This window comes from Phragmites australis, chromosome 22 (assembly GCF_958298935.1).
Source record: "Phragmites australis chromosome 22, lpPhrAust1.1, whole genome shotgun sequence".
Taxonomy (NCBI): domain Eukaryota; kingdom Viridiplantae; phylum Streptophyta; class Magnoliopsida; order Poales; family Poaceae; genus Phragmites; species Phragmites australis.
Window position 1 is genome coordinate 4,227,309 of NC_084942.1, and position 71,724 is coordinate 4,299,032.

At 45.2% G+C, this 71,724-nt stretch overlaps 6 protein-coding genes across 6 annotated transcripts; 3 read left to right on the forward strand and 3 right to left on the reverse strand.

Annotated features, from left to right (window-relative positions):
- Positions 1-4,846: 4,846 nt before the first annotated feature.
- On the reverse strand, positions 4,847-6,427 carry LOC133905422 (uncharacterized). Its single transcript, XM_062347187.1, has 2 exons — positions 6,292-6,427; positions 4,847-6,210 (listed from the first exon to the last, which is right to left on the reverse strand). Exons 1-2 carry the CDS (start codon positions 6,425-6,427, stop codon positions 4,847-4,849), a joined length of 1,500 nt encoding a protein of 499 aa, XP_062203171.1.
- Positions 6,428-7,805: 1,378 nt separating this feature from the next.
- On the reverse strand, positions 7,806-8,606 carry LOC133905461 (vegetative cell wall protein gp1-like). Its single transcript, XM_062347249.1, has one exon. It carries the CDS (start codon positions 8,439-8,441, stop codon positions 7,989-7,991), a length of 453 nt encoding a protein of 150 aa, XP_062203233.1. The 5' UTR covers positions 8,442-8,606; the 3' UTR covers positions 7,806-7,988.
- A 12,188-nt stretch (positions 8,607-20,794) lies between these two features.
- On the reverse strand, positions 20,795-22,449 carry LOC133904375 (uncharacterized). The gene has a single exon (XM_062345840.1). It carries the CDS (start codon positions 22,369-22,371, stop codon positions 20,830-20,832), a length of 1,542 nt encoding a protein of 513 aa, XP_062201824.1. The 5' UTR covers positions 22,372-22,449; the 3' UTR covers positions 20,795-20,829.
- A 15,259-nt stretch (positions 22,450-37,708) lies between these two features.
- On the forward strand, positions 37,709-39,304 carry LOC133905081 (uncharacterized). The gene has a single exon (XM_062346789.1). It carries the CDS (start codon positions 37,766-37,768, stop codon positions 39,302-39,304), a length of 1,539 nt encoding a protein of 512 aa, XP_062202773.1. The 5' UTR covers positions 37,709-37,765.
- Positions 39,305-47,624: 8,320 nt separating this feature from the next.
- Positions 47,625-50,664, forward strand: LOC133905228 (probable mediator of RNA polymerase II transcription subunit 26c). Its single transcript, XM_062346962.1, has 9 exons — positions 47,625-48,336; positions 48,454-48,522; positions 48,641-48,723; positions 48,810-48,883; positions 48,985-49,037; positions 49,381-49,420; positions 49,515-49,660; positions 50,003-50,099; positions 50,272-50,664. Exons 1-9 carry the CDS (start codon positions 47,629-47,631, stop codon positions 50,388-50,390), a joined length of 1,389 nt encoding a protein of 462 aa, XP_062202946.1. The 5' UTR covers positions 47,625-47,628; the 3' UTR covers positions 50,391-50,664.
- A 1,003-nt stretch (positions 50,665-51,667) lies between these two features.
- On the forward strand, positions 51,668-54,080 carry LOC133905217 (exocyst complex component EXO70C1-like). Its single transcript, XM_062346953.1, has one exon. It carries the CDS (start codon positions 51,859-51,861, stop codon positions 53,953-53,955), a length of 2,097 nt encoding a protein of 698 aa, XP_062202937.1. The 5' UTR covers positions 51,668-51,858; the 3' UTR covers positions 53,956-54,080.
- Positions 54,081-71,724: the final 17,644 nt, after the last annotated feature.

Genomic DNA, 71,724 nt, shown 5'->3' on the forward strand with positions numbered 1-71,724 from the left:
AGAACGCGACTCAAATTATCAAGATTGTCACGTTTAGGATGAAGCACAACAGCCAAAAACTCTTTATGAAACATTCTGCTTCCTTCCAAAGTGCAACTGAAAAGAAGTCAAATTCGAAATCAGGCTTAAGAAAATCCTATTGGAGATATAGCAAGCGGTGCTAATAGCCTCTGCCCAAAACTTTCTAGAAGTCCTATGCTCAACGAGCATCGTCCTAGCCATCTCCACCAAAATCCAATTCTTTCTCTCAACCACACCATTCTACTGAGGAACATGTGGGGCAGAAAATTTATGCTCAATGCCATGTTCAAGACAGAAAGCATCAAATAGATAGTTCTTGAACATGATACCATTATCACTGCGAATTGCTTTCAATGCACCAGCGAGTTCCTCGAACAATCTCAAAATCAAGCTCCAAAAGTGTGAGAACACTTCATCCTTACTCACAAGAAAGAAACCCAAGAGTAGTGAGAGTAATCGTCAACAATGACAAGTACATACCACTTTTCACTCGTCGAACGAACCCGGGAAGGACCAACCATGTCCATATGGAGAAGTTATCCTAGTCATTCAGTCATCACCAGATTAACTGGTGGGTGAAACGTGGCGACCATCTTGCCATACTGATAAGGAGCACAAACAAGGTCTTTCTCAAACTTGAGCTTGGGCAATCCTCGAATCAAGCTTAGGGCACTCAAACGAGAAAGCTAATCAAAACTCATGTACCATAACCTCCTATACCACATCTAAATCTCAGAAGAATGTTGAGCAATTAAACACCAAGAAGAACCATGAGACTCAGAAAAATTATCTCCAAAAACTCTTTCAACTTAAGAAATTTGACAAATCAAAGCGCCTGAGGAATCAAGAACTCGTGAAGTATCGCGTTTGAAACGCACTTCCAAGTCCTCATCCAACAACTGAGATAAAAAACCAAATTGTATCCCTGATGCTCCACCAAAGCCACATCTTTGAGAGTGAAACTCTCATTCACCTTTACCATACCTTTGGCTTTCACCAATCTTTTTCGATCATCCCCAAAAGTGATGTACTTGTGTCTCTTCGTCGGGGTGAGGCTAGAGAATCATAATGAATCTCCAATCATATGGCGCAAACAACCAATGAGCCACTTGTTCTCCAGGCCTCTATCTGCCACCTTAGAAGAATCAAGCTCGGGGTTGCTGTCGTTGTCGTCCTCTATAAAGTAAAGACTGGTGATGTCCTTGGTCTTCTTATTGTTATTCATGGGCTGCTCCTCCTCCTCTGAGATCTCCTCCTCGCTTGAGAAAGTGTCGACATCGCTGAGCGTCGCCACAAATGCCCTTGAAGCCACCTTGGCCGCCTTCTTAGCCATCTTGTTGCGATTCTTGAAGAAGGGCTTCTTGGAATTTTTGTGCTTGTAGTCGTGGTTGCGATCTTCACTCTTCTTGAGCTTAGGGCAGTCTACTTGAAGTGGGTAGTGTCACCACACTCAAAGCAGGCCCGAGAACCATCCCTCCTCTGGCCTCGATGGTTGTTGTAGAAGCAGATGAACTTCTACACAATTAGTACAAGATCCTCATCTTCAAACACATCCACCTGCTCCTTCATAATAGAGACCAAGGAAAACAAATTAAATCCACCATTTAAGGGGTTAGCACAAGAAACACCAACTCAAGACTAACTGGCACCGCTAGGTCCTGGAATCAATGCCACGTTCTGAGACAAAAGGGTTTCCTAGGCCTATCCTTGCCGCTTTGGTGATCTCGGTGGACTTGAGCGTGCTAAAGAGTTCATCACAAATCAATGTGTCATAACTGGATGACTATTTAATACTCGAGATCTTCACTTCCCATAAACTACGGTTAAGAGCATAGAGAAGCTTAATCGCCCTCTCATGATCAGAGTAGTGAAAAACTCCAGTGGATCTCAGATTGCTGACAATTCCATCAAAATGAGCAAACATGACATCCAACGACTCTTCGGGGTCTTGCACGAACATTTGATATTCTTGGTTATACGTGCTTTGGTGCCGAGTCTTGATTTGGTTTGTACCCTCATGAAAAACACTCAAATTAGACCAAATCTCACGAGCAATCCAGAGGTATTGAACCCTGTCAAACTCATTCTGACTCAGGCTTGTAAACAAAATATTTCTAGTCTTGTTGTTAGCCGTTCAATTTGAACCTGAGTCATGTGAGCAACAAGGATCTTATAATTGGAATCAACTATTTCCCATATTACACTTTCTTGGCTTAAGAGGTAAGCCTCCATGCGCACCTCCCATTACAAAAAATTACGGTCGTCAAACAGTGAAATTTTCCCACTGCTCTCTATTATCGCCTACGGATCACAAAGCCCGTTAAGGTTAACAGGTGATCAAACTGGCTCTGATACCAATTGCAGGATCAAGATTTGCGTCTAGAGGGGGTGAATATGTGCCTTAACAATTTTCTTTCAAAATTGATGACCTTCATGACTTAGCTTTGGTCTTGACGCAAGCTTCACGATGATGCCATGTGCACTCCATCCTTCCACGATTTTGAGGCCAAACTGCGAAACTACCTCGCACGCTTCTCATCGCGTAACTCACTCCCGCTTGCTTTCACTTCAACAAGCATCCTGATATTGACACATGTACTCCGTCTTGCGATCTTGACTGTCGGCAAGTCTCTTCCGCTCCCGATTCCCTCAAGCCGCCTTGTCACTTGCACCAGCATCTACTTCTCTTTATTTTGTCAACACGTCGTCTTCATCCATCTTCTCATGCTTTGCTTGACCTCCACTTATACAGCCAGGACTACCCTTAATTCTGCCCGGCCTCCATGAACGTCCAACACCAAGCACTCTGCTTAGCCCCAATCATCCCACCGTCGGTCGTTAGGTTGCATCTATCACCTACACATCATGAGACAAACAAATATGCATCTCTAACAACATATAACTCAACCTGCAGTTAGTTCAAATCGAAATCCTTAGTTCAAAACACATCTAAAAAAATCGTGAATGCCGGATGATCCGGTGCACACTCCTTCTAAGCGCTGGACCATCCAGCGTGTGTACTCAGGAGACCCCTCTGTTTGGAATCCTCTCTGTAAGAAATAGTTCGACGTGCATTCATCCCCATCGCCAGACCATTCGGCATGTGCACCTCACTAGAACCCGTTTTGCACCTTCTCTGTAAAAATTGCTTCGGCGAAACATCTGACATTCATTTCTTTAGCGCCGGACCATCCAACGAGCTCCAGTCCACCAGAGCCTATCTACAACCTGTCTGCAAGAAATGTTTCAGCGTGCATCATGCCCATCGTCGGACCATCCGGCGTATACATTAACTTTTACCTCTGAGTTGAATTGCTCTGACGTGTACTGCATATAAATGTCGGGCCATCCGGCGCATTTATTTTCCGCAGCGTCGGATCATCCAGTGTGTACAAATTTTCTGGACTCAGAAATAAAAACACCAACTCCACTTCCTCAGTAATTTTGGTTAGTTATGATCATAATTGTAATACATATATGCTAATGCAATTCAAAAATCATCAAACCAAATCAACACACTTGTCAATCACTCATCACATGTAAAGCAAGACGTATTTCAATTTAGTTTCTCACTTTCATAATTAATACTACAACTGCATTTTAATTATAGATAATCGTATTTTCATATCTCCCGCGCAAGCCAATTAAGAATGTTAAAAGATTTGGTACTATATTAATCTAGCAGCATCAGCCTCAGCCATGGTCACGACGGCATCTTAGGAAAGGAACGTACGCATATGCATGCCTCAACTCAAGTATGTAGTTGGTCGTGGCCTCACCGGTGCCTATGCCTCCCGCCCTCCTACACCGCCTTCCTACATGGCTGCGAGTCCGTCGGCCGACCGGCTGGCCCAAGTTACATAACACCTCCCTTGCACCATTCCTAGCTCCACATCAAGATTGATTTCGCGCAAGCTCCACGACGAGCGCTAAGGGACTTGGCCGCATGCAGCCTCGCCAACTTTGCGATGCTATTTAGTCGATCGTTTGCGCAACCAGCCAGTGGTAATTCTAGTCGTTCATCGACCTTGGGGACAGAGGCGAAGGTACATGGAGAGCGAAGGTACAGATACACCTATCAAAAATCAATATTAATTTTCAAAATTTTACTTTTATCGTACCTCTCACGACTCAAACTCTTACACCCACAACAGACTGGATAGACTTATGTCGAACATAAAACCTGATCCTACATCCCTCTATTTCTCTCTAGTTTTGCCACTTTTGGGGAAACTGTACGACGAAGGATCCTCCGGCGACCGGGGACGAGGACAACATGCCATCGTTGGACACCTAGCTGCACCTGGAGCTACAGCGGGCTGCTGGCTGGCCAGGATCTCGCCAGCGAAGGTTTCGAAGGATTGGGTGGTGGTGCACAGCACTGGTGTTGATGCCTTAGCCCGCAGAGAGGGGGAGGGGTGGACGCGTTCACAGGGATTTCAATTCCGGTTTTGAATTCTTTTTCATGTCTTAATTTTTGTTCTAGGCTAGTGCAAGTTTGATGCGCCAAGCTGCTTTTTCGTTTTCTTGAGTCACAGGACCCACCTGTCAGTCAAACAAAAACAAAATTGAGCAGAGAGAAGAATTCAACAACGGGACGTCGTGTATGTGTGCGGAGAGTCTTTCCACCAGACCAGCAACTTTTTAGTTCTCACAGGCGCAGAGTGGAACTTTGATTGCAAAAGGATCGGGAAAAAATCAAACAGACCCAATTTTTTTTGACCAAAATCATATTTTTCCTTCATAGCCGGAATTACCGAATTTCATGGAATTTCGATGAAATTTTACCAAAATTAAAATCCCTGCATTGGACTGACAAGCAACCTCATCGCGCAGCCGCCGCCCCAAGCTGCTGCCGCCGCCTCCTGGCTGCAACCACCAAGAGACCGAGCAGTATCACCGTGGGAGCGACCACCATGCCCAGCGGGAACCTGCGACTCCCTCGCCGCCGCCGCCGCCACCGCCACCGCCACCGCCAGAGCCTACCTGGCGGTGGTGGCTCTTCCATCGGTCTTGCGGCAGGCTGCTCCACCTGTGGTAGCTCTTGCACCGGTTCTTCAGCGGACGCCTCCACCTGTGCCGACTCTTGCACCGGTTCTTGGGCATGTGGCTCTGGTTCTTGGGCGGTCGGCGTCGCTTGCACGGTGGGTTCTTTGGTAGGCGGCCCTTGCGGTGGTTCATGAGGCAGCTCGAGCGGCGGCGGCTTTTCCACCGGTCCTGAGGTGGACTGCTCCACCTGTGGCGGCTCTTGCACCGGTTCTTCAGCGGGCGCCTCCACCTGTGGCGGCTCTTGCACCGGTTCTTGGGCATGTGGCTCTTGCACCGGTTGATCAACCACCGGCGGCTTTGGCTCCTCGGGTTCCTCCTGCAGGACGGCCGGTGCGGCACGGCGCTCGGGCTCGCACTCGTCGTTGCACGGGATGTCGACCGGCGGATTTGGCACGTCGGCCGGTGGCTCAGGTTCGCCGTGCGGCGGCCCGAGCACTTTGATCGGCGTCTCCACCAGCGGCTCCTGGTACGCGGGCTCAAACACGACGTCGCACTCGATGTCGATTACCGGCGGCTCGGCCTCGACCAGGACCGGCGTCTCCACCGGCACGTCGCGCTCCTCCTCCACCTCCACCGGCGTCTCCACGGCCACCTCCGTAACCACCGGCTCCAACTCGGGCTCCTGTATCGGCACGAGCGTCTCCGCTGGCACGTCGCGTGGCGGCGGCTCGGGCTCTTGCTCTTCCGACTCCTCCGATTCAACGTAGACCCAATCCTCATGCCCCATCTCGAGGCTCGACGCCTCGTCGTCGATCTCCAGCTCCATCTCGACCGCGACGTCCCCCGGCTCCGGCTCGGACTCGACCTCGATTCCCACGCCAGACGACTCGCAGTCGCAGTCCGCGCTGTCGACGTCGAGTCGCGCCTCCCGGTCGCTGTCGCCCGGCGGGGCTGGCAGAAGCTTGGGCATGATGACGACGAGCAGCTCGTCGTCCTCCTCGTACCCGACGGTGATCCGGTCCACCTCGACTCCCGCCGGCACGTCGAACACCCGGCGAAACCCCTCGACCACCTGCCGGTGCGCCACCCGCACCCTCCCCACTGCGGCCTCCACCGAGAACGCATCCTTCCTCGCGCACACGACGGCGACCTCCGTGCCGGCCTCGCCGACGCGGACATCGATCTCGTCCTTCGCGTAGCCTGCACGCGTAGGCAGCAAAACGTTCACACTCTACACTGCCAGCGTACGTCGACTGGGAACGGATCGAGAGAGATGCGTACCAGGGAGGTGGGCGAGGACGAGGAAGGCGGCATCGGTCTCGGTGGTGGCGAAGGCGAAGTCCTCGTCGGGCACGGGCGGGCAGGTGACTTGCACGGCGAGGTCGAGATCCATGGCGCGGTGGCTTTGCAGCGGCATGAACGGTACGCGTAGCAAGCTTCGGCCATGCGTGTGGTTTCTTGTGGCTTAATCCTCGTGGCCTCTGCACCATGGCTTGTTAGGGAGATGGGGGGTGCCTTTGGTTGCACGGATGGATTTCGCTCCGGGGTGGGTTTGGAAGAGATGCTCCCACGAAAAAGAGATCATGAACAGATCTGCTTAATTGACACTCACGAAAAAGGATTCATATTTGATAATATGAATCACGGAAAATTCGTGCATTTCTTGCTTTAGATATGGTTCGGTTGCATGCCTCGATTTGGTATTTTATACTTTTCCTAGGGAACTGGGAGATGAAAATAGAGTACTTCTTTAGTTTCTCTTTATAGGGCATGTTATATTTAAAAAAATCTTTGGAATTATACTTTGTCTATTAATTTTTCTTACGGTATATAACCAATTGTTACAAAATTAATATCGTATTAAAAAAATTATAAAATATAAATCTATTGATACAATTTTTATACTAAACGTACATATTATTTGATTAGTTGTTACTTAAAACTTATAAAGTTTGACTTTTCAAATCATAATGTGGCCTATAAAAAGAGAGTTGCTAATTTTCAATCGAGTAAAAATAAGGTATACTTCACTCACAACAGCAACCGTTAGATAAAGATCTAACTATTGAAAAAAAAACTGATTCACATGTGAACAATATTTTTTTTAATCGAGCTAGAATATATCTATAGATAGTTTCATACCCATCCTTATCTGTTCATGTAAACCTAGCTTGTGGGAGTAGTTTTACTTCTCAGTTGGGCTTCTGCTGAACCATAAGCTGATATAGAATTGTGCTGCTCGGTAGCAGTTTAATTAGCTCAAAAAGGACCCCGGATGGTTGGGCCCAAGCAATAGCTTTACTTGATTGAGGATGCTTATACTGCTTAATATAATGATAACGTAACAATTGTGTGTAGAAAATCGTTCTAAACATGAACGAGCAACAGGACTAGAATGCGAGTCAGAATTAATTAGAAGCTACCACATCATCTGTAGGAGCGTTTGTAAGAAAAAATATCTAAGTACCAATATATGCTTTCTCCACTCAACAAGGAAGCAAGAGGTCCCACTTTTTTTCCTTATTAGTTTCACTACTATGCAGGTTCGAACAATCTAGATATCCTGTTCCGATTTCAAACTCTTTATACTTATAACTACTTAAAAAAAAAACATTTAGCATCAACCCATCAGAATAGGTTCCTGAGGGGCCGATTCAAAAACATTATCGGAATTTGTTCAAACGATGAACCGATTCAATAGTAGGTTGAGGCAGCTTTGAGCCAATTCCGATATGAGCATATCAGAATCGGTTAGGTCAGTCGAGTGAAAAAATGAACGTATAAATAGGTAGAAAACATGCGTACACGTACATCTCTACCGAATAGCAATCTCACGAAAATCCTGGTTCATCGTCGTACATACAACACAACACGCCAACGACTGATGGTACACGTAAAGCACACCGCACGACCACACGCACAGCACCTGGCACCTGCCAAACACGCTGGACGAGCCACCTGCCCACCTCACCGCGCTACTACTGCCGCCGCCGCCTCCAGGCCACGGCCACCGCGAGCGCGAGCAGGATCACGGCGGGGCCGACCACCATGCCCAGCGGGAACCCGCGACGCCTTGCTTGCCGCCGCCGCCGCCGGTAACTGCGCCCGCGCTTCCTCCCACCACCGCCCTGGTTCCAGCCCTCACTACCGCCCGACTCGCTATTGGATTCTCCGTCTCGCGGAGACTCTGCTGCGGTCGTCGGAGTGGGCGGCGGTGGCGGCGGTACTGATGGCTGGACCGGCCAAGGCCCTGGTTCTTCGGCGGGCGACTCTGCAACGGGCGCCTCCACCTGTGGCAGCTCTTGCAACGGTTCTTGGGCTTGTGTCCCTTGCACCGGTCGATCAACCACCGGCGGGTTTGGCTCCTCGGGTACCTCCTGCACGACGGCCGGCGGTTCGGGCTCGCTGTGCGGCGGCCCCGGCACTTCCATCGGCGCCTCCGCCAGAGATTCCTGGTGCGCCGGCTCGAACACGACGTCACACTCAACGTCGAGCACCGGAGGCTCGGCCTAGACCAGGACCAGCGCCTCTGCCGGCACGTCTGAAACCACCGGCTCCAGCTCGGTCGCCTTCTCTGGGCTTCTTGGGCACCATGTTGTCTTGTGAATGAATAGGTAGCTGGGGGGGGGGGGGGGGATGCCTTTGTTTGCACGGATGCATTTCTCTCCGGATGGGTTCGGAAGAGATGCTCCGACGAAAAAGAGATCGTGGGCAAGGAGCTAAGTTTCACCCATACGCGATACTTTGATATAGATATGAGTGCGGCGATAAGGTGATCGTCAAAAACAAGGATATATCGATACGATAAGTATATATAAATATATATTTAATTTTTAGTAGAATGTAAATAACTGAATACGCCAATACTTCTTTTCTTCCTCTTCCCTCCTTTCCTTTTCTTTTCTCCAAACCCGAGCTTATTGGACCAAGGGCGGCCTGCTCTCCTTCGCTTCTACAGGCCCAACCGGCCCCTCCTTTCTCCCCCTGCACAGCAAGCCTTGTGGAGTTGTACCTTATATGTGTCTTATAGCCATGTCTGCAGCTCCTTTGCCCTACAACTAGGTTTCTGCCTAAGAGTTGTAGCCACCTTGTCTACCACCCAAGCTTGAAAAGCCATTTTGCCCACAACTCTACTAGAAGAAGCACATGTGTGATCATCAGTGTTTATTTGGACCTGCAATGCATACACAAAATCAGGTAAGCAACAATTTATACATACAAGAGGCACACAAAATTGAACTAGAAGTATACAGTAGTCAAGGATTATACCCTGGTAGTCTTATTATGCAGTGTTCTGGCTACAATTCTCCAAGGACACCCTTTTACACCACAATAGCCTCTAAATCTATCAGGATTAGACTTTTCTGTATAAAGCTCAAACTCTCTTCTCATTGCCATTATGAATTCTGGCATGTTTAGGTACACAGTACCAACACCCATTTAGGGTGATCCCTATCCCAATTCCTAACTAGTTTACCAGGCACATGATCATTCACCTCCACTGCTGCTTCTTGCATTTCTCTCTCAGCATCTTGAGGAATAGATGGAATAGAGTGTTGAGTGGATGTTTCTGCTTCTCTTGTTGCTTCTACTCTGGCATCATCAGCTCTTAGTCCACAATATGTTATCCTCATCAAAGTTGACATGAGCAATTGCTCCTTCAACAACTAAAGGTTGTAGCTTCAGTTGAGTCTAGCCAACCACAAACTCACTTGGTTCTGTTGTTGGATTAACCTCAGTTACACCAGCATCAGTGGGATTACCATATGTGGGAAATTTCAACTACTGAATTAGCATCACTTGGATTCTCATCGGTTGCCTTCCCATCAGTTGCAGCATTAACTTTCCTTGGACCAGTTTCAATGACTGCATTGTATTCTTCCTTCAGCACTACCTTCACAATGAGCAAGAGCTTCTTTGTATCAAATCTATCACAAAAATGCAGCATAAGAGCCATGTTGTCTCCAATCTCCACCATGGTATCTGATTTCTTGTCACGTCCATAAAAAATAGGCCTCTGGCATCTCCTGCAGATGATTCTGGACTGCAAATCCTCAATCGGACACTGCAAACAAACTATGCCAGTGACCCACCACTCATGTTGCCTATCTGCTATTTCCACTTCGGATCCATCATCAAGAATCGCAACATAGTGTCCCACTCTAACGTGTATACTAAACGCTGTGTCAGGATCCATCCTGATACCAAGGATAATAAAAAAGGGGAAATTTGGAATTAGGGTTTCAAACCAACTCCAAATGCACACAGTATACTACGGAGTAAGGCAAAAAGCTACGAAATCTACCCACGGGATTGCAACTTACCATGGCGGCGGCGGCTCACTCGATGAAGCCATGACCAAGCTCATCCACGATAGAGAGAGGATGAACGCCGACGGAGAGAAAGACGCCCGCGACTCCATCTGCTGCGTGTGGGGAAAGGGGAGGGCTACGTGACTGGGTCGGAGTGCGTCCAGGTCCGACTGAGCCAGCCTTAACTAAGCGCAGAGGGCAAATGGTCATTTCGCATGCTATGCCACGTCAGTTGTGGGACCCATCGGACACGTGTCTGTTCCTGGTCGAGCGTGTGGCAAAATATGAAGTGTACAGTGGGCCCCAATGGCAATTTGTCAAAGTTCTTAGGAAGGATGGCTTTTGAGAACACGCCACTGGTAACGATGGCAAATAGTTAATTGCCCTGGTTTCCCCAAATCATGGTATGTTGTTTCATTTCATAAGCCACCTCATATCTCAACTTTAGAACTAGTTCTAGAAACATTCAAAGAACATCTAATTTAACATGCTAAACAAGTAAACTTATAGAAAGGCATTGAAACAGTAGACTCGAACTCTACTTTGACATTTTTTAATCCTAGGTTCTTAGCTAGAATGTCAAAATTTGACAAATAATAAAATAATTAGATAAAGTGAAACAAGCAGCAAAACAACTTTATTTGTACACTAAAATGAATCTGTAATACATCATGAAAGGAGAAATCATTGTCCAAAACCTACTTCTATCATAAGAAAACAATGAAATACTAGTTTACTACTATGGATGTGATTTTTTTTCGAATGGACAACAAGAGAGTTGCCGATTATATATTAGAAGGAGTAAAAGAGAGTACAAGAAAAGCAAACAACATGCCTATAAGACACCATAGCTCACCAGCCGCACCAACTATTGTCGCAGATACAGGAAACCATACTCCTCTAACAAAACTAGGACAAGACTAGTAAGGATGTGATGTTACCTAGAGCTCCAGCTGCTTAGACTTGTGGGTGATGCAAGAATAATTGTGTGCTTCGTAGGATGCAAGTAAGAGTGGCTAGATTTTACTAATGTCACATAATTTTGTTTCCTTTTGAGAGTGAGTTATTTTTGGGCCATGATAAGTCGAACGTGGGATGCCACGTCATTAGCAACATGCTATGGAGCGAGTTTAAAAAAATATCAATCTTTCCTTCCATCATTCCAGGTAATCTATCTCCACTATATGATCCCTCGGGTCACTTTATCACTTACACTGATATCCCTTTCACTTGACCTTGTTTACACGCCGTCTTCATATGCTAGGATCATTCTCGACTCCACCAGCCTCCTTGATCGTCCGACACCAAGCTTCCTGCTTAGCCCCAATCATCCCATCGTCGACCGCCAAGTAGTATCCATCACCTACACATCATGAGACAAGCAAACATGCATCTCCAGAACCATATAACATCATCATATGCTAGTCCAAATCAAAACTCAGTTGACAAAAATGTGAACAAAAATGTGAACACCAGATGTTCCATTGTGTTCTCCCTCTAAACACCGGAGCATCCAGTGAGTGGAACTCCATTTTGCACCGAGAAAATTTTCTCTCTGGAAAATATGCTCCGGTGAACTCTCTGGTGTTCAAGCATGCTCATCACCGGACCATCCGATGAGTACATCTCCACTGAAACTCAGTTTGCAACCTCTTTGAAAAAAATAGTCTAATGTGCACCTATTACCAACACCGGACCATCCGGTGCTCTCTCCAAATTTGACGTCAAAAATCCTTCTCTGCAAGAATTAGTCTGGTGCTCACTTTCACCCACAGCAGACCTTCCGGTGAATGAATATTTCTCTACCTCTGCGCTGAAAAAGCTCCGATGCTCACACCTGACTATCCGGTGAGGTCAAAAACTCTCACACCGGACTATTCGGTGAGTGTAAACTTCCTGCACCAACACAAACTCCAAATCTTTGCAACTTTGGTTAAATAAAATCAATATTGTAGTACATAACCATGCATTTGCAAACCAACAATCACTAAACCAAAGCCACACAACGTCAATCACTGATCACACAAGATAAACCAAGGTATATTTCAACTTAGTTTCTCACTTATCTCTTTGTGGGTCATATGTTTGTATCCCCATATTTTCCTTCCTCACTCATCACTTTTGCCAGATTCTATCCCAGCCCAATCTGCTCTTGCACATGCTATGGATGAAGCAACAGCCTCAAACATACCAAATTCGGACGGCCCTCCGATATCTCCTTCATTTGTAGGATCTTCATCCATCCAACAACGCATTGTTGGTTACTTCAGAGGCTCCCATTCATCCAGCGGCCCATCAGGACCTGCTGCCTCCACTTCCGCTCAAACTTTTAATCACAAACGTAAGATTCCCTTCTTTTTTTATAAACATCCTGCAAGCATAGGCGTCTATCTGCACTTCAACCTCTTCTACCTTTATCCCTTTTCACAGGAACAATCTTTGCAGCGTTAAACCTTTTGGAGGGCCCAGCTTTTCCTGTAGATATTGTGGAGCTTTCTTTTGGTACGAAGAACGTATTCGGCATGACAGGAACACGCAAAATCCAACATATAATTTGTGTTGTAAAGAGGGACGCATTCTGCTACCACCTTACCAGCCACACCCTCAGCCCCTCTTGGATTTGTTAACTTCTCATACCAGCACACTTTCAAGACACTTCTTTGAGCATATCCGACAATATAATACCATGTTTGCAATGATTTCAATGGGAACCAAGGTTATTGAATCCATGATGGTCGTGGTTCATACGTTTTCAAGATCAGCGGCCAGGTGTGCCATCGAGTGGGCTCTTTGATACCAACTCAGGGTCGTCGGCCAGAGTATGCTCAACTTTACATATTTGACACAGACCATGAGGTTTCCAACCGAATAAATGTTGCTTCATTTTCACGCACCTCTTTCCAGGCCAATGAAAGCATTGTTTGTTCTCTGATACAAATGTCGGACACACATAATCCTATCGTCAGGCTATTTAGGACAGCACAAGAGATTATCCGATAATTCATCTGATCAGTACTGCATTAGGCTATTTGGCGATTTAGATGCACATGGAGATATCTACAGTGCTCCTGTGGCATCTAAGTTTGTTGGCCTAGTGGTTGGTGATACTGAGCACACTGATGTCGGTAGGGATCTTATCATAGAAGATCATTTTTAAACCATCTCCAACCATATTCCTTTCATTTTGTTCCTTTTTTGATTTTCTTCCCCGTTCTTATTTTTTTTATTTTCTCTCAACTCCAACAGCTTCCCTTTGAGGAGAATCATGAAGGGAAATGAGAGAGAATTCCGTCATGAAGGGAATGACACCGAAAATCCCTTTGTGACGGGAACCGTGAAGGGAAATCATTAGAGCACTGAAGAAAACGAAAATCCCTTCACGATGGGATTTTTGCCCACGACGAGAACCCCTTAGACATAGTCTTAAGGTTACCCCAAATAAATGAAAAACACCGTAAATTCATATCCATACAATATCCTATCTTATTTTCATATGGAGAGGATGGTTACTATGATGCGCTCATGTATCGTCAAACAGCATGATCCACATCTTGGCGACGTCATAAAGCAACTATGGCAGAGTCTTTGTTTACAGGTTGCATGATAGGCCAGGGAATTTCAACACTCTGTTACGTTGCGGAAGAGGAACCCAGGCTTATGAAGTGGGCAGTTATTGTTGTGTAGAAGGAGAACGAATTGACCACTTTCGAACACCAAGTTTGCAATGTATATATAGATCAGCACCATAAAACTCATTAGACAGTTCTGTTTCAAGTGGAATTAGATCCTGGTCTTCGGCTGGCCAAAGAATCATTTTACCAGCTTCATTTACTGGAAGCCCCCGCTATTTATATAAAAATACCAAGACTGCATAGGAATTTGCAGAAAATATGGTTGCCCAGATTTGTTTGTCGCATCTATTACATATATTAAAGAGCCAAAAATTAGAGCAATTCTAGTGGTCAGGTTACTGTAGCACTGAATTCCAAAAACATGGCTTACCTCATGTTCATATTATTATATGGTAGGTGAAAGGAGGACCATTAGCTGCTGCAAAGATTGATACCTTCATCTCAGCTCAACTGCCAGATCCCACAATTAATCCAATTGGATATGAGGCTGTTTCTTCATTCATGGTCCATGGGCCTTGCGGCGCTCTAAACCCCTCTTCATCCTGCATGACTGAAGGGAAATGCTCAAAATTTTACCCCAAACAATTCTGTGAGCAGACCACTATCCTAGAAAATGGCTTTGCCCAGTATGCCCGGACTAATAATGGATTAGTTGTTAGGGAAACAGAGTTGACATTGACAACAGATTTATTGTTCCTCACAACATAGACTTGGTAGTTAAGTACCAAGCTCACGTAAATGTAGAGAGGGTTAACCATAATGGTTTGCACAAGTATCTTTTCAAGTACTAACAAAGGGGTTTGATTGTGCCAGAGTTGGATTCCATGATAATTCTTCGGGACTGGGCTCATCCGCTGACACTGTAAAAGAAATAAGAGTGAATTGCACAAAACTATAAGTATTATATTATTTGTAACATAAATTATAAGTATTGTATCTAGTAATACAAAATTACAAATATTATGCACTAATTTCACACAAAAAACCGATTTTAATTGGATTCATCTAAAAAGTGATCTTATGTTTATCCAAAAATCCATAGCTCTCATCAGAGATGACATTGGTCAGTGGTGCGAGGCTGGGGCAAAGCACTTAGCGACAACCATTACTAGGCTACGTTATTTTGGCTCGGTCACTTGATTACCACTTCGGTTAATTGTTGATAGCTACCTAATCATGTAATACTTTATCTACATTTTCTCGAACGAGCAGCTTTTGTAACCCGCCGAGGGTCGTTGTGTAAACCCGTCTGTAACTACCTTCTTCTTAATTCAATGATACGTATCTCTTCTGCTTATCCGAGAAGAAAAAAAATTCCTTCCTGTAACAGGGCACAATGGTGCAGATAAATGTCCCAAAATAACTTGAGAAACAATTTCAACCTTTACTTGCTCTAGGCTCCGTCTACATATTTGCAAATCTTAGTGCTGTTGACACCAAACAAAAGACCTAATCTATCAGCATCGAAAATACATGCTCCAATTCCAGCCCACCTAAAATCACGAGAAAACATCCCCCCTGCTTCCTTCAATTTCTGCCCTTTCGATCAGTTGCCCTCAAAAGACATCCAGTCAAAGCCACTGCTAGGTACGCTTGCCTTTTCTGTTTCGAGTCTGTTTTTCTAACTCATTTATTTTAGACATGCTTCCTTTCTAAAGATTTAATAGGAGTCATCAGCCATGTCGGTCCATATGACTTTGCTAGCGCAACATCAAGTAAAAAGCTCCGAAAAATCCACATTCGTTACCAAGAGTACGTATCTTCAAGGAGTCGGCTGATCTGTAGTCCCCAAACATTTTTTCTTCTAAAAAAATCACACCATAAACACAGGAAATACATCTGTGGTGCGAACATGGCGAAACATTTGACGAGGACTTTTTTTTAATTAGCGGGGCCACATAGGCCCCACCGGTGCCACTTGGCAGCCTGGGACGCGCTGCAAATGAGCCGCACCCCAGTGTGTGCACGCCCGGGTTCAAGCCCGGACGGATCCGCTCCTCGAAAAGAGGCGTGACCAACCGAGCACGGCTTGCTCAACAAGGAATTGTAGTAGCAATATTTACTGGCCTAACTGCAGGAAACTACAAGTCAGTACTTTAAATCATTCTACCTAAAACAATCCAATGACATCCCTATGCACACCCTAATGCCATCTTAACATTTCAGGACTAACAGTGGCACCATTAACTTCTGCAACTCAAGTATCCATTGACTTGGACATTCCTCAAGTTGCCAAATTTTGCGACAGGTTGCTTCCAATAGAACATTATTTTAACTATATTTTTAAATTTCTTTTACAGCAACCCCTTCCTATCTAATAAACATTAAAAATATCAATATTATTTTCAAGCTACCAATGGGAAACTCCAACTCTACGACAGCATGTACCTCAAATACTGCAATTACCTCCAATTGAAGCGGCTTGCCAACTATACAAACTTGACCAAATAACTGCGCTGCCAATTTCTTCTTTCCAGGTACCTAATCACTTCAGTTCATCACATAACTTATACCATATCTGTCTTATTCTCCATACCAAGGTACAATGCTCAGTCTGTTATGATTTTGTTTTTCCACACACACACAAGGGAGGTGCTACATTCAGTTGCATTGCAAAAATAGCAGCCATAGTACCATTCACAAATTGGTACTACAAAGCCTGCCAGCAATGTAAAACAGGGTACAGCAACATTTCAGAAGCTCTAAAATGTGAATGTGTAACAAGAACAGTTCACCAAACATATGATCGACACAACTAACATTTCAGAAATCCCATAGGTACAATCTTCCTCTTACAATTACAGATGATACAGGAAGTGTCCATACAATAGCTTTCCCTTTCATAGCTGAAGACTTAGGGCCTCTTTGGAACGCACGATCGGTAAAATGCAGAAAAAAATGTAGGATTAGAGTTGTCTAGCACTTGCAATCCTATAGGAACTACATGAATTCAGAACGCAAGAAAGTTTCCAATAGAATGTTTGGATGCAACACAGGAAAAACGCAGAAATTCGAAGAGAGATAGACACAAAGGAAACTTTCCAAAAGATTGGACCCCATGCTTATTTTCCTCCAAAATCCCTATGGAAGAGCCCATTCCACAGGAATTTAAAAGGAATTTGTAGGAATGAATCCTATGTTCTAAAGGAAAATTTCTTACAGGAATGGAATCATCCAAAAATCGTCTACTTTTCCTCCATTCCAAAAGGGGCCTTAGTTGAGCGTAGTGCATACCAAGCTTCTCAAAACATGAAGATAGATGCAACAGATCATGCAGTTGCTCTCGAAAAGGCCACTGGAAAAACAAGACTTTTCTACATAGGAATGAGCCTGATTCATCCTCAAATTTGTCTATCAAATATGTGCTACGAAAGAGTTTTACGGTTGATAACCCAAAATCACCTTTGAGGCAAACAAATGCTGAGGTCAGCCTACTATTTCCATACTTATTTCATTCTACCAATTGTCTTATATCAACAAATGATTTTGCGATTTGAGGTTACATAGGTACTCCAGAATATAAATTATGCTAATATTGTGCCCTCCTGTTTTCATTACATGTGAAGGACCCCTGTATTTACACTTTCAATACCTTCCTCGTTTGCAGGCCTGTCCAAAACCCGGCGGAGATGATCCAAAAAAACCTTCCAATGTCCTTCAAAAACATTTTTATTACTTTCCAACTTTCTTTTCTATTTACCAACCTTCATTGAGTTTCAACCGTGCTCAACTTATTTAATTCGTATTTCATTTCTCATATTCACGAATCCCTACATGTGATGCTTCCACTCGACCTTCAACCTAAACAAAAAGCCTTTTGCAGATCCCGCAGCAACACACGGGATACCATCCTAGTTACGTTTATAGTCTAGAACTAAGCTGATCTAAAAGTTGACACAGATATGGTGTTTACATAGAAACCAGTGTGTCATTGATCTTAAAGCTCAGTAATCACTAGGAGAATCCCCCCATAACAATTAACAAACTAGCCAAGCCAGTTCAAAATATGGAACACATATCAGTGAAAGTAGACAGACATAAAAGGAACCCAAAGGACATGACACAATGTTGATTGTCGATGTAAAAAATATAGGGGTCCCCCACCGGGATGGCCTGTAACGACTGATTTTGCAATTATCCGCTTTCGTTCTCTAGCCCAGGCCCAACGTGCACCCAGTCGGTGCCAGCACGACCACGACACTGGTCTTCGCGGGATTTCCTGCGGGTACTCGTCTAAGCCAGTCAAACCTCATTTAATGTTGCTACTCACGTCATTTTCCTTCCCCAGACAGTTCACCCCGGCTGAGACGGCATGGCCGGTGCAGGGCTACCGTTTCCCGTCCTTCAACATCAAATTGTTGCGGGACGGGCTCGCAGATGCAACAGGGGGCATGGTAGGCGCACGTGGGAAACCGGTGATGGGACTGTGCAAGCCGGATGACCCGGGCACGGCAAGCGAGGATGTGTCCAATGGATGGGACGGGCATTGCAGTGCTCCAGGGCAGGCACAACGCATACGTATCCTGTAATGATAACCTACATTGGCTGTCTAGGTAGGCATGGGTCTATTTGATGGGCCCACGTGTAAGATTCCTTTCCTCCTAGGCTATAAAGGGAAGGGAGTCCGCCTTGGGAGAAAGGGGCCGGAAAACACAAAGGAAAAACCACACTCAATGAAAAGAATATACAGGATGTAGGGCTATTACCCTAAGGGGACCTGAACCTGGATAAACTCTGGTGTTATTAGATTAGCACAGGCGCATCCCCCAGAACACAGATCATGCATCCGTTGTCCGATACACCCCGACATTTGGCGCGCCAGGTAGGGGGCGCGTTTTCGAGTTCTGATAAGTGCTGTTAATTTATTTTGGGTTACCCATGTTAGAATCCCGGATGACCTACGAATCCCGCTCTGAGGATCTAAGTTGCTGCGAGGTGTCCTTCATGGGATACAACTCACATAAACCTGATATGTTCCAGATTCAGTATATTGGATTGGGATCCGAAGGCTTTGAGATTCGACGAAGAGCAGCAGAGGCATCCATGTTCCCGGTGCCGATGGGGGCTCACGGATCGCAAGCCCCGGGGAACCAGCCTCATCAACGGCAGTCCCACCCGGAAGAACACTCACCGCATCGGGATGGCCAACACCCAGCTATGTGGCACAAACCGAAACCATCGGCCAGGTATGATCCGATCAGGTAAAAGAGTACCTAGAAACTAATCGGGTGTGTTGTTTCTTCGAGTAGGTTCAACCCGAGGACGAACAAAAGGGTCCACACTGTGCACTTTTGACATGGGTAACAACCACTTCCCATTGGATACTAGGATCTCAGAAAGGTAACCCTCTCCTCTCCCGGTACTGACCACCCATCGATAGAAAGAGGGAATCCTTGTCCTACCTTGCAGAATTTCAAGGCACCATGGGGCACGGTACTAGTCGCTAAGCGAGGCACGCTTCCTCCAACCAAGAACGAATGAGCATAGGACCCTGCATCATCAGGTACATGGTTCAATTCTGTTTTTTCAATTATTAAATGAGTAGTAGAGTATGAGGACCTCGTAACTGGAACACAAGCATCACCCGCACGGGAAAAAAAACGCTTACTAGCGATAAGGGACTCGTTACTAGGTGTAACCCTGATATCAGGGGGTTTTCAGTGCTCGGACCAGACGATGATGACATACCACTCCGAAGTGAAAAAGCTAGAGCGATACGTCATCGACCAGGAAGTCACGCACGTCCCTCGCAAGGACTACCTCCTTGTCCGATGGGTCACTCCATCTGGCCTCTTCTAGCGAACCTACCCCGGTCAGAGTCTTTGAAAAAAAGATTCATACGACCACCCATCACGGTCTCGAGCCAACGTGGAAGGGATGCCCCGCTTGGAAACGGAATACCAGAGGCAACACCTTTGGAGGCAATGCCTCCCTCGGTGCCGTCGACCTCGGATGGCCATCATGTGGTCACTCTGCTCGATTCAGGTATGACCTGTATGGATCAGATCTCGGACTACCTTTAGAATCAAGCAACCACTGGTGACGATGTGTCAGCAGAAAGGGTCACGCGGGCAGACTGCGATAATACTCCTTGGTAAAGGGACGCTTCTACCACCAAAGAAGCAACGGCTTTTTACTGAAATACATCACTCATGATGGGGAGAGCACAACGTTCCCCAATATCCTCGGAGGCACGCGGAGAGGTCAAACCTCACACTGCCCTCCACGATGCTTGCGAGCAGGTGAAACGGTGTGAGTTATATCAGTACCATGATTTTACGATTTGAGGTTACATAGGTACTCCATAATATAAATTATCTTAATATTGTGCCGTCCTGGTTTCATTACATGTGAAGGGCCCATGTATTTACACTTTCAATACCTTCCTCGTTTGCAGGCTGTCCAAAACCTGGCGGAGATGATCAAAAAAACCCATGTATTTACACTTTCAAAAACATTTTTATTACTTTCCGACTTTCTTTTCTATTTACCAACCTTCATTGAGTTTCAAGCTCAACTTATTTAATTCGTATTTCATTCCTCATATTCACGAATCCCTACATGTGATGCTTCCACTCGACCTTCAACCTAAACAAAAAGCCTTTTGCAGATCCCGCAGCAACGCACGGGATACCATCCTAGTTATGTTTATAGTCTAGAACTAAGCTGATCTAAAAGTTGACACAGATATAGTGTTTACATAGAAACCAGTGTGTCATTGATCTTAAAGCTCAGTAATCACTAGGAGAATTCCCCCATAACAATTAACAAACTAGCCAAGCCAGTTCGAAATACGAAACGCATATAGTGAAAGTAGGCAGACATAAAAGTAACCCAAAGGACAGGACACAATGTTGATAATATTACATTCCAAGTTAAGTAGATGGCCACCATTTTCTCTCTAGTCTGCAATGAGTTGTGTGATTGATGCATAAATAGCTGCCCTTGTGTCTACGGTCAACATAGCAGACAAGATACTCGTCAAGGTTGCAGGGCCTGGCACAAGGAACTATCCTCCTATCTCTATGTTCTTTATCGACACCGACAACACAGAACTCATGCGGCGGTTCAGTCTTCCTCCTACTATTGTTCAGATGATAGACGCTGAACCTGACCTGCATTAGATAGCTGAACTGCATTCCATAGCCCAAGTATATTGCATCGGTAGCAATAGAGGGGAACATCTCGGTGGAGATGAGCACGCAGTGCGTCGTGCCGATGAACACCGCATGGCGGCCAAGGCTCTGCACAGAAAGGAGCCTCCTCCCAGCGATGTCCACCTCCAACAGCTCCATGCGGCCAGTGATGCCGCCTAACGTGAATACCTCCGTCCGTTTGTAGGCTCCGCTGCCGCCGAAGTGCTCGATATTTCTCCAGTACCGCACCATAAGCATCCTTCCGTCACCGCCAGCGACCAGGAAGGAGAGTATGCGCTTCAAGTGACTGGTATCAGGTGCACACACGTGGCGCTGGTCGACTACTGCAACCAGCCGAGGCAGCGGCCGCAGCTCCACCACGTAGACGGACCCCTCCGGCGTGGTGACGTAGCAGCGCCCTCCCAGGGACAGCATGGAGCAGAACAGGGCCCTGCCTTGCCAGTCGTACAACCTGTAGCGTGCCTGACCCGGGCTGAGCAGCGTCCAGTACGCGTCGCCGAGCTTGGCCAAGACGATGTTAGACACACCGTCCCTCAGGCACAGCAGGAGGGTGGGTGGGGAGGTGGAGTCGTCAAAGCCGGCGCCGTCGATCACACCAGTGCTGATGCCCCTGGGATCCCGGAACACCGCGGGGAGGCGGTCCGGCGGCGTCGAGGGGGACCCGCCGGGGACGATGCAGGAGATGGCGGGGAAGTCAGTGACGGCGTTGCTGAGAGGGTCCAGGAGGCGGATTGCCTTTGTGGCCCTGTGGAAGAGGACGAGGAGGCCGTCGGCGACGCCCAGGTGGCAGTGGGTGGAGAGCGCCGGGAGGTGGACGCCGATGGAGGCGGCCGTGGCCAGGTTGAGGAGGCGGCGGCGGGGCCCGGCGTCGGGGGTTATGGAGAGAACCATCCAATTGCGGGGGCGGAAGCGGCTGTCCAGGGCGCCGCGGGCGCGCGGGTCGTCGGTAAGGTCGCGCCACGGCTTGCACACGGCGCGGAAGCGGAGGTACTCGGCGACATCGAGGGCGAGCAGCCGGCCAGCTATCTCCTCGACGAGGTCAGGTACCAGGTTGGCCCAGTGCCTCCATTCCCGAGGGCCGGCGACCACCGGATCTACAAGCGCTCTCTTCGTCCCCAAGCGCTCGGAAGATTCGGCAAGGAGGCGCCGCCGCCGTGCTCGTGTCATCATCCCCACAGATCCAGAGTGCCCGCCTTCATAGGTGGCATTGAATCCCAAGGGCAGATCGGCAAGGCTCCGGCACTTCGACTGTGTCCCCATCGTCTAGCCTCAGATAGATCTGCATGGATAGGGTATGAGCAAAGAACGGCACGGTTGGTTTGATGGCGTGAGGGAAAGAAATTTTACGAGACTCTTTGTCAAAAGATTTTTACGAGATTTTGATTATATTGTTTATTTTATTTAACGGAAGATGAGGAATACATGTTATGTATAAGAGGGGATCTTTATGTGAAATCTGGTCTGATAGAATTTCCTTCCTAGCATGAGTGGGTGGAGCCGTAGAGAGCAGGTTTGGCAGCGGCAGCGGAAGAAGGGAGGAGGGACCGAGGGAGGTGGCGGGTTAGGTTTAAGGTCGCAGGTGGCTGCGGGCCTTTTCTCTTATACAACAGGCCTTGCAGGCATTCCAACGGTAGTTAAAAGGTTGGAGGGGCTGACTTTTTAATCGAAAAATCTAAAAACGGAGCTGACCTGGTACGGTTTGGAATTTTTGCGTTCCCAACAATATTATAAGGCCTAACTTCTAAATTTTTTATATATTAATGGTCAAAATTAAAAAAAAAACTAGTAAGAATCCTAAAAAGTCATATATTTTAAAACGGAGGGAGTAGCACTTAGATCATAGTTACTTAAAATAAATATCATGATAACACTTGCTTGACCATTTTTATCTTATGCAATATATCTTCGTGTGGACAATCAAACACCATATCTTCTCAGCCAGGCTCAATAGATACAGAAAACCAAACAAAATGCTACTTCATGCACTCAGTCTAGCTGAGGTGAGCCTGATTCACATATATGAGTCAGGCTAGAGCATGCAGGCAACTAAACAGACCATTAATTTCTTTCCTCAATGTAGGAATCATGGCCTTGTTAGATAAGGTTGTGGTTTTGGTGATTGATGATAACATAGTCAATAAAACTAACATATTTACTAAGAATGTGTAAGGTTAGGTCTCATGGATGCAACAAAAGATAAATCACCGATGCCAAGACAAAGAGATGAATGAATTAGACTTGTTCCATAAATTTTGATGTTATCAAATGGGATGAATTTCTATACAATTATGTAGAGCTCTTCACAAGCTTTCCATAGAGTCCGAGATCATCAAAATCAGAGTTCAGAGCGAAAAGTTATTCCCAAAATACATATTGTTGTTCTGTTGAAAATGTACACGCTGGATCTTTCGGCATTCACAATAAAAATTCTCCGACGTTCACAAAGAAAAAGCTCTGGCATTCACAAAAATACTTTGGTGTTCACAAGGCTTTACACGCCGAATTATCCTACGTTCACAAAAAGTTGCAGCGTAGTATTTTCCAGACGGGCCTCAAAATGGGGTCTAATATACGCCGAATGTTCCAACATTCACAAAAATGTACATGCCGGACTGTTTATACAGAGGAGTGAAAAATAGCTCGGTTGGCATCGTATGAACACAGGATGTTCCGATGTTCACAGAGGACATTACGCCGAACCTTCCGGCGTTCACAGGAGAAAAAGTGGAGTTCCAATGGCTAGTTCTTGGAGTGTACACGTCGAATGTTCTGGTGAGTGTAATGTTGAACACGTCGGATCATCTAGTGAGTATAACATAATGTGACCGTTAGAGCAACGACTAGTTCGAGGGGCTGGGGCTATATATATACCCCCTCACTCGGCCATTTGGGGTTTCTTGATGCTGTTGGAGTCCAGAGGAGTGTTGAGAACTTGAGATATACTTGAGAAGACATCAAAGCCCCTAAAGTGCTTAAAGTTATTCATCCAAGGCAATTAGCATATGATTAGGGAGTGATTAGTGCTATTAGGTCTAGTGAGAGTTGTTGCTAGGTACTACTGCCTAGGAGAGGGGATCAATGAGTGATTCTAGCTTGTATCACTTGATACGCCAGCACCTTAGAGTCTTGGTGACTCGCCGACACCTTGGGCCTTTGTGACTCAAGCTTGTCGACCCTTCTACTCGGTGTGAAGTGGCAGCAAGAGGCTTGTACAGGGACAGGGAGACCCTTGCCTTTGTGGTTCAAGCTCCGACCTAGTGAGACGGCATCATGTGGCTAGAAGAGAGGTGCGTCTTTGTGACAAACCGTGACCGGGAGCATATCCTTGGTGGAGCTCCAACGTGGACTAGGGGGCAGTTTGCCCACCGATACCATGGGAAAAATCCTTGTGTGCCGTTTGTCTGTGCTATCTACCCTATTTACGTTTTCGCATTTATTTTCTAGCAATCTTATTTGAGCCTTTATTTTCCTAGAGCAGTTTCTAGGTTAGCATGATAGGGTTGGCTATAGGTTGCAAAACTCTTTATGCGGTAGAGTAACCACACTAGATAAAACTTAGTGCACATTTAGATAGTCTTTAATATAGGTTTATCTAGTGCTTATTTTTAGAGTCGAATAGTTTTTAAGTGCCCTAATTCACCCCCTCCTTAGGACACACTCTAGGATGTCAACAATATTTCAATTAGTATCAGAGCCGGATCTCACATCTTTTACAAGATACGTGAATCCCATTGGCATTTTTGAGCACCAAACTCACTTTGATCGGTTATGCTTCACCGCCTTATGAGTTGTGACACCCTAGAGTTGTGGGGATGGATATCGGTAGTGCTCCATACTTTGACGGCATAAACTTCCCCCAGTGGACAGTTCTAATGTCTTGTTATTTGCAAGCTAAATGTCTAGATATTTGAAGGGTCACCGAAGAGGGCATAAAAAGAAGGGTGACCAATGCGGAGAGGCAATTTGATGTTATGGCAAAGAGTATCCTTTTATCATCGCATCGATGCTTTTAATCGAGTTTATTCTCTCACCAATGCACATGATATTTGAACTAATCTTATTGAAATTCATGAAGGCACAAAGGATGTGCGAGAAGAAAGATATCATGTGCTCATTTCCAAGTTTGATGCTCTCACTCAACTAACCCATGAAACTGCTAATGACATGTTTTCTCGTCTAAATGTCATTGTGAATGAGATCAATGGGTTATGTGTGAATAAACTTCAAGATGGTTAGGTGATGAGGAAAATTGTTCAAGCTCTCCGGAAGCCCGACTACGACGTGATCATCTCCATCCTCCATGACAAGCATGACTTGGACAACATGACTCCAAGCAAGGCTTTCGGCAAGATCATGTTCCATGAGCTAAGTATGGGAATTGGAGCTTCTTCCTCCTCCAGCGCCAAGAGCCTTGCTCTCACAAGTAGTCAAGCATGCAAGCACAAGATGAGGCGGCAAGAATAACAGTCAAGCTCAAGTGAGGATGATGAAGATGAAGAAGAAGAGAGCAAAGAAGAAAATGAGCCAAGCTCCTCAAGTGATGAAGAGATTGATTATGATGTGGAGGAGCTTATGCTCAAGGTGAAGAGGAACATAGCAAGAATCAACTCCAAGCTTGATCGTGACAAGCTCACATTTGAAGACTTGGTCAAGAAGAACAAGAGGAGGGAGACAAGAGCAAAAGCCATGACATTTGCAAGCATTGAGAGATAAGTGAGTGAAGATGAAGATTCAAGCTCAAGTGATGAGAGCTACACCATCACCTCCTGCAAGAGAAGCTCTTCCTCAAAGGTATCATCACGCAAGACTTCATCACGCCGATCCTCATTGCACAAGTGTCTTATGGCCAAAGGTATGAGAAGTGATGTAAGTGATGATGAATCCGATGAGGCTTCTCCTTGTCATGAAGAATTTCTTCACTTGATAAATAAGCAACAAAGGGCCCTTAAGAAACTAGCTAAAGAGCTAAAGAAATTCAATGCCCTTAATGATATTCATGCTACCTTTGTTTTCAATTATGAACAATTGTTAAGCAAATTTAATTTGGTAAATAAGGAGTATGAAGAGTTTAAAGAAAAACTTGAGGGCATTGAATCTCAACCTAAGACCCCTTTGAAGCAATCTACTTCTCTTTTCAATTTTAATCCTAAGGTAGATGCTTCCACTTCTTATGATGATTTAATTAATCTATCTAGCTCACCCCTATGCAATGAGTCTTGTATTGAGAATGTTGTTGTAGAAACATGTGATGACTTCATTGCCAAGGAGAATGACGAGCTCAAGAAAGAAATGGATGGATGAACATGGCCATCGACGAGAGTTTTTTTTATAGGAAATCAGTAAAGCTGCCTGGGGCTTGTCGACTGCCACATGTAGGAATTTAAAGCTGCCTGGGGCTTTAGGGAACGGTCCCATGATGTTGAGCCCCCAGACATTGAAAGGCCGAGAGAGTGGTATGGTTTGCAGTGCCTGGGCTGGTAGGTTGGCATTTCGGCCGTGGTACTGGCACGACTCGCACCATTTCACCTGCTCGTAAGCATCCTGGAGGGCGGTATGAGGTTCAGCTTCTACGTATGCCTCCGAGAATGTTAGGGAATGCTGTTGTAACCCTATCCTGAGAAATGTATTTCAGTAATGAATTGTTGCTCCTTTGGTGGTAGAGGCGTCCCTCTACCAAGGAGGATTCTTGCGGTCTGCCCGTGTGACCCTTTCTGTTGACATATTATCATCAGGGTCTGCTTGATTCTGAAGGTAGTATAAGATCTGATCCATCCAGGTCATACCCGAACCGAGCAAGGCGACCACATGATGGCCGCCCGAGGTCAACGGCACCGAGGGAAGCGTTTTCTCCAAAGGTGTTGCCTTTGGTGTTCTGTTTCCCAGCAGAGCATCCCTTCCACGTTGGCCTAAGACCACAGTGGGTGGTTGTGTGAATCTTTTTCCCAAAGACTCCGACCAGGGCAGGTTCGCAAGAAGAGGCCAGACGAACCAGCCCATTGGCCAAGGAAGTAGTCCTTGTGAGGGACGTGCGTGACTTCCTGGTTGATGGCGCGTCACTCTAGCTTTCTTACTTTGAAGTGGTATGTCGCCATCATTTAGTCCGAGCACTAGAAAACCCTTTGGTGTTAGGGTCACACCCAGTAGCGAGTCCCTCGTCGCTAGTAGGTGTTACTCCCTCCACGCAGGTGCTACTCGTGTTCCAAGTAAGAGGTCATCATACTCCACAATGCTATTACTAATTGGAAAAATATAATTGAACCATATACCTGATGATGCAGGGTCCTGTACTCATTCGTGGTCGGTGGAAGTGTGTCTCGCTTAGGGACCAGTACTGCGCCCGTGGCGCCTTGAAATCCTGCAAGGTAGTACAAAGATTCCCCCTTCCTATCGATGGGTGGTTAGTACCGGGGGAGGAGAGGGTTACCTTTCTGAGGTCCTGGTCCCCAACGTGAAGTGATTGTTACCCATGTCAGAAGTGCAAGGTGTGGACCCCCTCTGTCCGTCCTCGGGTTGAACCTGCTCGAAGAAAGAACACCCCAATTAGTTTTTGGGTACTCTTTTACCTGATCGGATCTTACCTAGCCGATGGTTTCGGTTTGCACCACAGGGCTGGGTGTTGACCGTCCCGACCTCGGTGAGCGTTCCTTCGGGTGGGGCTACTGTTGATAAGGCTGGTTCCCCCAGGACTTGCGGTCCATGAGCCCCCGTTGACGCTAGGAACATGGATGCCTCTGCTGCTCTTCGTCGAAGCCCGGAGGCCTTCAGATCCTGGTCCGATGTCCTGACTATAGAACATATCGGGTTTGTCTGGGTCGTATCCCATGAAGAACACCTCACAACGACTCAGATCCTCCGAGCGGGACTCGTCGGTCGTCGGGGATTCGAACATGGATAGCCCAAAAGAAATTAACGGTACTTAGCGGAACTCAAAAACGCACCTCCTACCTGGCGCGCCAAATGTCAAGGGTAAATCCCTGACAATGATTCCGGGGTATGCTGGACAGTGGATGTGTGATCGGCGTTCCAGGTGTACCTGGGGAATGTGTGTGTGTTGCTCAAGAACACCAGAGTTATCCAGGTTTATGCCCCGTGGGGTAATAGCCCTACATCCTGTGTATTCTTTTCCATCCTTCCCTTTTATGGAAGATCTCATATTCCAGGGGGGAGAAGTCTTACAAGTAGGCCCAACAAAAAGACCCATGCTTGCCTAGAGAAATGATATAAACAATCATTACAAGCATACATTCGTTGTGCCTGCCCTGGGTCCTTGCGGCGCCCGTCCCGTCCATCGATCGCACCCCCGTTTGTCACGCTTGAAGTGCCCGATCTGCCCTGTCTTGTCGCAGACTTCCACGCGCGCCTGCTGTGCCCCCTGTCAGGTCTGCGAACTCGTCCAGCAACAATTAATGTTTGCGGGATGGTAACTCTGCACCGACCATGCTGCCTCAGCTGGAGTGGACTGCCTGGGGAAGAAAAATGGTGTGAGTAGCACATTAAATAAGGTTTTGACTAGCCTAGACGAGTACCTACCCTGTGACCAGTAAGGACTGGTTGCAGGGAATCCTGTGAAGGCCCTGTCCGTGGTCGCGCTGGTGTTGACTGGTCGTGTGGGAGTTATGGGCCAAAGAACGAAATTGGATACTGCCCAAAGCTGATCGTTGCAGGTCATCCCGGTGGGGGACCCCTCTATTCTTTACATCCACAAGGGTAGATCATGGTATTGTAACTAATTGGAGGCTCCTTTTGAAACTCTCACATTAATCTAGGTGGAGACATGTTAGAAAAAAAGAGAAATTCTAGAAATTCTCAAAAAAAAGCAAAACATCTAGTCATTAATTTGGCTGCTTAATAATTCGTAGCTGATGAAAGATACTTAAAAAAATATGTAACGGATTAGATGGAAGATATTGTTTGGAATACAACGCAACAAGTCACATACGTAAGGAAATATGACTCCAATCTTGCACACGTCAAAAGAGAGAGAGAGAGAGAGCAAATTCGATCATCAATTTAGGCACGTATACATATTGGAGTCCTTAAAGTTTTCAACTCTTGCATGCTCTAGCAGGGTAGATCATGATATGCTTTAAACTTTTTCCAAACTTCCCTTGCAGTAATCAATTTAGTCACGTATACATATTGCATTGGAGTCCGGATGGTGTTTCAACTCTCGCATGCTCTAGCAGGGTAGATCAAGACATATTCCAAACATTCTCCAAATTTTCCTTGCAAGGACTCTATATAATATCATGTATAAGTTTACATCAGATCAAGAGAGAAGTTTTGTGAAGACACTCGTGAACAAATAAAATCCAAGCAGCTGCTGGATCGTGCCAGGGAGACGATGAGGCGCCATTCCAGGCAACACGAAAGAAACGGAGATTTGGAGGACGAGAGAAATGGAGTGATGAAGATGTGTGTGGTTGGGCTTGGCCATTTGAGCCGATATTCACGTTACTAAAAAAAGATCAAACCATAGGGAGGTAAGAGAAGCGAGAAGATCACAGCCGTCCATTTTAAATTAGACAACCATAAGAAAGAGTATGATAATGAAAGCAAGGATTACGACAATCTTGATATAAGTGAGATATAAATAGATAAAAAGCAGTTACCTAAATTATTATAGGATAAATTCTTTTTTAAATGATCAATATTGGAGATTAAAAATTATACTTTTATTCTTAGTATATAGAAGAAGTGTAATTCTAAAATATCGCCATATACTTCAAGTTCTAATTCTTAGAAACACAAAAAAAATCCTTTCTCACGAACTTTATTTATGTGTCTTATAAAATACTAACACGTGCAGATGCACAAGTTGATGACTAGTAGGAGTCAAGTTTGAAAGGAAAATGTCTATTATACAACCCTGAAGTATACACGGAGTCCACTTAAACCCTAAACTTTACTTCTGTTTAATTAACCCCCTAACTTTCAAATACCAGTTCACTCTTCACCTTTGCTTGCTAACGAATCCGGGTTTTGCATACGTGGACACCGGGATGGGCCGTGGGTGGTGGTTTTGCTGATTGGGATGACCTGGGGCATCTGACGTGTTACGAAGGTATACCCCATCCTATCCCGCCAAAGGAGAGACAAAAATGCTTGAGCCTGGACAGCTTCTCATTGAGGACGTCAAGACGAGCCGCACGCTGCCGGCGGGAGGCGGCAGCCGTGCCGCGCATTAGTTCTGTCTGCTTGGCTTGTTGAGTGACCTGCTCGTGCTAAGCACCAGCTCCTCGATGATCCCGCGCACTGCAGATCCTCTCGCTGGTAATGGGGACAGATTCTGCATCCATTCTTCATCCACCGCTTGATCGACGAGCGTCACATATCTGGCTGGTGGCCACGGTTGCCGCATCGGTGATTATCTCCAGCGTGATCGGACACTGCAGTTCCTCCGGGTTGATCCACGATCGACCAGATTGATTAGATTCAGGCATCCAGGAGTAGGACTCTAGTGCCTCGCATTGTACGCAAACTTTTCAGTTTCAGCTGAGATCGGTTTGTATAGATTACGATCTCCTGTGTACAATTCTTGTGACATGTATTTATACCCAATGCACTACGATTAATCGTTGCACCACCTAATCTTTTTTTCTTTAGAATGTACACCAGGAATGCCATTTGAGGACATGAAAGCCACCTCCTCGAGTAGTCCGACCAGCTCGTGACGCCGACATAGTCGAGCATCAGTTCGCGTCCTTAAAATCTAGCGTGCCGTCGCGCCTAAATCGCATGAGCATCGACTGCACATCCACTAAGAGAGAGAGAGAGAGAGAGAGAGCTGACTATGGCCCCGTTGGCCTTGTCGGATGCTAGGCGGCGATCCTAGTCAGCAAACCGCTCGGATGTACGTCCATGTACACAAAACTAGGTTCACTAGCAAGCAAAGGTGAAGAGTAATCCGGTCTTAGAAAGCCAGGGGGTCAAATAAACCAAAGTAAAATCTCCGGGTGCTGATCTCCTGACTTGGTGGCGGTAGATCTGAATTTGTGAGGTACTGGGGAGGGGTGACCCAAACCAATCGCGAATTCTATTCCATCCAATAGATCTATGGAGCAACTCGTAGATCGAGTTGAGGAGGTGTTGGCGGCGGTAGAAAAGCTTCAGTTTGAAGTAACTGACACCAAGAACAGGATGTCTCGGATGGAAATAGTTGCCAAGGAGATGAACTCACGTGTTTCTTCGGTGGACACCATGGTGCAGAGTATTTACGGGTGTGTTTGGTTGGGAGGTAAGGTAGGATGGGATAGTGTCATCCCTGTTTTTAGGGGTAGGATGAACTTCTTTTTTGTTTGGTTAGATGGATGAGATATACCTATTTTTTGTTTGGTTGGAGGGACGAGAATGGATAGGGTGAGAATCATCAACTAATTATATCTTTTAATTTTAAATAATAATCATTAATAATACACTAATCAACATGCACTAACACGTATTAATGCTACTTTTGCCATAGTCATTACTAATTAACAATAAAATATGCTAATTAACCCTAATCATACTCTAATTAGCTCATTAATTATCACTAATTAACACATTAACCCTTACAAACTCTAATCTCATAGTAATATATACTAATTAGTAATACAACATATTAATATCACTAATCATTTTACTAATGAGTATGATTAGTAAAGGTAAATGGCTTCGTCCCACCTATTTGGAGGGATGGCTTCATCCAGCATATTGAGTGAATATTCATTAGAAGGGATGATCTCATCCCTATTGCCCATGAACCAAACACCAAAAAATAAAGATGGTCCTCTGCTATCCCACCCCATCCCTTAAATCAAACACACCCTACAAGGCCATGACGAGGTTTTCACCTCCTTCCGGTGAACCACCGAGTGCAGAGAAGCAGCCCTCAGTTCATTTATCTAAAGATGAATTGGCTTTTCTGAAGAGGCAGGAAGTAGCGGGGAAAAATTCATTGCATACAATTCTAACTGGATTAACAGGCAACATTGATCCAAATGCTTCAAGTTCTGGCACTGCTAATGTTCAGAAGTATGAAACCAAATCTGAACCCAAACCAATACCAATACTAGATCAGCCTCCTAAGTACCATTAGGTAATGCTTATGTGCCTTAGGCTTGGGACTATAATCCTGCTGCACCTTCCAGTTTATCTATTGCTAGACCCAAATTTGATTTCCCTCAATTCCATGGTGACAATCCTGTTGGGTGGTTAAGATTGTGTGAATTTTTTTTATCTGGCAAATGTATCAATGGATATTTGGGTCTCTATGGCCACACTACACTGTTATGGTAAGGCAGAGCATTGGTGAAGTCTCAGAACAACTGATAGGCAAATTACATGGTCCAATTTCTGCCCTATGGTCTGTGACAGATTTGCTTTGCACAGCACCTATGACATAGTTGAGAATTTTCACTTGCTGAAACAGACTTCAACTGTAGCAATTTACATTGAACAATTTGAGGAATTGATGGGGTGGGTGCAGAGGGAACACCCTGCCTTGGAAGAATCCTATTATGTTAAAAACATCATTGGAGGACTGAGAGAAGACATCAAACATTACCTGAAACCTCACAGCCCTGCTACATTGTGTGAAGCCTATTGGAAAGCTAGGGAACTTGAAAAGGATATTTTGGTTAAGAAATCTTTGATGAATCAGGACCCTGTCTACAACAGAAACAACTACAACTAAAACAAACAAAGGCTGTCATTACCACCACCTCCTCCTGCCCAACCTCCCAACAATCAGCAGCTGGTTCCACAATAACAACCAAATCGACAACAGCAGCTCTTAAATATCAAAAAGGAAGAAGGCAAATGCTGGGGATGTCAAGAACCATGGACACCCCAGCATAAATTTGTTTGTCGATTTAGGAGAGCTATGAATGCAATGGATATTGCCCAGATAATTGGCTGGTAGTAGAACAAGAAATGGAGGAGGAAAATGCGTTTCAATCAGCACCTGGCAGTCCACAACATGAACAACTTATGATGATTTCTTCCCAAGCAGTAACAGGTGAAGTTTAAGTGGCTACATTTTCCTTGCTACTCACGATTGGAGGTAAAACTGTTGTAGCTCTTGTATACAGTGGTAGCAAAGATACTTTTGTTGATTCTACTTTTGCTAGTAAATGCAATTTCCCAATTACTGCAACTTCTATTCAGAAAGTTCAACTAGCTGGTGGTGGTTTCTTAGAGACTGGGGCTTATCTTGATAACTTCAGTTATTCTATCCATGGAGAAAAATTCAGCAATAATTTCAAGTTGCTAAAATTGAAAGGGTATGATATTGTTCTTGGATGTGACTGGATTCTTGCTCACAGTCCCTTGGGTATAGATTTACAGAAAAGGCATATCACCATTAACATGTATGGTCAGAAACATGTTGCCTTTCCTGATCATACTACTCCACCTCAAGACTGTGTTATCAACTCCAAGCAGCTTCAGAAGATGTCATCTAAAGGGATCATGGGTTATGTTCTTTAGCTCAATTTTATCTCTGACACTGAAGTAAAAAATGCTGCTCCAACACCCCCAACCATTCAGGATATCCTTCTGCAATATGAGGATGTATTTGCTGAACCAACAATTTTACCACCATCAAGAGAGTGTGATCATCAGATTCCTCTTAAACCAGGCAGTCCACCTCCTAATGTGAGGCCTCACAGAGTGCCCCATAAGAAAAAGGATGAAGTAGAGAAATTGATTAAAGAAATGCTCAAGTCAGCCTCTATTAAACCTAGCAAAAGCCCTTATTCTTCTCCTGCTCTTCTAGTCAGGAAAAAGGATGGATCCTGGCGATTATGGATTGATTACAAGCTCCTCAATGCTCAAACAATTAAGAACAAGTACCCCATACCAGTGACTGAAGGTTTACTTGATGAGTTATTTGGAGCTGTTATATTCACTAAACTTGATTTAAGGTCAGGTTACTACCAGATTCTCATGAATGAAGCAGATATCCACAAGACTGCATTCAGGACTTATTTTGGTCACTTTGAGTTTCTGGTTATGCCCTTTGGGCTAACTAATGTGCCTGCAACCTTCCAATCCCTAATGAACAAGGATTTTGCTGCTTACCTCAGGAAGTTTGTCTTAGGTTTTTTTTTATGAATACTTATCTACAGTCGATCAGTAGAGGAACACAAAATTCACCTTGAGATAGTGCTGAAACTGTTAAGGGAACACAAGCTAAATGTCAAAAGAAGTAAATGCACATTTGCAGCTCATCAATTAGATTACTTGGGTCATGTAATCAGTGGCAATGGGGTAGCTACCGACCCTACAAAAATTGAAGCTATCACTGAATGGCCAATTCCAGAAACTGTCACACAACTGCCCAGTTTTTTTGGGACTTACAGATTACTATTGCAGGTTTATCTGGAATTATGAAAGTATATGCAGGCTATTACATGATATGTTGAAAAAGGACTCTTTTCTGTGGACAAAGAAGCATTCTGCAGCTTTTCAGCAACTCAAATCAGCTATGATCTCAGCCCCTGTTTTGGCCTTACCAGACTTCAGCAAACCATTTGTTTTTGAAACTAAGGCATCATGCAGTGGTATTGGTGCAGTAATTATGCAATCTGGCAGGCCCATTGCCTTTTCAGTCAGTCTCTTGGACCAAAAGCCACTGCTCAATCAACTTATCATAAGGAAGCCTTAGCAATCTTGGAGGCCCTCAAAAAGTGGCGGCATTACTTCTTAGGCAGTGAGCTAATCATTAAAACAGACCATCAAAGTTTGAAATACATGCTGAATCAGAGATAGCTGAAGGGGTCCAGCATAAATTAATGCTAAAACTGCTTGAATTCAATTACAAAATTGAATATAAAAATGGGAAAGAAAATGTGGTAGCAGATGCACTTTCCAGAAGAAACATTTTTTGTTCAGCTATATCAGTGATCACACCAGCTTGGGCATCTGATATTGAGAATAGCTACATATCTGATGAACACTGTCAAAACTTGTTGGTTCAACTGGCTCTAAATGCTACTGTTGTTCCACTCTATTCTCTACATGCTGGTATTCTCAGGTACAATGGGAGGATATACATAGGCACTCATGGTGATTTCAGGCAACAAATTTTGCAATCTCTTCACTCATCTGCAATGGGAGGCGCCTCAAAGACTTTTCTATTAGCCTGGACTCAAAGTTGATGTGGAAAAATTTGTCAGTGAATGTGCAATATTCCAAAGGGCAAAAGGTGACAAATGCCACTACCTAGGTATGCTTGATCCCCTGCCAATACCTGACATGTCTTGGGCACACATTACTATGGATTTTGTTGAGGGCTTGCCAAAATCAAATGGCAAGGATGTCATTTTAGTGGTGGCTGACAGATTAACAAAATACTCTCATTTTCTGTCATTATCTCACCCTTGTACTGTCACTGAAGTAACACAACTCTTCCCGGACAATATATTCAAGTTGCATGGTCTGCCTGTGAATATTGTTATTGACAGAGACCGCATATTTACAAGTAAACTCTGGCAGGGTCTTTTTAAAGCTCTTAAGGTTACACTTCATTACACATCATCATACCACCCCCAATCAAATGGGCAAACAGAACGAGCTAAGCATTGTTTGGAGAATTATTTGCGCTGCATGGTTTTTTTCCTAAACCCAAGAAATGGCATTCTTGGCTATCTTTGGTAGAATGGTGGTATAACACCAACTATCACACCTCTCTAAAATGCACACCTTTTGAAGCTCATTATGGCTATCCACCTGCTCTCATAAGTGAAGTTATGATCCCTGGACCTGAATCTTCAGCTGTGGACTTCTTGACTGCCAAACAAGATATGCTCAGTCACTTGAAGGAAAACTTAGCACAATCTTAAGCAAGGATCAAGAAATATGCAGACTAGAAGAGAACTGAAAGGTCCTTTCAAGAGGGAGATATGGTTTACCTGAAGTTTCAGCCATACAGACAAGCAGCTTTTGGCATCAGGCACAATCTGAAATTGGCCACAAAGTTCTATGGTCCCTTTAGAATCTTAAGTAAAATTGGTAATGTTGCTTATAAGCTGCAACTTCCTGCATCAGCTCAAATACATGATGTTTTTCATGTCAGTCAGCTGAAGAAACATGTTGGTCCCAAGGCAGTACCAAGCTCTGATCTACCTTTGGTATATTCTAATGGCTACATCAAAAAAGCACCCCTGTCAGTTTTGCAGACCAGAGCTCTACCCCGTGGACATCAGTTAGTTTCACAATGGCTGATTGACTGGGAAAATCTTTTAGTCGAAGAAGCTACGTGGGAGGATGCTACATTCATTCAGTCAACATTTCCATCTTTCCATTATGCAACATTGAAATCTTGATTCCCTGACCGGAATTCTTGAGGACAAGAACTGGGATTGTCAGGCCCACCTCCCAGCTACTGAAGTCGGCGCCCTCTTATGAAGATCCAACAGCCAAGGCTACACCAAAAATTACTGTTGCTTGTAATTTTCGTTTACTGTTACCATTCCAGTTAAACTGTTTTACCGTTTCATTCACAGCTGGTATGCCGGCTGCTCTGCTGTAGTACTTAATCCCCATCTCTGTTTCCTTCGAACCTATGAAAGAGAATTGCTGGCGTTTAGGTGTAGAAGTAGCCCAGTTCTCAATCTTCCGGATTTAATCCGTAATATATCTCCGTGATTTCGCCCCAAAATATCAGTGAATCTCATGTTTTCTTGTGAACTGTTCAGTTAGATCTCCAGTGGGGTCTGACATCCTCCCGCCCCGTGCGTCATGCCCTCGTGCGGATGGGCAGCAGGGCAGCGTGCCGCCTCGCCATGGGCCTGGATGGACAGGGAAGCCGAGGCCGCATCCGCCATGTTGTGCCTCTGGGCGGGTGGGCGGACACCGCCGTTGCCTGTCGGGCCTTGCCAGACCTTCCTGCCTGCGGCCCCGCCACCGGCAATTGGAAGCTCACTGCCCCGTCCCACCCCATCGCACGTGCAGGCCCAAGGCGGAGCAATGGCGTCGGCATGCCAGCTGGCTCCGGTGGTGGCTTTCGGGCCGCGCGTTAGCCCAGGATGGCACGTCAGCGGTGCTTAGGGGCCCCGGTGCGAAGCAGGAGTACCACAGCGGCGGTGCTCGGCTCCAAACCGGTGTTGCCCGCGGGTTGGGTGATGCAGAGCGGCTGCTCATGAGGAGTGCATCGCCGTTGCCTCCCTGCCGGTCGCGCGCGGAGCGGAAGAAGGCGGCGAGGGAGACCGAGGATTGGCACAAAGGTGGCGGTTTCAGTTGGCCGTCGTGCGAGGAGCTGAAGTCGGGCGGCGGCTGCCGGCTCCGGGTCGGTGTTTTTAGATTTTTTTGATTAAACCGTCGGCCCCACCGGCCTTTTTAACTATCGTCGGATCGCCCGCTGTACAGTAGAAAAACCCTATAGCCACTCACGACCTTAAACCTAACCCGCCACCTGCCTCGGTCCCTCCTTCCTTCTTCCGCTGCCACCGCCAAACCTGCCCTCCGCGGCTCCGCCACTCACGTTAAAAGAAAATTCTATCAAATCTGATCTCACAGAAAAACCCCTTTTATATATATATATATATATATATGATCTCATAAAAATATTTTAACAAAAAGTTTCATAAAATTTCCTTCCCTCACAGCATCCCACCAACCGTGCCGTTCTTTGCTCATACCCTATCCATGCAGATCTATCAGAGGCTAGACGATGGGGACACAGTCGAAGTGCCGGAGCCTTGCCGATCTGCCCTTGGGATTCAATGCCACATATGAAGGCGGGCACTCTGGATCTGTGGGGATGATGACACGAGCACGGCGGCGGCGCCTCCTTGCCGAATCTTCCGAGCGCTTGGGGACGAAGAGAGCGCTTGTACATCCGGTGGTCGCCGGCCCTCGGGAATGGAGGCACTGGGCCAACCTGGTACCTGACCTCGTCGAGGAGATAGCTGGCCGGCTGCTCGCCCTCGATGTCGCCGAGTACCTCCGCTTCCGCGCCGTGTGCAAGCCGTGGCGCGACCTTACCGACGACCCGCGCGCCCGCGGCGCCCTGGACAGCCGCTTCCGCCCCCGCAATTGGATGGTTCTCTCCATAATCCCCGACGCCGGACCCCGCCGCCGCCTCCTCAACTTGGCCACGGCCGCCTCCATCGGCGTCCACCTCCCGGCGCTCTCCACCCACTGCCACCTGTGCGTCGCCGACGGCCTCCTCGTCCTCTTCCACAGGGCCACAAAGGCAATCCGCCTCCTGGACCCTCTCAGCAACGCCGTCACTGACTTGCCCACCATCTCCTGCATCGTCCCCGGCGGGTCCCCCTCGGTGCCGGACCGCCTCCCCGCGGTGTTCCGGGATCCCAGGGGCATCAGCACTGGCGTGATCGACGGCGCCGGCTTTGACGACTCCACCTCCCCACCCACCCTCCTGCTGTGCCTGAGGGACAATGTGTCTAACATCGTCTTGGCCAAGCCCGGCGACGCGTACTGGACGCTGCTCAGCCCGGGTCAGGCACGCTACAGGTTGTACGACTGGCAAGGCAGGGCCCTGTTCTGCTCCTTGCTGTCCCTGGGAGGGCGCTGCTACGTCACCACGCCGGAGGGGTCCGTCTACGTGGTGGAGCTGCGGCCGCTGCCTCGGCTGGTTGCAGTAGTCGACCAGCGCCACGTGTGTGCACCTGATACCAGTCACTTGAAGCGCATACTCTCCTTCCTGGTCGCTGGCGGTGACGGAAGGATGCTTATGGTGCGGTACTGGAGAAATATCGAGCACTTCGGCGGCAGCGGAGCCTACAAACGGACGGAGGTATTCACGTTAGGCGGCATCACTGGCCGCATGGAGCTGTTGGAGGTGGACATCGCTGGGAGGAGGCTCCTTTCTGTGCAGAGCCTTGGCCGCCATGCGGTGTTCATCGGCACGACGCACTGCGTGCTCATCTCCACCGAGACGTTCCCCTCTGTTGCTACCGATGCAATATACTTGGGCTATGGAATGCAGTTCAGCTATCTCATGCAGGTCAGGTTCAGCGTCTATCATCTGAACAATAGTAGGAGGAAGACTGAACCGCCGCATGAGTTCTGTGTTGTCGGTGTCGATAAAGAACATAGAGATAGGAGGATAGTTCCTTGTGCCAGGCCCTGCAACCTTGATGAGTATCTTGTCTGCTATGTTGACCGTAGACACAAGGGCAGCTATTTATGCATCAATCACACAACTCATTGCAGACTAGAGAGAAAATGGTGGCCATCTACTTAACTTGGAATGTAATATTATCAACATTGTGTCTTGTCATTTGGGTTACTTTTATGTCTGCCTACTTTCACTATATGCGTTTCGTATTTCGAACTGGCTTGGCTAGTTTGTTAATTGTTATGGGGGAATTCTCCTAGTGATTACCGAGCTTTAAGATCAATGACACTGGTTTCTATGTAAACACCATATCTGTGTCAACTTTTAGATCAGCTTAGTTCTAGACTATAAACGTAACCAGGATGGTATCCCGTGTGTTGCTGCGGGATCTGCAAAAGGCTTTTTGTTTAGGTTGAAGGTCAAGTGGAAGCATCACATGTAGGGATTCGTGAATATGAGATATGAAATACGAATGAAATAAATTGAGCACGGTTGGAACTCAATGAAGGTTGGTAAATAGAAAAGAAAGTTGGAAAGTAATAAAAATGTTTTTGAAGGGCATTGGAAGGTTTTTTGGGATCATCTCCGCCGGGTTTTGGACAGGCCTGCAAATGAGGAAGGTATTGAAAATGTAAATATTGGGGGTCCTTCACATGTAATGAAAACAGGAGGGCACAATATTAACATAATTTCTATTCTGGAGTACCTATGTAACCTCAAATCGCAAAATCATTTGTTGATATAAGACAATTGGTAGAATGAAATAAGTATGGAAATAGTAGGCTGACCTCAGCATTTGTTAGCCTCAAAGGTGATTTTAGGTTATCAACCGTAAAACTCTTTCGCAGCATATATTTGATAGAGAAATTTGAGGATGGATCAGGCTCATTCCTATGTAGAAAAGTCTTGTTTTTCCAATGGCCTTTTCGAGAGCAACTGCATGGTCTGTTGCATCTATCTTCATGTTTTGAGAAGCTTGGTATGCACTACGCTCAACTAAGGCCCCTTTCGGAATGGAGGAAAAGTAGACGATTTTTGGATGATTCCATTCCTGTAAGAAATTTTCCTTTGGAACATAGGATTCATTCCTACAAATCCCTTTGAAATTCCTATGGAATGGGCTCTTCCATAGGAATTTTGGAGGAAAATAAGCATGAGGTCCAACCCCTTGGAAAGTTTCCTTTGTGTCTATCTCTTCGAATTTCTGCGTTTTTTTCTGTGTTGCACCCAAACATTTTATTGGAAACTTTCCTGTGTTCTGAATTCATGTAGTTTCTGTAGGATTGCAAGTGCCAGACAACTCTAATCCTACTTTTTTTTCTTCTGCATTTTAAGAATCGTGCGTTCCAAAGAGATCCTAAGTCTTCAGCTATGAAAGAGAAAGCTATTGTATCGACACTTCCTGTATCATCTGTAATTGTAAGAGGAAGCTTGTACCTATGGGATTGCTGAAATGTTAGTTATGTCGATCATACGTTTGGTGAACTGTTTTTGTTACACATTCACATCTTAGAGCTTCTGAAATGTTGCTATACCCTGTTTTACATTGCTGGCAGGCTTTGTAGTACCAATTTGTGAATGGTACTATGGCTGCTATTTTTGCAATGCAACTGAATGTAGCACCTCCCTTGTGTGTGTGGAAAAACAAAATCATAACAGACTGAGTATTGTACCTTGGTATGGAGAATAAGACATGTGGTATAAGTTATGTGATGAACTGAAGTTATTTGGTCAAGTTTGTATGGTTGGCCAGCCGCTTCAATTGGAGGTAATTGCAGTATTTGAGGTACATGCTGTCGTAGAGTTAGAGTTTCCCATTGGTAGCTTGAAATGATATTTTTAATGTTTATTAGATAGGAAGGGGTTGTGTAAAAGAAATTTAAAAATATAGCTAAAATGAAGTTCTTTTGGAAGCAACCTGTCGAAAAATTTGGCAACTTGAGGAATGTCCAAGTCCATGAAAAGAAAGGCGTCAGAGACAAAGATCTTGTTGGGATGATGGCTACCCGAAAGGTCAAGACAGTCAAGGAGCTCTTCGAGCTTGCCGATAAGTTCGCGACGCATGCCGAGGCCCAGGAACACGCCAAGAACCCCCAGTTTGGCAAGGATAGGCTCGAGTCCTCGAAGAATGGGGGAAGAAAGTGAAGAGGAACGGGTAGGCTACGCTAGTACAAAATAATTTTTCTCTACCGTGTTCAACCAGGAAACCATGCAAGTAGGAGATCATAGATCGTTACCACTCGACGCGCAGTGCAGTGGAAGAAGAGTTGGAGTAGACAAATCCAATGTGGTGTACGTCGATGTAGAAGAAGCAGCTCTCCGACCAGCTCCGAGTAGGTACGTCGCATCCTCAACCAACTCCGAGCAGGTATGTCACCTCCTCGACCAGCTCCGAGCAATGTTGTCACGATCCGCGGCCACGAAGAGGAAGCCTCGACCAAGTCCTCGATTACGAAGAGGAAGTAATCGATCTCGTCGACCACCTCGTCGACCAGATACTCACACTCCTCGACCATAGAGCATGACCAAAGCCGTGACCAGAGAGCATGATCAGCACCACGATCTTCACGCTAAGGAGATCAACACTGCAATAGCAACAATGCCTCTACGATATCCACACATACATGGATGGAATGCCATACGCCGGTGTGCTAGGACCGCACGCCCGACTACGGTTTCATAGGGAGTTCAAGAAGAGGTGGTGGCCAGGATTTTCGGTGGTGGAATCTACTCTTCACCCATGGCTCCTGCCTCCTCTTATATAGATTACACTAATGGGTCTTTAATCACATTAAAGCCCATCATAACTTTAAACCCTAATGGACCTTTAATCATATTAAATCTCACTTGCAGATCCAATCTGCTTATGAGATCGCCTCTAGGGCATATCACCAGCAATCTCCCACTTGCACTAGAGTCAATTCATGCAAGTTTTAAATTTCATCCCTTTAAGTGTGTGACCCGTTAAGTTCATGTGTAAATGGTTGCTACCCGAAAACCCTTTCTGAATTGCATGTCAATAGTGGTACCTAGCAGGACATATTGACCCTGATTGCACACAAAGATCATCTCAGCTGAACCTTGATATACTCATGCACCAATCCCTTTACTACATGATACCAGTCAAGCTCAAGGCGAGATTTGTGCCACTCTTGTGATAGCTCGACCATTCACTCGATCAAGTAGTGGATTCATCATGATTAACTCTTTAATCATATTGGTATGGCCATGCACTTTCTCAATCCAACTATCTCAAGGGGCCCAGAGATATCTCTCCCATTATCTAAGAGGGGTAAATTCTATCTTGATCGCTCACATGCCACGACATGATTCATAACATACCTGAAAGCAACCGTTATAACTACCCAGTTACGGAGTAGCGTTTGGAAGCCCCTAAATGTGTTACAACACATTCTGGAATCAATGACAATATCAGATCAAAGGGTTGCTGATCAATGTCTATAATAATCATTCAAGGAACAGAATAGTAAATTACTCGAGACAACACAAACATAAAAATGATACAATCATCCCCATAATCATCTTTACGGCATATCACCAAAACTTTCCTACTTGCACTAGAGCCGGTCACATAGGTATCCAATACCTATTGCTCGATAGTGCACCTTCTTTCAGGCTATAGGATAAGACAAGCTAACGGATCCAATTTGATGGGTATCCAATACCCATTGCATTTATTTACATCACTTCTCCATTCAATTCAAAATGATATATCCATGCCAAAATACATGCTCGAAATTATGGTGGTACCAATGCTCCCAGTGCTCGAGCAATAGGTCTACCATCGACAATAGAGATCCTCTGGACTGAACACATTGCAAACCACACATAACTCATAAACTAATTTTCTGATCCAAATAATCTCTAATGCGACTTTTAAAGTGGTGGTATACTTAGAAATAGTTGTAGAGTAGGCAACGGTTCTTGCATGGAACATTTCTAGCTCACTGTTCCATTATTTACATAAAACCAGATTCAACACTATGATTCCTTTGCTGGTTTGGAATCTAGCATCGATGTAACCATTTACAACTACTTTTTTCTTTCCTCCAAAAACCATGGTCGCGTCCTTGTTCTTATCCAGTACTAGAGGATGATTTAGAGGATGATTTTTCCTGATGACTATGAACAAGACTTATGATTGATATCAAGATTTCCTTACTCATCAGGTGTCACAACACGCTGAGTCTCGCAAAGATTGATGCTACATGGTATTAGCAAGAAACCTTACTTGGAATCCTTCATATTGAACTATTTCAATAACTTGTCAATGTGCATTTTTCGGCTTAATCTTATTAGCCTTTTTCCAGGCATTTTTTTCAAGATATCATGCTCATCTGGTGTCACCACACACTGATTCTCGCAAGTGCAAACACTTTGGCCTCATTTTATCTATCTCTATAGAACTTTATGCCCTATTTATATTGTATTTCTCATAACTTCATCTTGAAACAATTTCTCAATGAAGATTTGAGAAACTTAATGCATTGGATTGTCATCCCGATCAATAATATGTCATACATATTTATGAGATCAGAAACACAAATGTGCTCTCACTAGACTTGTTGTAAAAACAAGGTTCTTGCTCACTCTCGATGGAGTCAAACTCTTTTGGCCATCTCATCTAAGTGAAGAATCCAACGCTGAGATGCTCACCTTAATCCACAGATGGAATTTTGAAGCTTGCATATAGTTTCTCAGCATGTTTAGGATCATCAAAACCTTTAGGATATATCACATACATGCCCAACTTAGATTTCCATTAAGGAAAACCGTTTTGACATCATAATATACAGCATCGCTAGGATGATCCCGGTAGACTTTAGCATCGCGACGGGTGATATATTTCATCATAATCAACATTTTGAATTACCATGAAACCTATCACCACCAATCGTGCTATACAAACATGAACATTTCCATCAGCGTCTACCCATTTTCTTAAAACCCAATTACACTCAATAGTTTTTATACCATTGGGTGGATCGACCAAGTTCCAAACTTGGTTTTCTCTCATGGATTATAATTTGGATCTTATGGCTCCAAGCCATCTCTCAGAGTATGGTCCCACCATTTCTTCCATATAGTCCTTGGGCTCATTATTGTCCAACAATAATATATCGGGCTGCTCCGTGGTACGGAACATAAACATTTCAGGTGCACAACTGACCCTTTCTGATTGACATGGGGCTGGTGTCTCCACAATAGGTTCTGCAACATTTTGCATATCCAGTTGTGATTCAGTAGGAGCTGAAACGCTTTTTGATGATTCCTGAATCTCTTCGAGTTGCACCGTGCTCCTACTAACTTTCCTTAAGAGAAACTCTTTCTCCATAAAGACATCATTTCAGGTGACAAACACTTTGCCTTCTCCCCGGTTATAAAAATAATATCCTCTGATTTCCCTAGGATACCCCACAAAGAAGCATTTATCTGATTTGGGAGTGAGCTTATCGGATGTCACACATTTTACATAGGCTCCGATCAAGAGCATGTTCGAGGCTCCGATCATCTCCCAGCTCGTAGACGGTGTCGCTTCCCAAGCGATGCACCTCCACCATGCCGTCCTCTTCCACATACGGCCCCTTAAAAATCCAAGGTGCAAACTCCACCACCCTACGCACCTCGCTCCATGAAGTACAAACGTAGTGGAAGAAGGCAAAATTCTCCGGGTGGGGAAACCTATTGGAGATGTCGTCTAGCACCTCCGACGGAAGATCCACCCAGTTGGGAACCCTCGCCATCAAACTTGAGTCGAAGAGCACAGGCTTTCTCGAGAAAGGTGGCGGCGGCGAGGAGGAACATGCGACGGTGTAAAGATTCGAGGGAAAACTCATGACGAGAATGGGAGGGGCGAAGGGACATAGGCTTCCTGGTGGGATAAAATAGGCCTGGTAAAATCCAAGAATCGTTTTCGCTTCGGACACGATTCAACTCCCCATACTGCCTCGGTTACCGGGAAAAGTGTCATCATGATGATGTGCGAATCCTGGCACACCCATGACCCATGCATTAAACGCACCAGTACCCGATGGTTCAAATTTTGAAAGTTTCTTGTAACTCTACTCAGAGTCGGGTGTCGATAAGTCGAGTTTTGAGGCTTTTTCGAGTATCGAGTGCGGACAACGACCGAGCGCTCGACCCAGTCATGTTTCCACTTGACGCTCAGGCTACAACCTCTCCTACTCGATTCTATCGACTGCAAGTCTGTTCCACCTACTCAACTGAGTATCGGCTGCGATAGTCGAGTGGAAGCTTGCAGAAACCTCCATAGAGTAAAGTTAGGGGACTACCGTCGAATATTTAACTACAGGGTATATGTGTGTACATACTACACCAGATATACACGGAATACCCCATACACATACTTAGCAACTCCGGATATTGTGGACCCGAATCTATGGGACTCGATATACTCAGAGATCACAAAGGAATATACTAGGAAGGTCTCGATTGGGGTAACCGACTCGAGGACGACTAGTATCCAAGTCGGATCCAACTGCTTCACCTTGGCCAGCAAGTCAGAGGACTCCCCATCGACTATGACTAGGGTTACCATGGTGCCCTGACCCCTATATAAGGATGACCCTGAGGCCATTCAGCGGGACTTCCTTCCAAGCCATTCAAAAAATACTCGGCGCAAGCTAGGTCAAGCCTTCAGCACCCGGAGATACTCAGCGACTTCAACTCCAGATTAGTCTAGATCCCATCTCTCCGTTGTAATAGTGCTAGCCGCCACTGCTTGTACTCGAGAATCATCAATATACATTAGCATCCACACACAAGACGTAGGATATTACTCCTCCCGGAGGCTCAAACTTGTATACATCGCGTGTTTTGTCTCCTGATCGATCCTTGATCCTGCAAGGTACCCCTACTTGATTATAAATTTATTGTTACAAACTAATTGACATCACGTGGCCTAAACCGCAGACGCTGGAAGGGGCTCGGAGCTGGTTGTGCCGTGTCCCTAAGCTACTGTCTCTCAAGCAATCTGACTCTGCACATCTCGAAGAGTAGCATATGCCTCAGCAAGAGTGAGCTGTGTAACTGCAAGAGGTACGACTGTGGTGCTTGACTTAGGAACTGAAGGCTGTGGTGTCTCCTCAAAGCTGAGAGAGTGTGAAGGGAAAGGAGAAGACACCGGTGCGAACACTGACTACTGCTGCGAGGTCCCGACAGCCTGAGGGACGATCCTGGTGGATAGAAACAGTGACACAGGAAAGGCTGACACCAGGGTCATCAGGAGGCTACCAACACTGGTATGCAGGGGAGACACGGCTAGAGCTGGAGCTCGTGGAGCAGCTGGCAGCTGAAGACCGGTAACCTAGAACAGGGAGCCCAAACATCCAGAAATAAACGGGAACATCTAATCGTTTCTCGCCCTGTCCGTTTGAAGCACTGCAAATATGGCCTGCTGCTGTTGCTACATTGACCGCATAAGGTCCATCTGCTGCTCCTGCTGTCTCACTAAATCTGCCTGAAGCTTTAGCTGAAACTCACCCTGAGAGGCCTGCTGCTGCTGTAACTGCTGAAGGATGGCAGTCATCTCAGAGGAAATGGTAGCAAGGGCCGCTGAAGAGGTAGGTGGAGGTAACGTAACCTGCGGCACTGCCTGAGTGGAACCCCCAGCCTCTGTGTCATGCAATCTGGCGACAGGTGAAAAGTACTCAATATCCTCAAAACTAAGATTAATTGCCTCTTGCTCATATTTTGAATCCCCCTCTTGTTTCAGCTCATTAGAGAGTAGGTTCTGAGACACATAACATGGTTAGTAAATTTTTCTCTTCTTATATCGAATCATAAGAAATACACCTCTTATCACTTCAGAGTAGATATAAGTCTCTCATATGTCTACCATCTTGAAATCTTAAACAGACAAGATAATGGAAGCACCTTTTAGCTGATGTTCGCTATGAAGCTGACCTGAAGCTAAGTAGGAGTGTTGGAACTGCTAGGATGGCACTAGAGTATCAGTCAGACGTAGCATACGATTGTTTCTCACTCATTATTGTTGATCGAAATTATTTTCTTGATGTTATCTTTAAAGGTTGTGTTAATGATTCGGTCATGTATTGCTTAAAAGCCCAAATTAGAGATGTTGCAGCAACAAAATTTACTTCATGTGAAAATATGAACAAGTGAAATAAAGATGATAAGAACGTCTCTTAATATGGGGACTTGAATAGTAGTCACTCATCTAGAGATAGAGCATTATATTTAATTTAGCTTGATCGGTTCTCTACTTTTATATAACATTGTTTGTATCGGTATCTAATTTTATTCTTTGAAAAAGCTCTAGATCAAATACATAGTTCAGTAGTTCGTATGAACTTTTGCCTCCTATTATGACGTACAAGCATTATACTCGTTTTAAAAATACCTAAAAACACAACGAAATGGACCAAATCTGGCCGTAGGAACAATGAATGTACCCGCGGAATTTTTCGTCCCTATCGGCCAGCGTGCCAACCAACCAACCGTGCACCAACCATCACCTCAGCGTTAGCGGGCCGAAACTTCGCTTATCGGATCCACCCCGCCCTCCCATCCGATTCCCCAGCCGCGCCCTCGCCCTCTTCCTCCAATCCGAATCGCCGCCTCCCACCGATCCGCTCCCGCTCCGGCATGGCTGCGCCCCGGCCTGCGGTGGCGCCGAGGAGTTCGGCGGCCTAGCGTTTGGTTCTGAGGATTCAGGAGGTTCCTGCTGGATTGCGCTATCGGATCTTGGGGGGCCGTCGAGGATCCGATCCCGGCCCGGCGGCCGCCGCCGGATGGGCCCCGACGGGCGCCTCCGCCGCGCGCTGGCCGCGTTCGGGGGCGGCGGCGACGTGTGGGACCTCGTGGACGCCGTGCTCGCCGCGGTGGCGCGGGACAGCCCCGACGAGCTGCGCTCGCGCCGCGACGGCATCGTGGAGCTGCTCTACGCCGGGGCCCGCTGCCGCAACTGCGACGCCCCGCCGGTGCTTGCTCAGCTCAGGACGGTGGATGAGGCTGCTGCTGCGGCGGCGGCGTCTCCGGTCTCGCCGGACGAGGAGGTTGACGCGGACGGCCTCGGAGAGGATGAGGCCGATGCCGGCGCCGGCGTGGAGAGCAAGATCCTGGCGATCAGGGACTTCCTGGAGGACCCCGACCAGGTCCTCAAAGACCCCATTTTTACCGGATTCGCCGTTCGATTTTGCTGATAAAAGGAAAGAAAAAAAGCTCACTTATTCCATTGCAAATTGTACCTTTGTTGTGTGGTTTCGTCACAGTCGGAGGACGAGCTCGTGGGCCTGCTGCAGAACCTGGCAGACATGGACATCACCTACAAGGCTCTCCAGGTCAAACTAAATTTTACCTTCACTTTGTTCGGCTTACGAGAGGGAAGGATTAGTTTGGATGGATGCTTGTTGCAGCAGCAGCTCAAGGAGTGAAAAGTTTGTGATTCTATTTGTGCAGGACACGGACATCGGCCGGCATGTGAATGGCCTGCGCAAGCACCCATCCGGGGAAGTGCGGCAGTTGGTGAAGCTGCTTGTCAGGTGAATTTGTGTCACATGGGATCAAGAGGTGCCTTTTGATTGTGGTATGGTTTTTATTGATTTGTATGTTTTATTTGATCCCCAAGGAAATGGAAGGAGATGGTGGATGACTGGGTGCGGCTGCACAACTCAGGCGGTGATGTTGGTGGCTTGATCATAAGTATGGCACCATGCATACTATTGCATTGTGTTTAGCTCCAAAGCTTTTGGATTTATTTTGTATTTGGTGATAACTTTGATGTCTTTGATTCATGGTGGCAGGCTATGGTGACTCGCCCGATAAATTCCAATCCAAGTACCATCAAAACACTCAGGTAACTTGTTCTTTCACGGTCCAATGTTGGCTGCCCTTGTGTGTCTTGCTTATAATAACAGTAAATAACTGCGTCACATTAGCTTTAGTTAATCCATTTTGCTCTGCTTCAATAAAAAGAAAACATTTTGCTGAGAGAGGTTTGACGGGTGGACAGTATACCAAACAAACAGCAAATCGACTGCATAGTTAACCAGACTTTTCTCATGTCTTACTAGCTGCTAAAAAGGCTGACGCAAGTGGAGAACATAAATTGTTTCATATCGACTTATAGTTTTAAATTCTTTTATTTGTCTACACAGTTTGTAACGTGAAATACATCTGTTACTATTGTACAATTACAGGCTTCAGACTTCAAGTATTCCCCCAGCCCACAGAGCCACAGTGAGTTCCCATATCCATTCCCTAAGAGGTTTAAGCAGAGCTCGTATTTTTCATGACCTACTCATGTACTAATGGTCCCTATTTTGGACCTTAGATGGTTTGAGCTCAGAGAGGTCTAGCAATCATTATGTGGTGGAGTCAACAATGGAGAAGCGTGGAACGAGCCCGGTACCCACATATCATACTACCAAGCAGAACAACGGCAACAGCTATTCTACCAGTTCACCATCTGTTTCAATGGTATGTCTTTAACCAGACATTCAACCTATCAGCATTTGTCACTGCATAGAGATTATGCACTTGGTTTTGTTTGGTGTTAAACAAGAAGGCTTCGAAATAAGACGAATAAGTTCTATCAGCATGTAGCCCAGACATTGCCATCTTCTGACTAATGATGTCACACTATGCACCACTTACTGCACATTGATATTTTCACGCAATGTAGTGAAAAAGACACTTATCATAATGAAACTTTAGCTTTCCGCTGCTCACGTTTGGCAAAATAGTGCCTATTCTTTCTTGTGATATTCTTCTTCTTTTTTTGTGAAAGTTTCATGTGACATTCATAAATACACTCTGCAGAGGACAGTGAGGGAGCAAAAGGATACTCTTTTGGATCCTGAGAAGCTAGATTCAGCCCGGAAGAGGCTTCAGGAAAATTATCAAGAAGCACAAAATGGTAATAATTTAATGACATACTGTGACACTGAGGCTTAGGAAGTTAATTATCTCATTACCTGTAATGTTTTATTTTGATTTGCCGTTTGACTCTTCAAAAGGCTATGATACTGAGAAGCAAAAGAAGTGATGTAACATCTTTTTCTCCCCTTCTGTTCCTCTTGTCTTCACAGCGAAAAAGCAGAGGACGATTCAAGTGATGGATATCCACGACATACCGAAGCCGAAAAATCGGAACACCTTCATCCGCAAGAGCGGTGGTGGAGGCGGACTCCCGGCAAGGCACCGGTGATCTGTCCAACCATCATTGACATGCTGCAAACTTGCAAATCTGTATCTTTTCCACAAGTCGAAAATGTAAAATAAAAAGGAACGAGGGAAGAGTTTTTTTTTTGGGTTTAATTTATACCCTTACCGTTACCTGTTCGGCTAGCCTCTTCACGAGTCCACTGTAATATTGCCCAGTACATGAAGTTATGGTTGTGCTTCTCTTAAGGCTGAAGAGAAAATGAAAACTTGAAGGTTATTAAGCGAAAAGAACATGGAGCTGTAAAATTGGGTGAGCATTTTCTCAAAGTCAACCATGCACGTTGACTCTTATTCTCATAGAAACAATAAAGAAAAGATATGCAATGCACGCATCGATCAATACGTGCTCTCCTCTCGTGTATCGGCAAATGGTTGGCCAGAAGATGGTTCTAGTGGCATCACGAGCTTGTAAGTCAACGCAGTTTTACCTTCTATGCGTCAGTCGGTGAAGAAAACTAGAGAGGCGACGACATTCCTGTGCCCCGTCGTGCGAACCATGTCATCGCCAGTTTCTGCAGCACTCTGTACTCTGTCTGTAGTCTGATGGTTGCCTGTTACTACTCTGTTAGCACGTATGCTACTTGTTATTCCTTAGCCCATCTTCTACTAACAAACAAGCACGGACCCGAATCCATCTATAGCAAATCATATATTGTGGAAGTATTTCTAATGGTGAATCCATTTATATCAATTTTGTGTTCTCAATCTACATAATTATTGGTTAAAATTTAGAAAGTTTGACCAACATAGATCCTGAAACGACTAAGATTTAAAATCGGAGAAGGTATAGCTACTTGACAACAAGCTAAGACTTTTCAGAAAGCTCAAATTTCATGTGATTCCTGCAGAATTGGGTTGATTCCTGTGAAGTCCCTATGTTACAAAGGGACCTCAGAATTAGAAGAGACTAGCTACTCGCAAATCATGATCAAAGTTAGAAATGTCTAATGCTAAGGAAAATTATGGTTGATTCTTATAAGCCTTCCCCGCTACTTGCGGTCAATCTTTTAGCAATTTTCAAGCTCTACCAACACCTAATACAACACACTAAGTCCATATGAAAAAAGTGAAAACTCATAAGATCTATTTGAAATACGAAAATTTCAATAGTACCCATACCAATTAAAAAATTTCTATGTTCTAGATAGTTTCTTAAGTTTCATGCAGCAGCGAGCTGAACCGAAAACTCATGTGCTGTGCTGATGGAGCAAGCACAGCTGCACCTCTCGTTGCCAGCCAGCTAAAACCGGAATGTGGTGACACCCTTTCAATCCTAGCGTCCCTCACCTCCCGCCCAACCCGACCTTCTCGCTCTAGCCTCCACCTCATCCTCTCTCTCCTTTCTCTCTCTAGCTCTGCATGCCTCCTCAGCCATACGCGCGAACAAACAACCACTGATCTCGCCATTTCCCATTCCCTTCCCCTTCCACCCGGCCGGCCACCAACAGGAGATGGACAGCCGGAGCCAGGCGCCCCACAAGTTCAGCAGCTTCTCTCCGGCGACCACCCGAGACGACGGCAGCAGGACGCGGGAGGTCGACCGCAACCTCTCCCTCGGCGCCGTCCGCCACGCCGACCGCGACAGGAGGGACCTGCAGCACGGGTCGTCCGGCAGCGTCGCCAGGGAGCAGAGCATCAAGGAGGAGGACGAGCAAGAGGAGGGTGAAGGTACCGCCGGCCATGGCGCGCCAGGAGGAGACGGCGGCGGACGTGCAGATGGGGGTCACGGTGAGGGCGCGGCGGGAGGGGAGGGCGTCGAGCCGAATCTTGCTGCGTTGTCGGCGGAGATCGACTCGTTCGTCGCGGGGCAGGGCGGGGACGCGCCGGTGAGCGTCACGGAGGCGACGATGGAGAAGTTCGCGGTCGCCGTCGAGCGGGAGATCGCGCAGTCGGAGGGGGCCGAGGACAAGTGGGCGACGGACGCCAGCGGCGAGCCGCCGGCGCTGCTCGCCGCGATCACCCGCATAGCCGCTCTCGCGTCCGCGCTCGGCAAGAACGCGGAGGGGAGCGGCAAGTACACCGCTGCCGTGCACCGTGTCACCGGCGTGATGCACCGGGCCATGGCGTTCCTCGAGGACGAGTTCCACGCGCTACTCCAGGACCCGCGCGTCCCCAAGACGGCCGACCATGGCGGGCACGAGCCGGACCGGTGCGTCCTCCCGCCCCCGGCGTCAGACGCCAGCGGCGCCGGGGGAGAGGCCGCGCTGCCGTACCCACCGGAGACCGTGGACCGGCTCCGTGCCATGGCCGACGCCATGATCGCCGCCGGGTACGTGACAGAGTGCACGCAGATGTTCCTGGTGGCGCGGCGGAACGCCTTCGACGCGGCGCTGCAGGGGCTCGGGTACGAGAAGGCGAGCATCGACGACGTGGTGAAGATGGCGTGGGAGGCGCTGGAGGCGGAGATCGTGGCGTGGATCAAGGCGTTCCGGCACGCCATCAACGTCGGCCTCTCCACGGAGCATGACCTCTGCACCCGCGTCTTCGCCGGCCGCCACGCCGCCGTGGGCCGCGGCATCTTCGCCGACCTCGCGCGCTGCGTCATGCTGCACATGCTCAGCTTCACGGAGGCCGTGGCCATGACCAAGTGCACCGCCGAGAAGCTCGGCAAAGTGCTCGACATGTACGAGGCCGTCCGCGACGCGTCCCCGGTCATCGACGCCTTCCTCTCCGCCTCCGCCAACGAGCCCGCCGCCGACCGCAACAATTCCGCTCTGACGGAACTCAAGGCCGAGATCGCCACCGTGCGGTCCCGCCTCGGCGAGTCGGCCGCCGCCATCTTCCGCGAGCTGGAGAGCTCGATCCGCGCCGACGCCGGCAAGCAGCCGGTCCCGGGCGGCGCCGTGCACCCGCTCACCCGCTACGTGATGAACTACCTCAAGTACGCGTGCGAGTACAACAGCACGCTGGAGCAGGTGTTCCGCGAGCACCACCGACGAGACGGCGACGAAGACAGCAACCCGTTCGCGGCGCAGCTGATGGAGGTGATGGAGCTCCTCCACGGGAACCTAGAGGCGAAGTCGCGGCTTTACAAGGACCCGTCGCTGAGCAACATCTTCCTGATGAACAACGGCCGGTATATGCTGCAGAAGATCCGCAGCTCGCCGGAGATCAACGCCATGCTCGGCGAGGCGTGGGCGCGGAAGCAGTCGACGAGCCTGCGGCAGTATCACAAAAACTACCAGCGGGAGACGTGGAGCCGCGTGCTGGGGCTGCTCCGCGACGATGGCGTGCTCACCGTGAAGGGGCACGTGCAGAAGCCGGTGCTCAAGGAGCGGTTCAAGCAGTTCAACGCCGCCATGGACGAGATCCAGCGGACGCAGGGCGCCTGGGTCGTCAGCGACGAGCAGCTGCAGTCAGAGCTGCGCGTCTCCATCGCCGCCGTCGTCGTGCCGGCCTACCGCTCCTTCCTCGGCCGCTTCGCGCAGCACTTCAGCGCGGGCAGGCAGACGGAGAAGTACGTCAAGCTCAGCGCCGAGGACGTGGAGACGCTCATCGACGAGCTCTTCGATGGCAACGCCACGTCCATGGCCAGGAGAAGGACATGACAATAACACTAGCTTGACACAGCATCCATGGCGCACACTCGTTTGAGCTAATTAATTCTCGGTTTAAGCAATGTATTAATTTTCTGTTCTGATCATTTTGCTGGGTAAAGAATGTTAATTAATTTGGCCCAACAGGTGATGTACTGAGTATTGTACTTACTGCGTTAATTTTCGGGAGTCAGGGCAGCTAGATTTCTGTAATGTGTATCCATGTATTGCCTTTTTTTTTTTCGAAAACTCCATATCCATTACCGAAATAACGGAAGTATCCGTCGTTTAGAGTCTTTACAACACAAAAGACAAGAAGTACGATCTTAACCAAAAATTACAGACAAGCAGACTAGGTGATATTTCTAACACAGACAAAGTAGTATTTCATCAAAAAACATTTAGACAACTACAACACCATAGAGGGAAGCCAGTCATTATAGATTGGAGCGATACCCAAAAGCAACCAGAACACCATAGGAACAGAGTGAGCATTCCATCAATCTTTCACATCCTCTGTCTCTTGATCCTCAGCCAGATTATCATCTTGAAGCATAAGAAGGTGACCTCCAGGAGGAGCTTGGGGTGGCTACTGTCGAGCCAGCAATTGTGACACAGATTGCAGCAAATCATGAGCACCACGAATCAACTCCTCTTTGCTCATGTCCTTGAGAAGCTCTACCCAAAAAGTAAGAAAGGAACAAGCACGGAAAATAATATCACTAGAATAACGGAGCAGTTTTTTCTCGAAGCAAGCACTATTTCTAGCTTTCCAAATGGCCCAACAGATAGCAGCAAGACCCATAGTAGCAAATTTTTTATCCATGTTCAATAAGAATCAATCCAAATATAGTATTGAGAAATAGAGTCAGGAATAGTACGAGCACCTAACTAGTAGGTCACTAATCTCCAAACTGCCTTGGCAATAGGGTAGAGGAAGAACAATGTATGTAACTCTCAGGCTGGGTACAAAAATAACAAGTACCATCACCAACCCAATTCCTCCTAATCATATTATCTTTAGTAAGGATAGCATTCTGTTCTAGAAGCCAAAGAAAGATTTTAATCTTTTCAGGTATCTTAGCCTTCCATATATAATTGAACGGTTGGTTGGGAGTGTCTCTCATCAACCAACTATATAAAGATTTGACAGTAAAAATACCACTAGAATTCAAAAGCCAAATCACTAAATCATCACAACTAGAAAACTGAAACTGGGAGGTCCAAGACAGGATTAACTCCCACTGTTCATGAAGGACACAACTAATGTCTAAAAGGAACATTCCATTGGTTCATCACAACCTCATACACAGAAATATTTTTAGTTAAACATATATTATACAGAGCTAGGAACAAGATAGACAAATGTTTATCTTGAATCCAAACATCCTCCCAAAATCTGGTGATAGCACAATTACCAACAATACACTTTCTACCAAGCAGATACAAAGGTTTAACTTTCAGAAGATCAGCCCAACAGGAAGAGTCATCAAATTTATGCTTAACTAAAGGGATAGAAATATTAGAGAGGTATTTCTTCCTAACAATGTCTTGCCAAAGGCCATCAGAATTTTCAAGCCTCCACCACCATTTACACATCAAAGCATAGTTCATTTTGGTTAAGTCTTTAATACCCAACCCACCTTTTTTTTTGGGTTTACAGATTTTTTTCCCCAGGCAACAAGGTGATATTTTTTCTTAGTGCCACCACCCTGCCAAAAAAATTTCCTCCTTGCTACATCAATATATTCCAAAACAGTTTTAGGAAGAAGGTAAATGGACATGTGATAAATGGGAATATTGGAGAGACTAGCATTAATCTAAACAACTCTTCCTCCAATAGAAAGAAGACCTCCTTTCCAGATGTCAAGCTTTTTCATGATTTTTTTCCTCTACAGGGACCCAATTAGCCACATGCAACCTACTTGGGCTAACAGGAACACCAAGGTACTTTATAGGGAAATGACCAATTTGGCAATGGAACAAATCAGCATAATCAGCTGCAATCATATCATCACCACCCAAGCAAATAATTTTACTTTTCTGGAAATTAATTTTTAAACCATACATCAACTCATAAAGATAAAGCAGAAGCTTGAGGTTGTTTGCTTTGATGAGATCATGCTGAAGGCAAAGTATAGTATCATCAGCATATTGTAATATCGCAATCCCGCCCTCAAATAAATGAGGAAACAGATCAATAATGTCCCCTTTTGCTTGAGCCAAGTGAATCATTTTGGCAAGATAATCAGTAACAAGGTTAAAAAGAAAAAGGTGATAAGGGATCTCCCTGTCTCACCCCCTTATGGCTAGTGAAATAATGCCTACTTAATTATTAAGCTTAACACTCAAAGTTCCACCACTTACTACATTCTTAATCCATTGAACCCTTTTATTGCTAAAACCTCTCATGTTCAAGCATTGAAACAAAAAATCCCAATTCACTTTATCATAAACTTTTTCAAATTCCAGTTTCAGGACTATACCAACTTGATGGCGCCTTTTGGTCTCATGTAAGATTTCATGAAGGGAGAGGACACCATCCATGATATTCCTATTCTTAATAAAAGCGTTCTGACATTTATTAATAAGTTTGTCCATATAAGGTTCTATCTCAAAGTAAGAGCTTTAGTAATCCATTTGTATGAACAGTTCAACAAACAAATGGATCTATACTATTGAATTCTTTTAGCATCTTGAACCTTAGGCAAAAGAGTGATCACCCCGTAATTCAACCTACTAATATCAATCACCCCTTCATGAAATATTTGGACAAGAGTTAAGAAATCATCTTTAATAATATTCCAACAATATTGGAGAAGTTCAACCGGGAAACCATCAGGATCAGCAGCTTTATTAGTTTCCATCTAGAATAAAGTATGTTTAATTTCCTCTTCATCAAAGGTCTATCAAGGATAGTATTATCATTATCATTCAATTTCTCACTGTTATCCCAGACTAGATGATCAAAGCTGATATATCTATTACCAGAAGGACCAAATAATTCTTTATAGTAATTAGTAGCATGAGTCAGCAAATTTTCATCTACAAAAATTTTAGATCCTTCATGTGAAAAAGAGAAAATGGTATTTTTCCTCTTTCTGCCATTAGCCACACTATGAAAAAAAAACTTTGTGTTGTTATCACCCTTCAGAAGCCAAGTAGAATGAGATCTCTTAAACCAAAATATTTCTTCTTCCATTAACAACTTCTCCAATTCAGCAAGAATTTGAATTTTTCTGTGAGCACTAGATGCATCAAGAAAAGAGGTTTCCTCCATCAGCTCAAGCTGAGCTAACTCTTCTCTAAGAATATTTCTCCTCTTCCTATCTAAACCTCTCTTATGACCACCCTAACCTTTAAGGTGAGCTCTCAAATTCCTGGTCTTAGAGATAATCACATCAAGGATACTATTACCCTGAATATGCTTATTCCAAACCTTTTGGACCTCCAACTGAAAAAGGTTATCATCCAACCAACTGAGTTTAAAATGGAACTAACTCTTTGGAATCTTTTTATCAACATTAGAAGAGATAAGAGCAAATTATGATCAGATTTCTCCCTAGTGATTTTCTGAACAGTTACAAGAGGGTAGAGAGCTTCCCATTCATTATTGACCAAAATTCTATCCAATTTCTCTAGAGTTGGATTTTTTCTATTGTTGGTCCAGGTAAAACTCCCCCCAGACATATGTAGTTCCCTCGGATCATGAGTATGAATGATGTCATTGAAAAAGGAAGAACTTCTAGAAACACTAGTGGGTCTATTTTTCTCATTAATATATCTAGTGATATTAAAATCCCCACGCACCACTAAGGTGACTGTGAGAAAGAGCAGAAATGAGAGAGTTCACAAAGAAACTCAATTTTACAATCTTCATGAGTAGGTCCATAAACATTCAACAACAACCAATTTTTTGATGTACTTCTCAAAAAGAGAGATCTTAATAATGTGTTTTTCAAACTGCACTTGATTAATTGTAAAGTAATCAGGGTTAATTCCACTCAGCAAGCCACCAGATTTGCCATTGACAAGTATCCAAAACCAAACAAAACCAGAGTTAGGGTCAAACTTCCTAAGGTCAGTAGGAGAGAAATCTATTTCCATAGTTTCTTGGAGACAAATAAAGTCAAGATGATGAGCAAGAATGAATTTTTTCAGAAAAGAGCTCATACCCTTCTTACTAACACCTCTGTAATTCCAAAAACAGCCTATCATGAGTATCTTATTGGTTTTTTTCTAGTTTTCCACATGTCTCTGTGATTTTAGGACTTGATTAGAGAAAGATCCTGTTCTCAGGACTCTTTTCTTTTTATTACTCAAATAGGCAATCCTCACACTTTGTTGAGATTTATATTTCTTAATAGATTCTACAACCATATCCACCATGTATTGCTTGATGACATTAAAAACTTGTTCTTTGATTGGCTAATCACTTGACAAGAAAATGTACCTACGCAGTTTCTTCTTGTCAAAACGAAATCATGCAAAGTTAGGCCTCCTTTGAACATAGAATTGAAAAACAAGAGGAATAAGAAAAACACATGAATAATATATAAATGCAAGTGCAAAATAGAGGATTGGAAAACATAAGAATTTGACAGGAATGGTTGTTTGGATGAGTCACAAGGAATACACAGGAATTTTTAAGTCAATGATATATCAAAGTTAATCAGGTGATAAAACCACCGCCCTAAACAAATCCTATATTACTTGGAGAGGGAAAAAAACATCTTCTCCGCTTCTACTCATCTCATCTTCCCCCACCTGCATGTCTCTCGGCGGCATCGCAATCGATCTCTTACCATCCCCTTCCCAGCAGCCAGTACCACATCGATTAGTTGGGCTTTCTTATCTCTCTCGACGGTGGTGCGACTGCATGGTCGAGCGGCATCAGTATGATGTGCTACCACCACTGCAAAAGGGCACATAAGTATCGATTGAAAAACGGCTTCAATGCCGGTTGAAAACTTTACTCGGTATTGATACTCAACTTGTATCAATGCCGGTTGTGCATCCGACATAATTTCCATTTCTATAGAATAAAAAAAGAAAAATTAGCGACGGCGGGAGTGGCATCCGAGCCGGAGGGGATCGAATCGAGAGAGGGAGAGAGATGAGGATCAATTCGAGAGATAAGGCCGAGCCATGTGAGCGAACGTGTGAGCCATAAGTCGATCGAATGAATATTTCAGGTGCGGTCTGAACATCAGTGCCAGTTAGCACTAAAAATCGGCACTAGTCCTATTAGTACCGGTTTTTAGTACCAAACAGCACTGATAGTTGTTTTCAGTACCGGTTTTTAATCGCTCAGTCAATTTTGAGGTACGAGAGAGTAAGAACCGGCACTGATATCCTATCAGTGTCGATTTTGACCGAATCGATAATGATGAGCTAACACTTATGACTAGTTCTGTACTAGTGTACCGCGGGGGTGAGCTCCAGCGGAGGCGGCGGGACGTGCTCTAGCGGAGGAGGCGGGACGAGCTGCGGGCGAGCTCCAAAGGCACCATATCCAGCCATAGCTTGCCGTACGAGGCCGGGTCTTGGTTCTTGCGAGCGGAAGCGAGGACGAGCGGCGCGAAGGCTGCATGGCGAGCTCTTCTCGCTGGGGCTGTGGCACCAACGAGGTCTGCAACTAAAAGAAATGGCTCCTTTCTGTTTCCCTGTGTATTTCTTTTCTTGCGGATCATTGATGAGGTGATCACGAAGCAGTTCATTTGGATTGGAATGATTCGTGTTTGGGGAGAAATCATGTCTTTCTTGTGATCCAGATCCATATGCTATGCCCTTTCTTCTTCAGTTCTTGTTCTTCTTTGAGCGAGCTGCAGTGGCTAATGATGAGCCGACGATGCGATTAGCCTCGATCCTGCCCGAGCTGACAGAAAAAAGAGGTTGGAGTGGATGTTTCGAATCTTTGGAATTCCTACGTTTTCATGGGATTGCTACAGTATTCCTCCAAAATTCCTATGCTCCATTCCTACAAACCAAATGCCTGAACAATGTCCAATCCTGAGGAATCATGAATCCTACGAAAATTCGGTGGAAATCCCATGAACCAAAGGAAGCCTAAAGGGGTAAATATGGCACCAACTTGGAACGTACCAATCAAAACGGGCCCACATGTAAGCTATATTGTTGTTATGGGAAAGGGGTAGTAGACTGAGAAAGCTAGCCTAGACTGTGACGATGCACACCTCGGACAATCTTTATCTTTATATTAACTAATTGAAGGCTCCTTTTGAAACTCTCACGTTAATCCTAGGTGGAGACTAGGCCAACTCAAACATCAGGTCAGGCTGGATTTCGGATCAGACTTTGAAAAGCCCGATAGGAAACCTGTAGGCCCGAGTTCGGCCTAAGTCTTACATCAGGCCGGGTTGTTAAGCCCGAACCTGGGCTGATATTGGATTTTTTTAGGTTGGGCTCAGGTTTTTTGGTTGGGTTAGGTTTTTCGGGTTTTGGGTCTGTTTTGAAGCCTAAGCCCGACCTGGTTGGAACTGCGGACCTATGTTTTGAAGCCCGAGCCTGGCCCGTGTACTGGTTGGGTCAGGCTTTTTCGGGCCGGGTTGGGTCGGGTTCCTCAGGGCGGGTTGCCTATGTACAGATCTAGAGGAGACATGCTAGAAAAATAGAGAAATCCAAAAAAAAACATTTGGTCATTGATTTGGCTACTTAATAATCTGTAGCCGATGGATCTACTAGACAACAAGTACCTTAAAAAAACATATTACAAATTAGATGGAAGATATTGTTTAGAATACAACGCAAGAAGTCACGTACGTGACGAAAGAAAACTCCATGTTAAGCAACGAGCAGGTTACGCTACTCTAAAACAAAATCTTTCTACCGTATTCACCCAGGAAACCATGCTAATAGGATATCATAGATCGTTACCGATCAACGCGCAGTACAGCTGAAGAAGAGTTGGAGTAGACCAATCTAACATCGTGCACGTCAAACTCCTCGAGCAGCTTCTTGATCAGATCCGCGACCAGCCCCGCGCAGGTGGTCACGCTCCCCGACCAACTCCGAACAGGTGGTCGTGCTCCTTGTCCAGTTCCTCGACCAGCTCCCGATTAGGTTTATCGCGTCCTCGACCAGTTTTGAGTGGTCGTGTTGTGCTATCCGACCAAATCCGAGTGGTCGCGTTGTGCTCCATGATCAGACGAGTAAGTACGTCGACCAGTTCGTCACAAAGGGAGACCAGTCCCAAACACGTCACGATCTACTCGCCGAGAAAATCAGTGCCGCAATAGCAACAACGCCTCTATGGTATCCACACATACTGGGCAGAAACGCCGAGCGCTGATGTGCTAGCACCGCACGCGCGGCTAAGGTTTTGGGAAATCGTGTATAAGGCTGCGACTAGGGTTTTGGAGTAGCTCTACCTTAGCACGCTCTACCCACACATTTCCTTATATAGAGCTCGCCAATGGACTCCCATGTTGAAAGCCCTTTAGGACTCTAACTTCTTATGGATCATAATCCAATCAAAACCCACATACGAATCCAATTCGTATGTTTTGTTCCAACCCATTAAGTGTGTATCAGTTAGGTTCATATACAAACGGCTACGACTCGGAAACCCTTTTCAAACTAAAATCAATAGCGATCCCTAGCAGGACATGTTGACTCCCGAATATACACAAAAGATCATATCAGCTGAATCTTGATATACACATGCACCGATCCTTTCACCTCACGATACCAGTCAAGCTCAAGGCGAGATATGTGCCACCCTTGTGATAGCTCGACCATTCACTCGATCAAGTAGTGGATTCATCATGACTACCTCTTTAATCATATTGGCATGGTTTGAGAGGAATCTGATGATCACACTCTCTTGATGGTGGTAAAATTGTTGGTTCAGCAAATACATCCTCATATTGCAGAAGGATATCCTGAATGATTGGTGGTGTTGGAGCAGCATTTTTTACTTCAGTGTCAGAAATAAAATTGAGCTAAAGAACATAACCCATGATCCCTTCAGATGACATCTTCTGAAGCTGCTCGGAATCGATAACAGAGTCTTGAGGTGGAGTAGTATGATCAGGAAAGGCAACATGTTTCTGACCATACATGATAATGGTGATCTGCCTTTTCTGTAAATCTATACCCAGGGGACTGTGAGCAAGAAGCCAGTCACATCCAAGAACAATATCATATCCTTTCAATTTTAGCAACTTGAAATTATTGTTGAATTTCTCTCCATGGATAGAATAACTGCAGTTATCAAGATAAGCCCCAATCTCTAAGAAACCACCACCAGCCACTTGAACTTTATGAATAGAAATTGCAGTAATTGGGAAATTGCATTTACTAGCAAAAGTAGAATCAAAAAAAGTATCTGTGATACCACTGTCTATAAGAGCTACAGCAGTTTTACCTCCAATCTTGGGTAGCAAGGAAAATGTAGCCACTTAAACTTCACCTGTTACTGCTTGGGAAGAAATCATCATAAGTTGTTCATGTTGTGGACTGCCAGGTACTGATTGAAACGCATTTTCCTCCATTTCTTGTTCTACTACCAGCCAATTATCTGAGTCAATAGCCATTGCATTCATAGCTCTCCTAAATGGACAAACAAATTTATGCTGGGGTGTCCATGGTTCTTGACATCCCCAACATTTGCCTTCTTCCTTTTTGATATTTAAGGGCTGCTGTTGTCGATTTGGTTGTTATTGTGGAACCAGGTGCTGATTGTTGGGAGGTTGGGCAGGAGGAGGTGGTGGTAATGACAGCCTTTGTTTGTTTTGGTTGTAGTTGTTTCTGTTGTAGATAGGGTCCTGATTCATCAAAGATTTCTTAACCAAAATATCCTTTCCAAGTTCCCTAGCTTTCCAATAGGCTTCACACAATGTAGCAGGGCTGTGAGGTTTGAGGTAATGTTTGATGCCTTCTCTCGGTCCTCCAATGAAGCTTTTAACATAATAGGATTCTTCCAAGGCAGGGTGTTCCCTCTGCACCCACCCCATCAATTCCTCAAATTGTTCAATGTAAATTGCTACAGTTGAAGTCTGTTTCAGCAAGTGAAAATTCTCAGCTATGTCATAGGTGCTGTGCAAAGCAAATCTGTCACAGACCATGGGGCAGAAATTGGACCATGTAATTTGCCTATCAGATGTTCTGAGACTTCTCCACCAATGCTCTGCCTTACCATAACAGTGTAGTGTGGCCATAGAGACCCAAATATCCATTGATACATTTGCCAGATAAAAAAAAATCACACAATCCTAACCACCCAACAGGATTATCACCATGGAATTGAGGGAAATCAAGTTTGGGTCTAGCAATAGATAAACTGGAAGGTGCAGCAGGATTATAGTCCCAAGCCTGAGGCACATAAGCATTACCTGATGGATGTGACTTAGGAGGCTGATCTGGTATTGGTATTGCTTTGGGTTCAGATTTGGTTTCATCCTTCTGAACGTTAGCAGTGCCAGAACTTGAAGTATTTGGATCAGTGTTGCATGTTAATCCAGTTAGAATTGTATGCAGCGAAATTTTCCCAGCTACTTCCTGCCTCTTCAGAAAAGCCAATTCATCTTTAGTTAAATGAACTGAGGGCTGCTTCTCTGCACTCGGTGGAAACCCCATCAGGGCCTTGTAAATGGTCTGCATCATGGTGTCCACCGAAGAAACACGTGAGTTCATCTCCTTGGCAACTGTTTCCATTCGAGACATCCTGTTCTTGGTGTCAGTTACTTCAAGCTGAAGTTTTTCTACCACCGCCAACACCTCCTCAACTCGATCTACGGGTTGCTCCATAGATCTGTCGGATGGAATAGAATTCACGATTGGTTTGGGTCACCCCTCCCCAGTACCTCACGAATTCAGATCTACCGCCGCCAAGTTAGGAGATCGGCACCCGGAGATGTTACTTTGGTTTATTTAACCCCCTGGCTTTCTAAGACCGGATTACTCTTCACCTTTGCTTGCTAGTGAACCTAGTTTTGCGTACATGGATGTACATCCAAGTCACGAGCTGGTCGGATTGCTCGAGGAGGCAGCTTTCATGTCCTCAAATGGCATTCCTGGTGTACATTCTGAAGCAAAAAAGATTAGGCGGCACAACGATTCATCATAGTGCATTGGGTATAAATACATGTCACAAGAATTGTACACAGGAGATCGTAATCTATACAAACCGATCTTAGCTGAAACTGAAAAGTTTGCGTACAATGCGAGGAACTAGAGTCCTACTCCTGGATGCCTGAATCTAATCAATCAGGTCGTGGATCAACCCGGATGCACTGCAGTGTCCGATCACGCTGGAGCTAATCACCGATGCGGCGACCGTGGCCACCAGCCGGACATATGAGGCTCGTCGATCAAGCGGTGGATGAAGAATGGATGCAGAATCTGTCTCCATTACCAGCGAGAGGATCTGCAGTGCGCGGGATCATCGAGGAGCTGGTGCTTAGCACGAGCGGGTCACTCAACAAGCCAAGCAGAAAGAACTAATGCGCGGCACGGCTGCCGCCTCCCGCCGGCAGCGTGCGGCTCGTCTTGACGTCCTCAATGAGAAGCTGTCCAGGCTCAAGCATTTTTGTCCCTCCTTTTGCAGGATAGGATGGGGTATACCTTCCCCTGTCGCGTAACACGTCAGATGCCCATCCAGTGTCCACATATGCAAAACCCGGATTCGTTAGCAAGCAAAGGTGAAGGGTGAAGTGGTATTTGAAAATCAAGGGGTTAATTAAACAGAAGTAAAGTTTAAAGCGTTAAGTGGATTCTGGATATACTTGAGGGTGGTATAATAGACTTTTCCTTTCAAATTTGACTCCTACTAGTCCATCAATCTGTGCACCTGCACGTGCTAGCATTTTATAAGATACATAAATAAAATTCGTGAAAAAGGGTTTTTTGTGTTTTTAAGAATTAGAACTTGAAGTATATAGCGATATTTTAGAATTACACTTCTTTTATATACTACGAATAAAAGTATAATTTTAATCTCTAATATTGATCATTTAAAAAAGAATTTATCCTATAATAATTTAGGTAACTGCTTTTTATCTATTTATGTCTCACTTATATTAAGATTGTAGTAAGCTTTACTATCATTATCATACTCTTTCCTATGGTTGTCTAATTTAAAATAAACGGTTATATTCTTCTCGCTTCTCTTACCACCCCATGGTTCGATCTTTTTTTTTGCTAATGTGAATATCGGCCAAATGGCCATGCCCAACCGCACACATCTTCATCACTCCTCCGAATCTCCTTCAGAATTCACCATTACAACCGCCAACCCAACATTTATCACCACCGCCGCCCTCCACCGCCCCATCCTCTCGCGCTGAGGCCGCACTCCTGCCTCCATCCCGTGCCCTCTCACCAAGTTTTGTGCCCCCACCGCCGCTCCTTGTTCTTCTGTTGTCCACTCGAGCTTGCCCCAGGCGAGTTCTGAAGCCTTAGGACACGCTAACACCACTATATGGTATTCTGCATCGAGTAAGAACTCTGTTTTGCTATTCACGTGCTTGCTCCATGGTCGTGTCTGCAAGCTTCGTGTTGCTTGCAATGGCACCTCCTCATCTCCCTAGCACGCTCCAGCAGCTACTTGGATTTTATTTGTTTCCCAGTGTCTGCACAAAACTTCTCTCTTGATCTGATGTAAACTTATACAAGATATTATATAGAGTCATTGCAAGGAAAATTTGGAGAATGTTTGGAATATATCATGATCTACCGTGCTAGAGCATGCGAGAGTTGAAACACCATCCGGACTCCAATGCAATATGTATACGTGTCTAAATTGATTACTGCAAAGAAAGTTTGGAAAAGGTTTAAAGCATATCATGATCTATCTTGCTAGAGCAAGCAAGAGTTGAAAAACTTTGAGGACTCCAATATGTACACGTGCCTAAATGGATGATCGAGTTTGCTCTTTTTTTTTACGTGTACAAGATTGGAGTCCTGTTTCCTTATGTACGTGACTTGTTGCGTTGTATTCCGAACAATATCTTCCATCTAATCTGTTACATGTTTTTTTAAGGTACTTGCTGTCTAGTAGATCTATCGGTTACAGATTATTAAGCAGCCAAATTAACGATAAGATGTTTTGCTTTTTTTTAGAATTTTTAAGATTTCTCTATTTTTCTAGCATGTCTCTACCTAGTATTAATGTGAGGGTCTCGAAAGGAGTCTCTAATTAGTTACATATCATGATCTACCTTGCTAGAGCATGCAAGAGTTGAAAAACTTTGAGGACTCCAAGCCTTCTTGTCGCCTTCCTTTGTTCCTCTTCCTTCTGCGCAGATACTTTTGATCCCCTCATGGCCATCATCGGCCTTCCCCAGCTCCCCTCCTTCGTCGCTTCTGGCTAAGCATCTTTCGGCGGAGGAAAGGAGTATACGTGCCTAAATTGATAACCGAGTACATATCTCTTTTTTTTTTTACGTGTATGTGATTGGAGTTCTGTTTCCTTACGTACTTGACTTATTGCATTGTATTCTAAACAATACCTTCCATCTAATCTGTTACATATTTTTTTAAGGTACTTGATGTCTTGTAGATCCATGGGCCACAGATTATTAAGCAGCCAAATCAACGACCAATGTTTTATTATTTTGTGAGAATTTCTAAGATTTTTCTATTTTTCTAGCATGTCTCCATCTAGGATTAACGTGAGGGCCTAAAAAAACCTTTTTAAGTATTGTAAGGATCGGTGACGTCCTAAGAGGGGGGGTGAATTAGGACACTTAGAACTAAACCGGCTCAAAAAATAACACAAGATAAACCTATATCAATTTCTATCTAAATGTGCTCTAAGTTTATCTAGCGTGTCTACTCTACCGATTAAGGAAACTTGCAACCTATCTAGTAAGGTAAATTGCAAGAATGTAAATGCGGAAGTGTAAAGAGGGTAGAGAGAACAAACTCGGCACAAGGATTTTTATCCCGTGGTTTCGATGGCATGAATGCCACCCTTAGTCCACGTTGGAGCTCCACAAAGGATATGCTCCCGGTCGGCACCCGGTCACGGCCTTTGAGCCACCAAGTCACAAAGACAAGGCCTCTACCCGGATGAGCCACCAAACCACCAAGGCAAGGTTTCACCACTAGCCTCTCTTCCGGTTCCTCGCCGTCGTGATCACTTCGAAGCTTGAGCCACAAAGGCAAGGGTCTCCGCGTCCCCGCACAAATACCTTGCCGCCTCTCCACACCAAGTCGGAGGGTCAACAAGCTTACCGGCAAGTCACCAAGACTCCAAGGTGCCGGCGTACCACTTGGTACAAGTTAGGATCACTCCTTGATCCACTCTCTATGCAGCTATCAACTAGCTACACTCTCTCTAGGCCTACAAGCACTAATCACTCTCTAATGGTGTGCTTAATCGCCTTGGATTTTAATCACTTAAGCACTTTGGTGGCTTGAATGTCTTCTCAAGTGTACATGAATTTCTCTGAACTCCAGCACATTCAAATGACTGAGTGGAGGAGTATTTATAGCCTCAAACCCGTCAACTAGCCGTTGCCCCAACGGCTCAGAAAATTGTGAGCACCGGATAATCCTGTGATGATAGTAGTACAAGCACCGGATTATCCTGTAAGTACATCAGAGAAACTAGCCGTTGGAATCCACTCAAACTCAACTGTGAGCACCGGATTATCCTGTGATGAGTTAGTTAACACCGGACAAAAGCACCGGATTATCCTATGCCCATAAGTTCATTTTGGAGCTCTCTGCAAAAATTAGTCCGGTGAGTTCATTTTGTGAGCACCGGATTATCCTGTGAGGCACCGGACTTATGTTGATTTGAGCACCGGAGTTATGTTGATTTGAGCACCGGATATTCCTCTGAAGCACCGAAGTTATGTTGATTTTGAGCACCGGATTATCCTGTGAGGCAAATTTCAGCACAACTGTATTTTGGGCATAACTTTTCGCTCCGAACTCCGATTTTGATGATCTTGAGCTCTATTGAAAGCTTGTGAATAGATCTACAAGATTATACAAAAATCCATCCCATTTGATCACATCAAAATTCATTGTGAGCACCGGATAATCCGGTGAGGCAAATTTCAGCACAACTGCGTTTTGTATTTTGGGCATAACTTTTCGCTCCGAACTCCGATTTTGATGATCTTGGGCTCTATTGAAAGCTTGTGAAGAACTCTACAAAATTATACAGAAATCCAACCCATTTGATCACATCAAATTCATGGAACAAGTCCAATTCATTCCTTTCTTTGTTCCGGCTTCGGTGACTTCTCTTTTGTTGCATCCATGAGACCTATTAAAGCATATACTTGACAAACATGTTAGTCTTATTGACTATGTTGTCATTAATCACCAAAATCACATACATGCCCTTATGTAATTTAGGCAATCAATTTAAGGGCATGTTTCCTACAATCTCCCCCTTTTTGATGATTGATGACAACACAACCAAAACAAGTGACAAATAATAAAAGATAACAAATGTAAACCAATTGTAAAAGGCAAAATGCCTTACCACATTGCTTGGATGCATATTCTTACCATTAAGTCCCCCTTTGTTGTGGCTCCCCCTTTTTCCATCGCCACTATCTCCCTTGGATGGCCCATGCAAGAGCTTCTTCCCTTTGTCAACCTAGATGCCTCAAGTTGTTTCTTGTTCCTTCTTCTCCCCCTTTGTCAACACTTGCAACTTGAACTTGATTTGTCTCTTGCTTTGGTCACCATAATTCTCCCCCTTTGTCAACAATCTCCCAAAAAGGCTATATGCACATGTTGAACTCAAGGGAAAACATTAGAACACATGGGAGAGAGTTTCACAAATCATGATCCAATAAAAGAAAATGATACCAATTGAAGGAAATCAAATCAAGGAGATGGTACCAATTCAATGCAAAGAAAGCATATGGATCACAATTCATGAAACTCACGTAATATGATTTAAACTCTCCCTATATGTGTGCATACATATGATAAGAGAAAGACATATGCAAAACTAGACAATATAGAAGATGAAAAGTTTAAACCATATTATGTATAGAGGTAGCTTAAATGAACAACCGGATTGGCAATGATACCAATTGAAAAGTATGTGCATAACATACCTCCGGGGACTTATTGACTTCTCCATGAGACTACAAAAGATACAACTTGCAACACATGTTAGTCTCAAAATCACAACCCATAAGATATACTCCCCCTAAATGTATGTATACAAGTGTTGAATACTTGTGAGGGATATATGCACTTGTTATTGATAACAATGAGGATTTATCATATAGATTGGACTTATGGCACATAAAAAGATACCAAATGAAAACTAGTGCCATTGATTAAACCTACAACTAATAAACTATGTAGGTTGCTCATAGATTAAAGATAAACACAAGCAACCTACCATATGAAAACTTACACTAGGCATTGCAACAATTGAATTAAGCACATGCAATCCTAGACAAGGCAAAGGTACAAATTGAAAGAAATTAACATATGGTACCTTTCACCTTTGGATGGGGATTTGGGTATATGATGATTATGATCTTCATCAATGTGCTCATCTTGTACACTTGGCTTTATTGCTTGAGCTTCATCTTCATCTTGTGAGCCAAGTCTCCAAATCCCCGTAGCCGCTTCGGACTTTAAGTCTTCTTTGGAACCCAAACCGATTGGGGCCCCTTCATGTTGGTGATGACTTCTTTGGGTACCCAAATGGATTGGTTCCTCCCCCAATCTCTTCTCCCAACCTTGTGTGCAACCACCTTACCATTTTTCTTCTTCTTAAGCTTGTAGTGGTTGTTCTTAGACTTGAGCTTGTAGTTGGGCTTGGTGTAGAAGTTGGAGGCTTTGTTTAAGAGGTTAGCCATCTTCTTCTTCTCCTTGGTCTCCTTCTTCACTTGCTTGCATTTGAAGGACTTGTGGCCTTCCAAATGGCATTTGAAGCATGTCACGGTTGACCCCTCCGCAAGCTTCTTCACCATGAATGCATGGTTATCTTGAGGAGGTTGGACATGTCCTTTGCCCTTCAATCTTGCCAAGTCTTCCTTGAGCTTTTCCACTTCTTGCTTGAGCTTAACATTTTCTTTTGCAATGAGGTTGTTAGATGATTCTACAACAAAATTCTCAACACACATCTCATTGCAAAGGGGTGAGCATGATAAAGCAATTAAATCATTACAAGAAGTGAAAACATCTACCTTAGGATTGTAATTAAAGAGAGTGGTAGATTGCTTCAAAGGGGTCTTAGTTTGAGATTCAATGCACTTAGCCTTAAGCTCTTCATGCTCCTTGTTTAGCAAATTGAATTTGCACAATAATTGATCATAATTAGAAACAAATGTAGCATGGATGTCATTAAGTGCATTGAATTTCTTAAGCTCTTTTGATTGTTTCTTAATGGCCCTTTGTTGCTCATTTATCAATTGAAGGAGTTCATCATAGGAGGGGGAATCCTCATCAAATTCATCATCACTTACATCGCTATCCATACTTTTGGCCACGAGGCACTTGTGTGAAGACTTGCGTGATGATGACTTTGAGGAAGAGCTTCTCTTGGGGTAGAGGATGGTGAGGCTCTCATCATTTGAGCTTGAATCTTCATCTTCACTCACCCATCTTCCCATGCTTGCAAAAGCTTTGGCTCTACTCCTTGTCTCCCTCTTCTTGATCTTCTTCTCTTTCTCTTTCTTGATATGATCCATTGTTTTGATCATGTCTTGAATGGAGATTGGATGATCAATCTTGGCGTTGATCCTCTTCATGTTCTTCTCTATTTGCGAGAAGAGCTTAGCCATCTTGGGATCCAATTCTTCATCACTTGATGTGCTTTGATCATCCTCTTCTTCGCTCTCTTCATCTTGATCACCATCATCTTCGCTTGAGCTTGACTCTTGCTCTTGCCTCCTCATCCTTGCCTTCATGTGTTGACATTGAGCTTGCTTGCTTGTGAGAGCAAGATTCTTGGTGTTGGATGAGGTAGGGGCTTCCACCTCTATGTTCATGGTCATCTCATGGACGGTGATCTTGCCTAGCACTTGACTTGGAGTCATCCTCTTGATGTCATTGCTGTCATAGATGATGGAGACTATCAACTTGTACTTTGGAAGAAGAGCTTGAAGTATTCTTCTCACCACTTGATCGTCTTCAATTGGCGTCAAACCTAACCCATTGATCTCATTCACAAGAATATTCAAACAAGAATACATATCATTAGCACTTTCATAGGATAGTTGCTTGAGGCCATTGAGCTTAGTAACAAGCACATGATATTTCTCATTGCGCATATCCTTTGTGCCCTCATGTATTTCATTGAGACTAGTCCAAATATCATGCGCATTGGTGAGAGAATAAACACGATTAAATGCATCGGTGCATAAAGATGATAAAAGGATACTCTTCGCTAATGCATTTAATTGTCTCTCCTTGTTGGTGATGCGTTGCCTCATCCCTTCCTCAGTGACTCTCCAAATATCTAATCCCCGGGCTTGCAAATAACAAGACATTAGAACCTTCCAACGGGGAAAATTTATGCCATCAAAAAGTGGAGCGCTATGGAAATCCATCCCAACCCCGGACGTCACAACTCTAGGCGGTTAAGCCCAATTTAAGAGCACGAGGCTCTGATACCACTTGTAAGGATCGGTGACGTCCTAAGAGGGGGGGGGGTGAATTAGGACACTTAGAACTAAACCGGCTCAAAAAATAACACAAGATAAACCTATATCAATTTCTATCTAAATATGCTCTAAGTTTATCTAGCGTGTCTACTCTACCGATTAAGGAAACTTGCAACCTATCTAGTAAGGTAAATTGCAAAAATATAAATGCGGAAGTGTA

Excerpts from the sequence above, each read along its gene's own strand:
- LOC133905422 (XM_062347187.1), bottom strand. The coding sequence starts at position 6,427 with ATGCCGCTGCAAAGCCACCGCGCCATGGATCTCGACCTCGCCGTGCAA. Across the intron at positions 6,211-6,291 it reads CGTCCTCGCCCACCTCCCTG|GCTACGCGAAGGACGAGATC; the intron begins GTACGCATCTCT and ends CTACGCGTGCAG.
- LOC133905461 (XM_062347249.1), bottom strand. The coding sequence starts at position 8,441 with ATGGAAGTGCCGGGGCCGCCGCACAGCGAGCCCGAACCGCCGGCCGTC.
- LOC133904375 (XM_062345840.1), bottom strand. The coding sequence starts at position 22,371 with ATGGGGACACAGTCGAAGTGCCGGAGCCTTGCCGATCTGCCCTTGGGA.
- LOC133905081 (XM_062346789.1), top strand. The coding sequence starts at position 37,766 with ATGGGGACACAGTCGAAGTGCCGGAGCCTTGCCGATCTGCCCTTGGGA.
- LOC133905228 (XM_062346962.1), top strand. The coding sequence starts at position 47,629 with ATGTACCCGCGGAATTTTTCGTCCCTATCGGCCAGCGTGCCAACCAAC. Across the intron at positions 48,724-48,809 it reads TTGGTGAAGCTGCTTGTCAG|GAAATGGAAGGAGATGGTGG; the intron begins GTGAATTTGTGT and ends TTGATCCCCAAG. Across the intron at positions 49,038-49,380 it reads AGTACCATCAAAACACTCAG|GCTTCAGACTTCAAGTATTC; the intron begins GTAACTTGTTCT and ends GTACAATTACAG.
- LOC133905217 (XM_062346953.1), top strand. The coding sequence starts at position 51,859 with ATGGACAGCCGGAGCCAGGCGCCCCACAAGTTCAGCAGCTTCTCTCCG.